The following is a 69,037-nucleotide window of genomic DNA, read 5'->3' as shown; positions in this document are numbered from 1 at the left end:
TCTGTCATCAATTCCCCCCAAATGTGTTTCATATCTGACGGGGCATTTATTTGAGTTCCGCGCCCCTCCCTCCTCCTCCTCCTCCTCTTCGTGCTCACGCAGTGCTGAGCGCCGCCCAACGCGTGCAGCCTACTTCTTCTGACCCGCAGCATCAGACAAACAGGGACTGACGGTGTGTGTGCAATCCCCCGACGTTGTTTGGTGATAAATTAACCACATTAGCGCCGCTGAAAACATTACGTCGCAACTGGTCCGACGTTTCCTATAAAAATAAACAAACAAAAAACTCACGAAATCCGTGATTTCAAAGCCTTGTCCAGCTGTTTACTGACGTTTGTTATGTTTAACCCTCCTATTAACTGTGGGGTCAATTTGACCCCATTCAATGTTTGACGTCTCTAAATAAATGATTGACATCATTTTTTTTGCTTCATATTTCATGACTTTTCCTTATTTATTGGGGACAACTGGGTAAACATAAAATTCACGTGATATGTTTTCAATGTCCTATACATAATCTTCAGAAACTTTACTTAGTGAAGAGAGACTGGCACCAAGGAGGATGCTCCTGTGAAGATCCTTGATAATTTGAGTTAGTTAAATATACAAGTTGAGTGTTTTCTATTTATTATTATTTTTAATTTCACAAGTAATTTTGTCCCCTTTTTTGAGCACCTGCCCCCCAACATGTCTGTGCACGTGCAAGGTGGAGCTTTGTTATGTGGTTTTTATTATGGAACTAATTGTGGTGCGTTGAGACAGCGGAGATACTTTCAGATTTTCACGGACACGAAGTACATTTTATTCATAAAACGTGTGAGCTTTGTGCAGTCACGCCAATGACAATAATAAAAGAAGTAAAAGCTCTTAAGGATTGTGTGGGTGGCTCTTAAAAGAGCCTTTTATAGGAGCGTTGGTTGTTCTGCAGCTCACTTCGGTGCTGCCTTCTTGGCTTTGGGCTTGGCAGCCTTCTTGACGGGGGTCTTCTTGGCTACGGGGGCCTTCCTCGCCACCTTCTTGGGGCTCTTGGTGGCTTTTTGGGGCTCTTTGCGGCCTTCTTTGGGCTCTTGGCCGCTGCGGGTTTCTTGGCCTTCTTTGCGGCAACAGGTTTCTTCGCTGCCGCCGCTTTGGGCTTCTTGGTCGCTGCAGGTTTCTTAGCTGCGGGCTTCTTGGCTGCGGGAGCAACTTTCTCCTGCTTGCTGATACAAAGTTATAAAACATACAGGTTTACAACTGTATCACTTACAGTAACTTAGTCACTGAAACACTAAATACATCTGTTCCCAGAAACATGTACGTCTTTTGCGCATGCTCAGTCACGCTCAGCAGACAGCCAATCGTGTGCGGGCAACAGCACAGCCTCATTTACATCGAGTTGATATATATTCACCGTCCTGAGCTTCTGGAGATATCGTCCGACACCGAAGAATCCAACAGTCATGCCTGATCCCTCCGTCAAAGCGCCCAAGAAGGGCTCCAAGAAAGCCGTCTCTAAGACCGTCAGCAAGACCGGCAAGAAGAGGAGAAAGTCCAGGAAGGAGAGCTACGCCATCTACGTGTACAAGGTGATGAAGCAGGTCCACCCCGATACCGGCATCTCCTCCAAGGCCATGGGCATCATGAACTGCTTCGTGAGCGACATCTTTGAGCGCATCGCCGGTGAGGCCTCTCGTCTGGCTCACTACAACAAGCGCTCCACCATCACTTCCAGGGAGATCCAGACCGCTGTCCGCCTGCTGCTGCCCGGCGAGCTGGCGAAGCACGCGGTGTCTGAGGGAACCAAGGCCGTGACCAAGTACACCAGCTCCAAGTAAACCTGCTGGAGACCAACACCACAACGGCTCTTTTAAGAGCCACACACTTCTTTTAAAGACCAATTCCTGATGCTGGCAAAATATAATGTTATGAGCCACTTTGAGTCTAAACACTACATCGTTTCAATGTTAGTAAGATTGTCCTGGTAGATTGAAAAAAACTTTTCAGTAATGGGAGACAGACATAGGTCACTGTTATTCGGACAAGACCTTTTGAAAAAAATGAGAAACAAATAATCCCTGATCTAAATGTTGTATATTAATTTAGTTTTATCTAATATACTGAGCAGCAGTTGCATAGATGTAAATGGAGCCCACAGCAGTTGAGTAAGAGATCTGGTCTCTTGATTGTCTTGATGCTGTACGTTAGTTACATTTTTAAGTATAATATTGACTAACATTGATCAGCAGGTGGCTCTAAAGCAACGAAGAGTCTCAACAACCTTCAAGAAGATCAAACGAAGAAGAACAGCCTCGTGTCCTTTCACTTGTCAATCTGTTATTAAAGTCTTCTGATTATTCACTGTGTTAAGAGTGGCAAGTTAAATCCCATGCTTTCTTCTTCTATGCCATTGTGGATACAATGTGTTGAAACAGTTGTATTTCAAAGATACATTGTTTCAGAAATGCAACAATCCTACACCTGCTAAAGATGTATTGATCTCACTTGAAACGAGAGATTCCGTAAATGAGGCGTCATAGAGAACAGCGTCCCCAGTGTCCATACCTATATACATCTATCTTCACAAGTTGATGGAGCTGACAGAACTATACACGTGTTAATTGTTCTCCTGGTTCCGGCGTTGTTTACCTCGTTTGAGTCACATTTGTATCAAATTAGACTGAATTCACAGATGTTCAACTTTATCTTATCACGAGTCAGGTGTCAAACATATAATGTGCTTATGACTCCGGTTTGATTTTCATATATTTTGTTACATTGGAACCCACAGACAATAAATTAAGCTAAACCACATTATGTAAATGATTCCCGACTTCATGATTAATTACAATATGAATATAAATAAATACAGTGAGAGAAAAAAAAGACTCAGATCCGATGAGATCCCGATTATTAAATCGGTATCTGCTGATTTCTCTACATAGTCACATCGTGATCGTCCTCGACATTGTACTAAAGTAATTATAAAGTAAATGTTTGAGTACAAAACTGGTCAGCTTGTCAACAAGCAGTGGGAGACAATATGTCCCTGATTAATGTTTTTGATCAGTAGGTGGCGCTAAATCACCAAAGAGTCTCATCATCAACCTTCATGAAAGCCCACGAAGAAGAACAGCCTCGTGTCTTCTATCACGTCCTCAGACAGGATATAAATATGTGTGAACTCCTCGTGGTTCTTTACTTCGTTGAAACACTTTGACCAGTGAAGATGAGCGGAAGAGGCAAAGGAGGAAAAGGACTCGGCAAAGGAGGCGCTAAGCGTCACCGCAAAGTCCTCCGTGATAACATCCAGGGAATCACCAAGCCCGCTATCCGCCGTCTGGCTCGCCGCGGTGGAGTGAAGCGTATCTCCGGTCTGATCTACGAGGAGACCCGCGGAGTGCTGAAGGTCTTCCTGGAGAACGTGATCCGTGATGCCGTCACCTACACCGAGCACGCCAAGAGGAAGACGGTGACCGCCATGGATGTGGTGTATGCTCTGAAGAGACAGGGACGCACTCTCTACGGATTCGGGGGTTAAACTCTGACTAGCATCAAACAACCAAAGGTCCTTTTAAGGGCCACACACTTAAACATAAAGAGCCAATTGATATCACACAGTTCCATATTTTTAAAACATAAAGAGCTGACTTCCTAAAATGTGTAAAGGTAATTTTCAATTGATTTCAAATCCCTCTGAGTTGAAATGCAACTGGAATAATTTTAAGCTAATTTACACATCATAGTCAGTTACTGTATTGAATATATTCTTACATCGTCGGTTTCAGGCATTGTTTTGGTCCTATACACCTTGATTTAATATACAATCAATCCCAGAGTTGGGAGTCAATAATAAAACAAAAATAATGTCTCTTCCCAATTCTAACATGTGTAACTAGTGGGAAAGATGATGTCACCACTAAAGTAACAAGAGGAGACTGTACTTCAGAGAAACCCAGCAAGACGTAAAGAGCCAAGCAGGAAGTAAAATCCTTCATGTCAAGCGACCATCTGGTGTTATATTTAGCAAATTCAAACAAAAGGACAAAGGAAGTCTTATTGATGCTCATTTATACTTAATAGTTTAATGGACCCGTATGAGGCTAAAGCTCTTACGGTGGTGATAGTTTACACGTTTTATAGAATGTATTGTGACCCAAAGGGAGACAATAAATGAGTAATGTCACCAGTAAGTTTAATGCCACTTCATACACAAATACTAACATCAAATAAAAATGTCCTACGTTATCATTCAGCATAGTTTTAAATTCTTCATTGAAGCTATGATGCATGAATTATGCTACAGTGAACAAAAACACAAGGTGTGAAGAGCAAACAGATGTTTTTGTTTTATTTATAACATGTTTAAAGTGTATAAAGATACACGATTTATAAATATACAGACAAAAACGTATATAAGAAAGTGCTGTGTGTCTGCATCAGAAGCTCAGGACCTTTTTTTTGTTAAGAGTTTTCCTTCCGACTTAACATCAATTGAACCCTGAGGCCATTATCGCTGTAATAAAACAAGGTTTAATGGTTGTTTGCCAGACTGTGAAAGGAACGCTTCAAGACATACCTTGAACATTTTAAAGGCTTTCTGGAACGGTAGTGGCAGGTTTCGCACAATGGGAACAGCGTCATAAATCTGTATGAGAGAGAAAGTACAACGTTTTATTGCCAAGTTATCCTAAGACGTCTGTGTTAGTGCAGTTCTCAGTGACAATAGGCCCTTTTTACAGCAGACGTTGTGGCTTGTCATCAGGGTGACCAGATCCTAAAAAAACAAATGTGGACAATGTGGGACTCATTAAAATGTTGATATGATGTCTATCTGACTTTAAAAAATAAACATTTCCTATCCAACTTCTTTTGGTTCCCGCTTTTGCACCAAGGCATATTATAACAATACAAGAAAGAACAGAAACGGAGTACAGTGTGGGGAAAGTGAGGCATCCTGAATACAAGAGCCCTAGAAATCCAACAACAGTCGTCACTGGTGTCCGACTCACATTTCCACAGTCTGAAAAAGCACAGCAACAAAAGACAGATACAATATATAGTGAAGAGTATGACAATATAAATATAAACACAGATGGAGAGTCTAGTGACCAGAAATGAAACACATCACATTTGGCAGAATGAGTTTATATCATTTATTAATTTTTGTGTCTGTATTTATTCATTTTAATCAATTTAAAAATCACTATGTTAAAATCCAGAATATGGTTATGGTGTCTTTTGAACATTAGAATCATGCATTATTGTAAATGTTTAGGGGAAAATTTAAATGATGTGACTCACATCGAACCCGACCCAAGCCTCACATAAGGACGATAAATGATGTAAAAAGTGTTTCTTCCTGACTAACATGTTGTTCGTGGTTGTTTTGCTGTTCAGTACTACAATTTACATTCACGTTGTATTGAATAGGAAAAAATAAAACCAATAAAATGTCAAACTCGGGATCCTCGCTCCTCAGAGCAGAACTGAGGGCTTTGAGACAGACTTCAAGAGTGGACCAGAACAACTTCCGGTGCAAGCGAGAAATATAAAATAAGAGACTTGGGATGTATCCTGTGTCCAAGCCTTTGTTCAATAGCCCGGCAGGATACCAGCAACCTGAAATCAAAGCAGCTAAATGGAATTCAGCCATCATTACTTTGATTATTTTTCTCTGATGAGTCAAAATGTCTTGTGAAAATACCTAATATGATGATAAATTGGTTGGTTTGCTAAATGACTGAACTATATAACAATAAAAAAGGTACAAGGTGATGGTTGAGATCCATGCATTGCAGGGCAATGATGCATTATTTTAAACAACTATTCATTCAGACAATGCAAAAATAAAGATGCTAGACATGGAATGTTATCCATTAAGGTTATGAAATCTTTCATAATCCATCAGGAGATGTATTCAGTACATACATATAGTAAGCACGTATGTTCTCTTGGTAATGATGTAACTTTACCTTCTCCAGATCTGCGATAGGGCTCTCCAGATTGAGCTGCAGCACATTTCCAAAGATGGGGATTGGTCGAGGGCCTGGTGGGAAATTGTTGGGCCTTTGGGTTGGAAAGAGGAGCTGGAAGAGCAAAACAGCTGCCAAGAGTAGAACCGCGGATGCCAACATGGTGAAGTAGTCATCCCGATCAGTTGCACACTCCTTTTTATTCCTTCTCTGCAACTTTGTTTGCTTTACAAATGCAAACAACCTTTGCACAGTCACGTGGCCTGCAGTGTTAAATGCACTGATTTAACCTAAAAACTGCAACCAACCAAGAGATAAGAGTCAAATCACAGTCATCACTGATGCAGCAGAAAAAGCAATTCAAACATTAGTGCCAAATATTCCTCACTGGTCGTGCCTTAATTCTCAGTACTACAAGATGTGATTAAACTGAAGATACTGTTAGAAAAGAAACCCCCACTCTCAAGCTAAAGCATTTCAGGTAAATATACTATACAAATAGAACCTCTATAACAACTCCACGGCAAGCGTGCATGGTCTCTCTCTTAATCTGCTTCAGTAGATCTTTTTTCACATTTCAAATTGTATATGGCAAAACATATGGATTTCTTTAATGTTAAACCTGAAGAGAACTCTCTAGTTCTGTGCAGCTTTTGAGACACGACTACAGAAAGAAACAAAACGACCATGAAGACAAACAAAACAACTACAAAAAGACAAACCCACAAAAAGAACCAAAATAACAAAATTACCATAAAAGAATCGCAGACAGAAAACAACAACTATAGGGTTTTCTAACGCTTGTGGAGCAACATTATACAAACTGCCCTTGAGAGGCCAAATTGAGGCCCTGAACTTCAGACAGAGAGGGATGGATGCCTTCTCCTCGACCTTATTGTGTAACAACAAATATATTTATGTTATATACATCTAAATATGTACAGAATGTGTTTTTAGTGTTCAAACTCACATTGAATGTTAAACACATTACCCAATTCTGTCCACTTGAGGCAGCCATTAACTACCTGTTGTCTTGTCTTTTCCCAATTTAAATGGTCAGAGGAATCTAAATATATTGTGTTACTAAGACAAACCATTCTAACTGTCCATACCATAACGGTGGATAGACACAAGGCAGAATAAAATACTACTTTTAACACACTTTTGCCATACATACTTACTTTGTATAATCTATGGTTACATCAGCATAATTGTAGTCTCTTCTATTGACTTGTAAAGAAAGACAAAACACCAAGAAGAAGACAAAAACTATTGCACATATTGCCAAACTTTGTGGTTGGCTACAACATATGTAATGGTGTAATGGTTTAAAATAAACTAATAGTACCATTGGACTTGTGCAACATAAGGCAATGCATTAGAACAGCCCCATAGTAAAACTATATAACCAACGCTCTCAAGATGGAGTTTGGACCACAATCAAGTTGGGAAGACTAAAATTGTTACTATTGCAGTTTATTCTTTATTTAAACTCATAAAATTGGCATAATTGTTAGGAAAAACGGACAGAAAAGAGGACGTGCTTGGACAGGTTCATACAAAGGTTTGTTGTCAAAGGCACTTTGAACGGGACAAAGAAGTTGTTAGAGGCTTAAGAAGCATACCGATAAAGATACCAGGGATGGACAGGGCGTTGGAATTACCACTAGACATGCTACCCATTGAGGTAATAAACCACCAAATGGATGGGGATACAGCTGGAAACAGCAATCTCAGCATAAAGCTGCTGAAGTGTCAATCACTATTAAAAACAAGATGATAGTCATTGCATGAGCATACCAATTCCCACAGTGCTGTGTCAGCGCTAAAGAAAGGTCCAGCTCCATGCATTATCATTCTGGTACAGAAGAAGAGACAATTTCTTTAAACCAATTAAAGTGTTCTTGGTTAAGCCCAGGATGCAGCGACAGTGCCCTTGGTGGAAGGTGGAGCAGATGGTGGAAGTGGAGGCTTATACCCACAGTCTAGATCTGGTCAGAAAAACAGCGTGCCAATGTTGGCAATGCGTTCCATTGATCAACTTGTTTAAGCTCATGGCATTAGCAGGTGATGCTATTGAAAAAAGTGCACGTTTTATTGACTGCTAAAGTGAAGGTAACTGAGGTTATAGTTAGTTTAGTGGCCGCAATGCTAACAGTGAAGGCTGCATGATAGGAAGCTCAACATGTTGTTGGCTCGTTGGTCATCCATTAATTTGTTTCCCGAAGTTGGAGTTTCATGCGATAAGGTTTGGGAGTCAGAGTGACCCCATAGACTGGAGTGAAGTCTGGCTCTCCTGCATCCTCAGGCCAGAGGAACTTAAACTTCCTCAGCAGCGTCACCATGATGAGGAAGAGCTCCATACGAGCCAGACCCTCTCCGAGACACATACGAGGACCTAAGACATAAGAAAAGACCTCATAGTCATCTACAAGAGTTTGATTTAACCCACCCTCTTTTCTACTAGAATCTACTAGAGTCTCAAAAAGTAGAATGAGAGCCATAGAACTTCAGCAATAAAAGCTCCACTGGGGTGGAACCAGCTTCCAGTTTCAGTCCAGGAAGTAGACACTATCTCCACATTTTAGAGTAGCCTTCAGACTTTCCTCTTTAATAACGCTTACAGCTAGGGTTGGCTCAGGTCTGCCTTCGACCAGCACCTAGTTATGCTGCTTTAGGCCAAGACTGCATCGGGACTACCTAGATTACGTTGAGCTCCTCTTGTTCCTTATGAGGCAATTAACTTGACTAGAATTGGCACATACCTGCAGAGAAAGGCATGAAGGCCTCTGGTTTGACAAACTCTCCCTGGTCATTGAGGAAGTTTTCAGGGTTGAATTCATTTGGGAATTTCCATTGTCCCTCCTCATTCAGCACCGAGGAAAGATTAGGGATGATCAGCGTACCCTGTTGAAAAAATGAAGCAATAAAGGAACGGGCAAAGAGGAATGATGAGAACATTTTTAGGAGCTTAAGATTTGCTTAAACTACCCAGGTCAAATACTGAGGCTAACATCACCATAATGTTTGTACCATACTTAAATAATCTGTAATCTACATTTCTCAAACTCAGTCAAATCAAATGTCAATTATAATTCGCGGATAAGTCACATTCCCTGCAGAAAACAGGGAATGTTGACAATATTGACAGTATAGGTAAGGCCAGTTGCGTCGTACCTTGGGGATGGAATATCCCATGAGCTCTGTGTCTTTAGTCGTACAGTGGAAGACACTGAGTGGAACAGTGTTGGCTACCCTCTGCACTTCATGGATCACGGCCTGGATGAAGAAAGATTGAAATATCATGTTCCCATACTTTATCTAAATGGGGCCTACATGAAAAACAATGCAAAACAAGCTCAGCCACAAAACCAAAGCAGCAATATGGGAACCAGCCCGCAATATACTGACAAAAGATTACGATGGAGGCCTTTCAAAAGAAATGATTACAATTAAAACAGATTCACTCACCAGATTTATTGTTTAAATTTGAACAATTTTGTGCATGGCCCCCAACTGTGTATGCTCTATAAATGGGCTACCCAGACCCGTGTGTACACATCAAATAAAAGTGAAATTATGAAAAAAGTGATGATTTACCTGCATGTAGGGCATGCTGTTTCGGTCCTCAGCACTGGCCTGATCCTTCCCATCCAACACCTCGTCTATCTCCTGCTGACAACGCTCTGAGAGAAACAGTAAAGATAACAATAATACTTTGCAATACAATTGAAATGTGAAGACAAACACGAGGAACAATATGATTGAGAGTGGATGAAAGGTAAACCTATGCAAGGGTGGAAGTAAATTAATTCTAATGTGTGGTGTCCCAGACCAGTGCTCTCATTCATTTTTTGCCAGCAAAAGTTGATTTCACAGGTGGAAATGACAGTCTTCAGTTCATTTTATCAGGTGAAGCTGAATAAGGTTAGTTTCATAAATTGACAAAATGTGTGCTCACTGAAAGTAGTTGTCTCTGCTTTAGCCAGAACAATACAGACATTCCTATTTGACAGTTTAAAGATCCAACAATGATTTATCGGTCGATTTCCACAACCAATAACATAAATAAAGGTGTTTTGATATGGCTCCCTGAAACTTTGAAAGAAAGTATTCCTGCATGAAACATTGAGAGATGTAGAGATACAATTCTTAGATAGCAAGACAACGGTAGAACTATGGAGCCATCAGGTGCATACCTTGTATGTGTGGGTAGTTCATAAGGTAGAGGAAACCAGTAAGCAGGGTGTTGGAAGTAGTGTCAGTCCCAGCAAAGTGAAGATCTAGGATGTACATCGTCAGCTGTGCTTCTGAAAAGGAAGACTGATCATCACCTGCCTAAAGAGAAGAGAATGATCGTTTTAGAACAGAAAGATATCTGGAGTCAGTTAAAAGATTACGATGCAAATGTAAATGTCTTTCATTTAATGTCATTTATTTATAATTCAGTTCACTTTTCTGTGTTCTGGGATTCACCTTATCCATCCGATCCAGATAACAGTCAACAAAATCTCGTGGCTCTCCAGGGACTCTTGTCTGCTTGTGCTCATTCATCCAAGAAATCGCAAGTTTCTGACAAGTCTGGAAAACATTCAAGTCAACATTCAGAATTTGCTTCATTGACACAATGCACATGTTTTGGTTGATTCTGTATACATATTTGACGTGAGGTGAGAGGACCATTATTTTGTATATACTTAGATAGATATCAACATACCTCAACATTCTTAAAGGCCTTTCTGAAGGGCAGCGGCAGGCTTCGAATCATGGGAAAAGAGTCATAAAGCTGTTTAAAAAAAGAATGTATATGTAGTTTATTTAAAACCAACCGCGCAGGATTCTGCATCCTGGCATGAATTACTCTGAACAAATAGTTTTAACTTTACATATAGGCTAACATTCTGTGCTTAACTAGATAAATAGCTCCTAAATATCTGAGGCAAGGTGAGTATGTTTGGTAAAGTTAGACTGAAGGTGTGTATATAAAAATTAGGAATACGGTTGATCAGCATACTTGCCAAACTTCAGATATCGGAGCCTAAATAATGCTGATTAATCACCTAACTGAAAAGAAATCTTGTGTAAACATCCTTAAAATGTAACATCCTGCTAAATGTAGAAAAGTCAGCAAAGCTCCTTTTCCCAGTTAAATGTGTTTGAATGCTAACTGCCTGATGATTTATGATGCTTTTCCATAATTTCTTTTTGATGAAATGAAATCCTGACATGACATGCTGTTATACCATTAACATTGCAATAATAAATTTGTATGGCAAAATGTGTAATTACGACAGCAACAGTAACTTTAAAACCAGATTTTTCTACAAGCGTTTATGGCATTAATGCCAGCTATAGCAGAAAAAAAGCTCTGTCTGTCATGACAGTCATATACTGAGGGCCTCTCCTTTACTCTGGTGACTCTTGAAAGGCATCTGTTCCCCCTGCACCTGTTTAATTATTATACACAGTTTATTCTGCACAGCAAAGAGGAGCGTCATGACGGGGATAGTGCTCATTATAATGTGTCCCTGATACCACCTCGGAACCAAGGCAAATGCGCCACAGCTGAGCCAAAAGTGCGTTTGGGATGTTCCAGACGCACTGGGCAGGGCACACTGGACTGCTATCTGGCCACAACGTCATTTCCTGAGGTATGAATCGGCTTTTGGAAGAAAATAAAGCTTGTTGCCGGTTTAAAAGAAACCCTAGATCATATGTCATCACACGCTTTAAAGCCACAATGACGTGTGTCTTTAAAGCGTGTGAACAGTGCCAATTGGGTAACTCTCGCGGTCGATGCATGACAGTTGGCAGCCCTGCTAGTGACATTCCCATTAGCCCCAGGTGGAGCATTTTGATTGGTGCCAATTGACAAATGCTAGCATGCTAACATGCTAAACTAAGATGGTGCCTGTGGTAAACAATATACCTGCTAACTATCAGCGTGTCGGCCTGCTAACGTTAGCTCTGAGCACTACTGACCCTAAAACTGAGCCTGGCTTAGCTGAGGTCTGGTTTAAAAGCAGAAACATGCCTTTGACTCACCATAGCCCATGGTCCATTGGCTATCTTGGCATTCTCAGTAAAGCATTGAACAATCACTTTGATGACCTCATCATCATACTCGTAGCGTATGCCGAAGAGAACCTGGCAGATGATGTTGGAGGCCGCATTATGAAACATAATTCGAGGACTTATAGATTGACCTGTAAAATAAATAATGTTGACTAACGTACAACACAGTATTGTGCAAGAATGCAAACAAGAGCATAAAACTCTCAATGAACAAGCAAAACTCAACGTTCAACATTAATTGAAATTTGTTATCAAGATCCACATTGTAACATTATCAAATAATAGAGTATTAGTGGAGTATTTTGTGCTGCTCAGACGTCAGTGATTGAACCCTGCCAGCCATAGGAGGACTGTGGGCCCACAGATAACATACCAATGCTCTTCTCCAGCGTGTCCATGGTGTATTTGATCTCTTCATGAATCCTCTCCTCCATGCTATCTTTCCCCATACCAAAGTTCCTCAAAGTCATCAGAGCAAAGCGACGTTGCTCCTTCCAACTCGGGCCGTAATCGGCCAGAATCACTCCTATAACAGGCGAAGTGGCACAAAAGCAAACTGTTAAAATTGAAATGTCTCGGATATCCCCGTCCACTATGATTAGCAGCGTTTTTTCAGAGCTCTACTTTCCAGCTTGTTTTATTATTTACTCTCCTCAGTACTTTAATGTTGCTTCTTCATTTATTTCCAATTGGCATTGATGTTTACCGTTCATTACAGTCAGTGGTCTCAATTTTTCAATGATCTATAAACTTTTTGAACTAATCTTGAGCAGATGGATGGTTCTTCCAAAGTATAACACCACTTTGGTATTTTCTTACTTACTATATTATATACACACACACACATATATATATATATATATATATATATATATATATATATATATATCAGAGACTACAACCCATCATGACAGCTGGGTAATGAACTGCCCAGCTGAAAGAGAGCGGGCTGATTACCCTGGGAGGACTGATATCATTAAATACAAAGCCTTGATTGGTGATGCACCATCATATCTTAAGGAGCTTGTAGTACCATATTGCCCCACTAGAGAGCTGCGCTCACTAAATGCGGGGCTACTTGTGGTTCCTAGAGTCCTAAAAAGTAGGATGGGAGCAAGAGCCTTCAGTTATCAAGCTCCTCTTTTATGGAACCAGCTTCCACTTTCAGTCCGGGAGGCAGACACAGTCACCTCATTCAAGAATAGACTTAAGACTTTCCTGTTTAATAGTGCTTATAGTTAGGGCTGAATCAGGTTTGCCCTGGTCCAGCCCCTTGATATGCTGCTATAGGCTTATAGGCTGCTGGGGGATGTTTTAGGATACACTGAGCACCTATCTCCTCTTCTCTCTCTCCTTATGGATGAATTTACATCTCTCCATTGCACCTTATTAATTCTGCTTCCTCCCCGGATTCTTTGTGACTTCACGTCTCATAGGGTCCATTGGACCTGGAGGTGTCTGATGCCTGGTGAACCGGCCTCCCGCGTCGGCCCTGCTGATGCGCCCCGCCCCCCCTCCTCTCTACCTCCTTCTGTTTCATGGATTGGAGTTCCATTCATACATTGTCATATTCATGTAATGTGTTTATGTAACTTTGTAAATGCTGTTCATTCTGTACACATGACATCTATTGCTTCTGTCCATCCGGGGAGAGGGATCCTCCTCTGTTGCTCTCCTGAAGGTTTCTTCCCTTTTTTCCCTGTCAAAGGTTATTTTTGGGGAGTTTTTCCTGATCCGATGTGAGGTCCTGGGACAGGGATGTCGTATGTGTACAGATTGTAAAGCCCTCTGAGGCAAATTTGTAATTTGTGATATTGGGCTATACAAAATAAACTGAATTGAATTGAATTGAATTGAATATGAGGGAGAACAAAGGAGAGGAGCAGAGGAGATGAACGAGAGGGTTTTATGTTATGTTAAAGACAATCAACCAGAAGAAAACTGAAGAATACGTGTTTGTTTTGGGTAGTGGCTTTTCTGCTGGAGTTAAGTTTATCCTTTTCTAAATACAGAATTTTGAGTTAGAAACCACTGCTTGTCATCCTGATTTGTGCGCCCACGTCTCACAAGACGATACCGACTTCTCAAGACATCACAATATATACGATACTAGAGTGTCTTGCTTGTCACTCATTTGCCAAAGATTAAAGTTCAATGTCAACACAAAGTATTACATTTTAACAACGAGTCGTCCTCACCATTATTAGCCTTACAACAAATACAATTTAAAAATCGGTCAGAAATGGATACCTACACATTGTTTGTATGTTTTGTCTGGAATTATTGATAAATAATAGCAATAGAAACTTAGCAAAAGTTGTGGCATCAAGGTAGTTGGACCGATTTTGAATGTTGCAAGGAAAGTGCTTCCCCTGCCAAAGGTATTGAATGAAGTCACACTTTTAAGAGAAGAAAAGAGGAGCAGCATGTTTTTTTTCAAAAAGAATAATCTATAGAGACGCCTAACATGTGAATGTGCTGCTTTTCTAAAAGATAGGACGAGTGCAGACAAGTTTGATGGATGATTAACTGCCTGGTTAGTTGATAAAGGGAGAAGATAAGTAAGCTCCAGCCCTACCTCCTTCTCTCTGGCGAACTGAATAGTATACTGTTTGTTCCCCTCCTTTTGAAATAAGAGGCGTTGCCAAACAAAACACAGCTGCTCAGCTTTAAACAAAATCTAGAAGGCAAGACCATATCAGCCCCGTTTTAACCTCCTTTTTCACCGATTACGAGCATGATTTTGATCTGATTTTCAGGTTATATTGATTGCATTTATAGCACTTTGTGGTTCCACTCCTAGTTATATTGCTCAATTGCTGTGCCCCTATGAGCCAGTCAACATACAAATGCTTCTCCCCTATTCTCATTTCCAATCATGCTACAACACGCGCCTGTGGAGAGGCCACACATTTCCATTCACTGCGATAATAATGTCAATACAAACATTAACTGCAGCATTATTTTAACACCATATAAGGTCATGCTGATAACTGTCCCATCCCTATATGCATGTACAGAGACCTACTGCTGACATATGAAGTGCAGAATGTCAGTATACTTAAAAAAAAAGAGAAAAGAGAAGATACATTCACTTCTTAACATCCTGTCCGTCCTACCTTTCCTCTGTGTGCTGTCATTGACGAGCAGGTCTTGGGGTCTTCCAGCAAAATCAACGCCCTTGGTCACTAAAGCCTCCTTAATGGTCTTCATCCCATTGATGACTACTGCTGGTTTGGGACCGAGAAATATGCTGTAGACATTTCCATAAGTCTTCCTCAGCTGGGAGAGAAACAGATAACATGTCAGTGTTTTAAATGAGATTTGTTTATATATCTCATTTAACTTCAGATGGATATTACTTCAATTCAATTTAATCACAAAAAAACAAGTTTGCCCAATTAGAAATTCGGCTAGCAGCGTGAAAAAAATAATAGACACACCTGAGCAGACTCTGTCAGTAAAACAGATTAAGATGAAGAAATTTAATTTCTAAAGAACATCATAAACTAATGCTGCAGAAATCTCACAATCTCCTTGCGAGTATTTTATTGTGTGGAGGTTAGACACTGGGCAATGGCCACTGGTTGGCTACGGTCCAGTAGTTAAGTACACAGGCAGTCAGCTCTGCACAGACAATATGTCCGTATTCGCCTGTTGCGATTACACGTTACCCCAGAAGCACGTCTTTCAGTGCAAAGATTTTAGTGCACATGTTTGTATTTTACACTTGCAGCCGACAGGTGTCATTCATAGTCTCAAAGTGCAGTGGTCCAGCTACTTTTACATCTATTACTATCGGGGAAGGCAGCAGAGCTGCCACATGTGTATTGAAACATTTTGGACACATTTTAAGTACCAATCATAGTGATTACATCAATACAATAACATGTTAATGCATTGGAAGAGCAACATGGTTTGTTTCAGCGTATGTCTCACCCTCTCAAAGTCATTCAGGGGGTTCTCTAGGCTCAGCTCCAAAAGGTTCCCCAGTATCGGCAGGACGGTGGGTCCTGGTGGAAAGTTCTTGGGCCTCCGGGATTTGAGTTGAATGATGATGAAGACGACGCAGATCAACAGCAGGATGATTGACACAAACATGGTGGAATGGACTGAAGAGAAGAGCTGATTGGCTTGCTCTCCGAGTGTAGCTCAGTTCTTAGTGAGGCCACCTCTGGTTGTACTTTGCTCACCTGTATGAAAAAGGTGAGTGGGAACATCAAACAGAAACAGGTCACACACTTTGAGACGCATAAGTTCTGCCAGGCTTTGGTATGAATTGTCCACTAATATAACAATTTATGTTGCTAAATTAGTTCCATGGTGTGCTGCAAAGCTAACTTATTGTCGTGGCTTCTTGCCAATAGAGCTGAAGAAAGTTGATCAGTTACAGTCAGCGGTGGAACGTGACCAAGTGCATTTATTAAAATACCTAAAAATCAGACGTCTTTTTCTTTCATGCCACTTCATACTTTTACTCCACTTCGATTTTTGCATACAACACATATGAAGAGCCTATAAAATACGTTTTTTTAAATAAATGTTTCATGCATTGTATATTCCCAACTTCTTTTAATGAATTTATTTGGTAGATTATTTTTATATCTGGACTGCATGAGAAAGAATCAATCTAACGACCGACATCAACAGCGTGTCTTTTTTTGGCCCGCATTGAGATTCCTTTTACTTTGAATACTGTAAATGTTCCACAGTATTAAGTGCGCAAAAGCATATTAGTCAAGTCACATTTGAAATGCAGGACTTTTACGAGCTGCGCATGCCCAGACTCATCCACAAAAACAACGGATGCCTCCTGCAGAAAATGGAGGCATCCCGCATCGGGCTGCTCTTTCACGGAGAAGTTAGTGGCGAAACGAATGAATTGGTCTTCACCCTCCCAAGTGTTGTCTTGTGAACCCGAAAATAAAGCATATATCTCACCTCAGTATCGCTGCTTGCTTGTTGGTGTGCGGTCTGGACTCAATGCTATAGGGGGAAGGAAGGGGCTATAGACGAAAAACACTCCTTATAAAGGGGAAGGCTACTCAACAGGCTCCTACTGTTTCCATGCATTATATAACAACGTTTTGTCTGTACAGAGGTGGCCGCCTCTCCACTTGGACCACAGCCTGCATGTCGGGTGGTGTCGGACTTCCACACAATGCAACACAAAGCCAGTGTTTGTGGAGGGATTTCAACTCCGCGCGGCTCAGATCACGAGCAGGTGAAAGGGGAACACCTTGTGTTGCTCAATGCGTCGGAAATAAAAACATATAAAGTAACTAACAGACTTCCAACGGATTACTTGGATGAAAACGTATGTTTAAACATGCAAATGAGGCAATATCATGTCATACATCCCACAAAATAAATCTCAACATTGGATAAAGCCAGAGTCAAATTATTGTTTCATTTTGTTGACATGATTAAAATGGTTGTTTGTGACAGAGGAAATGTTTAATATCTCACTCTTTTAATCAGAAAACACTGTCAACAAGCATAAAGACAGAAAAAAAACGTGCCATGTTTTTAGGGAATGCAAATTGTAGTATATTGACTACTTCCTGGTCAGGTAACTGTATTGTTGTGATGACGTCAACAAGGTGCGGGAATTACGGTTACGTGAAACGATAATACAGTTTTTCTCCATTGCTAAAACACTAAAACCCATTGGCTGAACAAAGTTCTCAGTTGCCTGAACTCATTTAGCTAATTGTGCAGTCTGTTGTCAATACCTTAAACTATTTCACATGTTAAAACACAATTTGCAAATCTCACTTAGACTTTTCAGCAAAACTCTAAACACATTCTGCACTCTAATGCACATGTCATCCATACCGGTAAACACAAGTGGCAACAGTCAAATACAAATAGAGAAAACATGTCATTGATTCAACACAATCACTCAAAATTGATTTAGTAACTTGTATCAAATGATGTGACACGACCAATATAAGTGCTCTGGCCTGACCAGCCCAAAGACAAGAAGAAGCACATTGATGACATGTTAACTCCTTTGATTTTTGTCCCTTTTACTGTAGTATTGTATACTACTGTAGTAGGCCTACAGTGCATTGTAGGCTGTATAATGTACAATAAATAAATTGTATGGCCTTGAACATCGTGCTTTCTATTTGTTACAGTAACAGTACTGACTGCTCAATAGATTTTGACCGGTTGCAGGTTCATATCAACAAAGAACAAGAATTACAGTATCACAGAGACAAAGGACACGTTTGTGAGATGCAGGGTACAGTACTGTAACAATAGGGGTACTAGGAGGAGGAAGAACAAAAGAAATTGCAAAGAGCAAAGCACAGTAGTAATTTCTAATCAATTTTGAGCTACTTTAAAATAACATGTTTTCGTTCATATGAAATTTGTTTTGAGATTAAAAATCAACTTCTCCCTGAGAACTATATGTTTTGAACAATGTGTTTTCTATTTATTGGTGTATTGTTTACTGATTGCTTGATAGTGTATATTATTTTGATCACTTTGTTTACGATTTGAGAGCAGTGTTTGATTTTGAGCACAGGTAAATCTGTTTTGAGGCGAAAGTTTCATTTGCAAGAGGATTCAGAGGTTTTGTAAATAGTGCTCGAAGATGAGGTTTTGTGTTTACAGTTTTGAGAAAACGGGTGACCGCTTCAAGAAATGTGTCTTAGCAATTGAGAAAAACTGTAAAACAAGCTGGTATCAAGTGTTTTACTTAGACAATTAACTGTCAGTATACACATAGAAATCCTACTTAAATGTTCTATATATATATATATATATATATATATATATATATATATATATATATATACATATTCTTTTATTCCAGACTCATGGGTCCATAAAGCAATAAACACAAATACACAAATACAACAACAATATATAAAATACAATACAATACAATACAGGGACATAGGTACAATTACTGCAGTTAAAAAGTCACTTGTAGTTTAAAAACATACAAACACTTGTTCCAATGTTTCCAGAAACGGGAAAAATACCTTGTATCACTCTGTGTTGGCTCAGTTAAGACTTTTATGATTACATGTTCTGAGTCATTTAATCGACATTTAAATTTGTATATAAAATTCCTCAACACAGCATGGAAAGTGGGAACATTACGAGTCACAAACATCTGACTTGCACTTGTCCATCTGGGAAGCTTGAGCAAGATTCTGAAAGCATCATTAAATGCCACCTGAATCTTTTTCATTTTCACTTTACTATAACTGCACCACAGGTGGGCTGTATAGAGAGGAGTACAGTAGGCTCTGAAGAGAGCAGTTTTAACATCTTCTGTACACATATGAAATGTACGTGCCAGCATGTTGGCTTGGGCATAAAGTTTGCAACACTGCCGCTGCACATCGTCATCATCACTGAGGTCGTTCCTGATGATGTGAGCCAAATATCTGACTTTCTGCACCACATTTAGCTCCTGGTCTCCCAAAAAAAAGGAAAGAAAATGTAGCTTCTGATCCTCCTTGTTTTTAGCTATCATGATAACACTCTTTTTAGAGTTGAACTTGATATCATAGTGCACCCCATATCTTGAGCAGACAGCAATTGTTGTAAACCAGCGCTGTAAGGGGACAGGACCACTAAGTTGTCAGCGTAGATCAGATGGTTAATAAGACTTTCCCCCACCATACATCCTGTCTTACACTCTTTTAACTCTTTAGAAAGGTCGTCCATATATAGATTAAAAAGAGCAGGTGACAGTATTCCACCTTGTCGGACCCCATTGGTCACTAGGAAGGGTGCAGATACACTCTTACCCCATCTAGCTCGCATGGTTTGACGTGAATACCAAAAGTGCAAAATTCTAATCAAATATGGAGGGACCCCTCGCTCTTGCAATTTGATAAACAATTTGGAATGATTAATTCGATCAAAAGCTTTAGATGCATCTAGGAAACACATACATATTGTGGTGTTGTGTCTCCTGTACTTACTAACAACTTCTTTCAGTGCATATATACATAAGTCTGTGCTATGTTTACTTTTAAAACCAAATTGATTATCAGTGGTGATGAAATCTTGAAGCCTATCTAAGAGGATTCGTTCTAATACTTTAGAAATTATACTGGCCAGAGCAATTGGTCGGTAATTTTCAATGCTGGATATTTTGCCGGTTTTATTTTTGATTACTGGCACTAACAGAACAGTGAGCATCGAGTCAGGAAGTACTTAACAATCCAGAGAAACACAGAGCGAGTAACACTGACATTCTGTTGCTAGCATGCCTCAGCTGTTCTGCTGTTATTTGGTCAAGGCCACATGCTTTGTTCAATGCTAACTTTTCAATGGCATACAACACTTCATCAGGTCTAATACACACACCAGCATCATTGGGAACATCACCAATATTAAATGTGTCACTCTTAACACTGTTGAAAATATCCCTATAATGTTTACTCCACAGATCTGCAATACTGTCCGAACCAATAGCCCCATCAATATTGGATGGCAGTGGCATCTTAATGTTATTGGCAACCTTAACTTCTCTCCAGAATTCATAGACATTGTTCTGTTGAAACTTTTTGGCCATGGAGTTTGCCCTCATGGCTTGTTCATTTCTTTTAATGAAGCGCACAGCATATTTAAATTTAGCATTTGCTTGTTTCTTATGTTCACACTCTGGACCATGCCTTGCTTTTCCTGATAAAACCCAGTTATTAAAAGCTTCTTTAGCCTCTATATGGAGTTCAGATACATATTCATTCCATCCTGGTCTAAAATTATGTTGTTTAGCCCTTTTTTTGCAAAATGATTTACTAACATTATTTAGACAATTCACAATGTTATCATACATTACACATAGATCACTATTGTGGTTTTGGTTCTTACAGTTAATGTTGCCACACAGAATTGCATCAAATGGTATGTCAATATTTCCGAGGCTCTTATCAGTTTGTGAAACTGATAAGCCTCAGCTATAAAAACAGGCATTTATATAAATGTGAGAAAATCTCTCGGTTAAAAACCTTGAGAAGATAGGAATGACACTGTGTGAGTGCTACTGATTAATTGCAAGATGAATATATATAAATAAATACGGTGAGAGAGACAGTGGAGAAAACAAAGACTTTTATCTAACCACGAGTCAGGTGTGAAACATATAATGTGTTTATGACTCCGGTTTGATTTTCATATTTTTTTTTTAAATTGGAACCCACAGACCAGAAATTAAGCTAAGCCACATTATGTAAATGCTTCCCCACTTTATGATTAATTACAAGATGAATATATATAAATAAATACAATGAGAGAGACAGTGGAGAAAACAAAGACTCAGACTATATGAGATACCGATTATTAAATCGATATCTGCTGATTTCTCTACATAGAGTCACGTCGTGATTGTCCTCGACATTGTACTAAAGTAATTATAAAATAAATGTTTGAGTACAAAACTGGTCAGCTTGTCAACAAGCAGTGGGAGACAATAGGCTTGTTCTAGATGAGTCAGTTCTGCGCAGATTCAATCGTCGGCGATCGGCGCGCAATGCATGCTGGTTAGATTTGTGCCGACTTGCTTCCGACTTGCTCTGACGTCATGCACACGTGGTCAACGATACTGTCACAAGAGCGAGGTGTATGGAACTAAATCCATGCAATAGTTTTCTTCGTTTGAAAAAAAGATTTGAACCTGAAAATTCAAGTTTTGATGTGGGCAAAGATGTGGGTGTTAATTATAATAATAATAATGTATAAGGTTATTTATTTAGCATCTGTAAATAAATAATGTATAGAGAAATGACAAATATCTTCACATATATGTATTTATATAAATAATGTGTAAATAAATACGACATCCAACAACTACAATATGGGCAATCTTTTGTCCTCAATTCCAAAAATAACAGTTAAATAAATAAAAAGATATCAACATTTAGACCACTGTGAAAAGTAGATTTATTTTATTTTGGAAAATCCCATTTGTGTGACCTCAACAGATTGGAAATGCATTTGGTCCATTTGTGAGATTACATATTAGATATCCTAAACCTTATTTAATATGCCCGTTAAGATTATTAGTTCTGTTAAATGTATTTGCTGGAATGCGGTGAAGTGAACTTCATCTCCAGACACATTTCAACACATTTCAGACACTGAACACATTTTAAGTACCAATCATAGTGATTACATCAATACAATAACATGTTAATGCATTGGAAGAGCAACATGGTTTGTTTCAGCGTATGTCTCACCCTCTCAAAGTCATTCAGGGGGTTCTCTAGGCTACTATTAAATGTAGACACAATCTTCAACTGTTACTGTATGATTCAGTTTTTTGATACTACTGCTGCTACTTCTTGGAACCACTGATACTTCTACTACAACCACTACTAAAACTTCAGCTGCTGAAAACTACTACTCTTGTTAGTATACGACATAAGTAGAGGGATCTCTTCTGCCTCAATTTCATCGGCGATCAAGAATGCAAACGCTATTTCTTCAGCCACAGTTATCAAATATTGGTCTGTAAACTAGACCTAACAACTGTTGTTGTGACTTCCTGAACACTGACCTCCGGTGTGTTCTTTGAAAGCAGCTGAAAACTGTCTGACCTGATCGCAGATTTTTGGCCACGCCCCCTGCAGCGGCCGCCTGCTCTCGTCTGGATTCCTGGCGAGGCGCAGCTCTAACGAACGAGCCTAATATGTCCCTGATTAATGTTGTTGATCAGCAGGTGGCGCTAAAGCACCAAAGAGTCTCATCATCAACCTTCATGAAAGCCTATTACATTACATTACATGTCATTTAGCTGACGCTTTTATCCAAAGTGACTTACAATAAGTGCATTAAACCATAAGTCCAAACTCAGAACAACAATAATCAAGCAAGTACAATTTCTTCAATAAAGTACAAAGTGCCATCAGTAAGAGCCATTTAAGTGCTACCAAAGTAACCCACGAAGAAGAACAGCCTCGTGTCTTCTATCACGTCCTCAGTCAGGATATAAATATGTGTGAACTCCTCGTTGTTCTTCACTTCGTTGAAACACTTTGACCAGTGAAGATGAGCGGAAGAGGCAAAGGAGGAAAAGGACTCGGTAAAGGAGGCGCTAAGCGTCACCGCAAAGTCCTCCGTGATAACATCCAGGGAATCACCAAGCCCGCTATCCGCCGTCTGGCTCGCCGCGGTGGAGTGAAGCGTATCTCCGGTCTGATCTACGAGGAGACCCGCGGAGTGCTGAAGGTCTTCCTGGAGAACGTGATCCGTGATGCCGTCACCTACACCGAGCACGCCAAGAGGAAGACGGTGACCGCCATGGATGTGGTGTATGCTCTGAAGAGACAGGGACGCACTCTCTACGGATTCGGGGGTTAAACTCTGACTAGCATCAAACAACCAAAGGTCCTTTTAAGGGCCACACACTTACAACTTAAAGAGCTAATTTTCTTAACTTTTTGTAATTGCTTACAAGGCATTTCGTTGTTATATTAAGAGAATGTTTATGTTTCAATTACATTTCAAATTACCTGTTTACCTGTTTCAGAAGATGAATATGGTGGAAATGAACAAAGTAATTATTCCATTGTTTTTTTTGGTGAGATTAACTACAATGAATTAACACCTCATTGTAGTCAGTTACTGTATTGTGTGTGTGTGTGTATATAGTCTGTTTCAGAGATTGTTACACTGCTTACCTTGATTTAATAGACCAAATTAAACACTAACTTGGTTTTCAATAATCACTAAGCCATTTCCAACATCAACTTGAATTGTGAAAATATAAACATTTTGTCAGGAGTCAGCCCACTCTGCACATTTTTGGAACTAGCAACCCGTAGCTCGGTGCAAGAGGATTTAACACAGATTCTAAACATCTTCAGAAAATACTTCTGCACCGAGATATGAGCCAAAGAACACAGCAACATGAATAGCTTGTTTATCTTTGGCTTTTTTTGTTGAAAAAAATAATTTTTCTTCTAATCAACAAAGACTGATGTATTTATCCAAATGCCCATTTCGCCTAATTTATCTGTACTAAAACCTCTAACTTTGATCTGCTTTACTTTAGAGACTGATCTCTGGTTTTTCCAAGAGATAATCATCCTGAAAGTGTTTTTTCTAGGCAAACCTGAAAATTCAACTTTTGCTGTCTCCTTTATTTAGATCTGCCAGGAGGGAGTTACAGTAGTCTAGCCGTGAGATGACCAGAGCCTGGACCAGGACCTGTGCCGCCTTCTGAGTGAGAAGAGGTCGTATTCTCCTGATGTTGTACAGCATGTACCTACAGGAGTGTGTTATTGTGGTAATGTTGGCAGTCAGGGAGAGTTGACTGTCGAGTGTCACACCGAGGTTCCTGGCAGTCGGAGCCAACACTGAGTTGTTAACGTTAAGTCAGGTCGTGGGTGGGAGAGCCTTTTCCTGGAAGGAGAAGTTCAGTCTTGTCCAGGTTAATTTTCAGGTGGTGTGCGGACATCCACTGAGAGATGTCAGTCAGAGATTCGTGCTGCTACCTGTGTTTCAGATTGGGGAAACGAGAGGATCAATTGGGTGTCGTCAGCATAGCTGTGGTAGGTGAAGCCATGCGAGCAATTGACAGAGCCGAGAGAGTTGGTGTACAGAGAGAAGAGGACCAAGGACTGAGCCCTGAGGGACCCCATTAGTGAGAGGACAAGGCTCAGACACAGATCCTCTCCAGGTTACCCGGTAAGTGTGGTCGGTGAGGTAGGATGAGAAGAGTGAGAGCGCGGTGCCTGAGATACCCAGGTCCTGGAGGGAGGAAATAAGGATCTGGTGGTTCACTGTGTCAAAGGCAGCGGAAAGGTCTAGAACAGGGGTCGGCAACCCGCAGCTCCGGAGCCACATGCGGCTCTTTCATCCCTCTGATGCGGCTCCCTGTGGCTTTTGAAAATAATTAATGAGTATTTAATTAAAATGTATTTTATTTTATTTTGTTCGTTTTTAAAATGTAATTCTAAATTTGAAGATTAAGGTGATCTTGTAACATCTAAATAAAACGTGTTAAAAAATGTTATGTTGCTGTTACGCTGTTACTATGTCACAACCGCCAATGTGCGACACCCGCCAGCGCGCGATTTCTTGAACTTTTCAAATCCCAGGTAGGACAACTATGGAGAATTCTAAGAAGAGAAAAGTGTCTGAAGAAAACAGAACGTTCAATGGTACGTGGACAGATTCATTTGCTTTCACTGCTGACGAGACTGGTTTACCAGTATGCTTAATATGTAATGAGAAACTAGGAAACAACAAAAAGTCAAATGTCGCAAGACATTTCCAGAATAAACACGCAGCCTTTGCTCAAAAATATCCGGATGGAGATGAGAGAAAAAAAGCCGTTTCGGAACTGATGCGGAAGGTTGATCTGAGTAAAAATCACTTCAAGAAGTGGAACATGAACAAGTATGCACTTGGAGTCCTGTCGATCTTTGGATCCACATATGTATGTGAGCAGGTGTTCTCCAACATGAACTTTATTAAAAGCAAACATCGCGCACGCCTCACAGATGACAGTTTACGATCCTGTGTGAAGATGAAGGTGACGGCATACAGCCCTGATGTGCAGACGCTGTGCGCTGAGGTTCAGGAGCAGAAATCACATTAACCAAGTATGATAAATATTTTAATTGCCTTTTATTTTTCAGGTTGACAGCTGACTGCACGCACAAGTAAAAGGATGCGGGCACACAGAGAGGACGGCATTTTTGGTTTGCTGACGGTGGATAATTTAAGTTCAGCGTTTTTTTTTCATAAATACAAGAAGGAATCAAATATACATTGAATATTTTACTTGAAAGTAACCTTCAATGTCTTTTTTCGGAGCTCAAAATGTTTTGTTGCATGCAGAAATGTAATTTCGTTTTCTCTGCAGTTGTTCATTGATTTCATAAATGCAACAGTTTGTTTGTACATGGCAAAAATACGTTATATGCAGTGTTATTTCATTTTAAAGGGTTTTGTGGCTCCCAGTGTTTTCTTTACTGTGGGAAACAGGTCGAAATGGCTCTGAGTGGTAAAGGTTGCCGACCCCTGGTCTAGAAGGATAAGGAGAGAGAGAGAAGCTGCTCTAGCAGTGTGAAGCTGCTCAGAGACAGGTAGAGAGCAAAACTCAATTTGGGAACAATGTAGTGTTTAGTCTTAAAGTGAATCATAACATTACACCAGCATCAGGAATTGGTCTTTAGAAGTAGTGTGTGGCTCTTAAAAGAGCCGTTGTGGTGTTGGTCTCCAGCAGGTTTACTTGGAGCTGGTGTACTTGGTCACGGCCTTGGTTCCCTCAGACACCGCGTGCTTCGCCAGCTCGCCGGGCAGCAGCAGGCGGACAGCGGTCTGGATCTCCCTGGAAGTGATGGTGGAGCGCTTGTTGTAGTGAGCCAGACGAGAGGCCTCACCGGCGATGCGCTCAAAGATGTCGCTCACGAAGCAGTTCATGATGCCCATGGCCTTGGAGGAGATGCCGGTATCGGGGTGGACCTGCTTCATCACCTTGTACACGTAGATGGCGTAGCTCTCCTTCCTGGACTTTCTCCTCTTCTTGCCGGTCTTGCTGACGGTCTTAGAGACGGCTTTCTTGGAGCCCTTCTTGGGCGCTTTGACGGTGAGATCAGGCATGACTGTTGGATTCTTCGGTGTCGGAAGATATCTCCAAAAGCTCAGGACGGTGAATATATATCAACTCGATGTAAATGAGGCTGTGCTGTTGCCCGCACACGATTGGCTGTCTGCTGAGCGTGACTGAGCATGCGCAAAAGACGTATATGTTTCTGGGAGCAGATGTATTTAGTGTTTCAGTGACTAAGTTACTGTAAGTGATACAGTTGTAAACCTGTATCAATATTAAACCAGTTGAAAATGTTGTTAAGTTAGTATTCGCTCGTGCATTATATTATGAGAAAAAATATGTGTGGGACAAGTGGGTGCGACGCCTCCCCCTGTCTTACAACCCTGGGCCTAATGTCACCATTGATGAGCAGCTGATGCCATTTAGGGGCCGCTGCCCCTTCACACAGTACATACCATCGAAACCTGCCAAGTATGGTATAACGATCTGGGCTGCCTGGGATGCGACTTCCTCTTATGCTTGGAATTTACAAGTATACACTGGTAAAGCTGATGGAGGACGCCCTGAGAAAAATCAAGGGATGAGAGTTGTCCTGGACATGGCTCAGGGACTCAGTGGACATAATATCACATGTGACAATTTTTTTACATCGTACAAGCTGGGACAGGAGCTTCTAAAGAGGAAGCTGACCATGGTAGGAACGATGAGAAAAAAACGGTCTGAGCTCCCTCCTCAATTGCTGCCTACAAAGAACAGGCCTGTCAACTCGTCCAAGTTTGTCTACACGGCTGACACGTCCCTGGTATCCTATGTGCCAAAGAAAACCAAGAATGTGGTACTCATGAGTACACTGCACAGGGATGGAAGAATCTGTGGCCTGGAGCATCAGAAACCAGAGATAATCATGGACTACAATGCCACAAAAGGAGGGGTGGACAACATGGACAAGCTGGTGGCTGCCTACAGCTGCAAGAGGAGGACCCTACGCTGGCCACTGGTGATTTTCTTTGACATTCTGGACATCTCGGCGTACAACGCCTTTGTCATCTGGATGGCATTGAACCCAGAGTGGAACGGGGGGAAGCTCCAGAGGAGGCGCCTCTTTCTCGAGGAACTTGGAAAGGCACTGGTGAAACCACAAATCCTGAGAAGACAGCATATTCCGAGAACCTCAGCCTCTGCAGCCACCTTGAGGAGGATTCAGGAGGACAATGCCAGTGCCCCATCCACCCAACCTACAGAACCACCATCTGCAGAGCCTGAGGTAAGTGTGTGATGCTGTTGCAGTATATGTTTGACACTCATACCTTGCGAGACAGAGGTTTTAGTAAAATTCATGATCTTTTCATCTTTCTAGGTTGCGGCCGGCAGCAACAAAAAGAAACGCTGCGAAGTGTGTGGACCCAAGACGGACAGAAAGACGCAATATACATGCATCAAGTGCAAGAAGTACATATGCAACACACACACAGTAAAACTCTGCCACTCATGTGTTGAATAGGCTGGTATGAAAAGGTAATGTTTTCAACAATGTAATGTGTTCAATGTAAACTGTGTGTTGTGTTATGTAAAATGACCTGATTACTAATGAAATTCTGTGAAATTCAAATAAATAAAAATCAATAGTTATGAACAACCTTGCTACATTTGTAAATGTGTTGAATTTTGTCCACTCACATCTTGATTATAATTGATTTTCTTGATTTTTATCAACAAAACCCCAAAAAACGAGTAGCACTTTAATTTGTAAATGTGTGATAAAGTTAAAGGGCAAATATTAACCATATTTGCTGTTTATATTGCTTATAATTGGGTTGAAGAAAACATCTGTTGAATATTTTAACATAAAATAGTTTGATTGTGTTGAATTAAATACACCCAAAAATACGGCGGGTCCAACAGACCCACAACACCTGCTGAGTAACAAAACAATGAACACCATACAAGGGTTAAAAAGATTTATGACGCTGTTCCCATTGTGCGAAACCTGCCACTACCGTTCCAGAAAGCCTTTAAAATGTTCAAGGTATGTCTTGAAGCGTTCCTTTCACAGTCTGGCAAACAACCATTAAACCTTGTTTTATTACAGCGATAATGGCCTCAGGGTTCAATTGATGTTAAGTCGGAAGGAAAACTCTTAACAAAAAAAAGGTCCTGAGCTTCTGATGCAGACACACAGCACTTTCTTATATACGTTTTTGTCTGTATATTTATAAATCGTGTATCTTTATACACTTTAAACATGTTATAAATAAAACAAAAACATCTGTTTGCTCTTCACACCTTGTGTTTTTGTTCACTGTAGCATAATTCATGCATCATAGCTTCAATGAAGAATTTAAAACTATGCTGAATGATAACGTAGGACATTTTTATTTGATGTTAGTATTTGTGTATGAAGTGGCATTAAACTTACTGGTGACATTACTCATTTATTGTCTCCCTTTGGGTCACAATACATTCTATAAAACGTGTAAACTATCACCACCGTAAGAGCTTTAGCCTCATACGGGTCCATTAAACTATTAAGTATAAATGAGCATCAATAAGACTTACTTTGTCCTTTTGTTTGAATTTGCTAAATATAACACCAGATGGTCGCTTGACATGAAGGATTTTACTTCCTGCTTGGCTCTTTACGTCTTGCTGGGTTTCTCTGAAGTACAGTCTCCTCTTGTTACTTTAGTGGTGACATAATCTTTCCCAGTAGTTACACATGTTAGAATTGGGAAGAGACATTATTTTTGTTTTATTATTGACTCCCGACTCTGGGATTGATGTATATTAAATAAAGGTGTATAGGACCAAAACAATGCTTGAAACCGACGATTTAAGAATATATTCAATACAGTAATTGACTACAATGAGATGAGGTGTATATTAGCTTAAAACTATTCCATCCAGCTTCATTTAACTCACAGGGATTTTAAAAGTCAATTGAAAATTAGCTTTACACAGAAGTCAGCTCTTTATGTTGTAAGTGTGTGGCCCTTAAAAGGACCTTTGGTTGTTTGATGCTAGTCAGAGTTTAACCCCCGAATCCGTAGAGAGTGCGTCCCTGTCTCTTCAGAGCATACACCACATCCATGGCGGTCACCGTCTTCCTCTTGGCGTGCTCGGTGTAGGTGACGGCATCACGGATCACGTTCTCCAGGAAGACCTTCAGCACTCCGCGGGTCTCCTCGTAGATCAGACCGGAGATACGCTTCACTCCACCGCGGCGAGCCAGACGGCGGATAGCGGGCTTGGTGATTCCCTGGATGTTATCACGGAGGACTTTGCGGTGACGCTTAGCGCCTCCTTTACCGAGTCCTTTTCCTCCTTTGCCTCTTCCGCTCATCTTCACTGGTCAAAGTGTTTCAACGAAGTGAAGAACAACGAGGAGTTCACACATATTTATATCCTGACTGAGGACGTGATAGAAGACACGAGGCTGTTCTTCTTCGTGGGCTTTCATGAAGGTTGATGATGAGACTCTTTGGTAATTTAGCGCCACCTACTGATCAAAAACATTAATCAGGGACATATTGTCTCCCACTGCTTGTTGACAAGCTGACCAGTTTTGTACTCAAACATTTACTTTATAATTACTTTAGTACAATGTCGAGGACGATCACGATGTGACTATGTAGAGAAATCAGCAGATATCGATTTAATAATCGGGATCTCATATGGTCTGAGTCTTTGTTTCCTCCACTGTCTCTCTCACTGTATTTATTTATATATATTCATCTTGTAATTAATCATGAAGTGGGGAAGCATTTACATAATGTGGTTTAGCTTAATTTCTTGTCTGTGGGTTCCAATTTTAAAAAAATATATGAAAATCAAACCGGAGTCATAAGCACATTATATGTTTCACACCTGACTCGTGATAAGATAAAGTTGAACATCTGTGAATTCAGTCTAATTTGATACAAATGTGGCTCAAACAAGGTAAACAACGCCGGAACCAGGAGAACAATTAGCAACACGTGTATAGTTCTGTCAGCTCCATCAACTTATGAAGATAGATGTATATAGGTATGGACACTGGGGGCGCTGTTGTTCTATATGACGTGGAGCCTCATTTACGGCATCCCTCGTTTCAAGTGTTCATTACAAGTGAAGATCAATACATCTTTAGCAGGTGTAGGATTGTTGCATTTCTAAAACAATGTGTGTAAATAACCCCATGGAAGGTTTATTGTTTTGTTTTTATTGCCTGCATTGTATTTTCCTTATTGCCTTTGACGTATGCATAGTTATTGTATTGTTTGAAGAATTTCTAGAGGCTTTATGCTACTTCCTCTCTATTAGGTAAATAAGACTTTTTTTTTGAAAAGGTTAAAAGGAAACGCAGTTTTGTTTTACGTTCGAATGCGAACTTGATGGTAAGACTACGGAACTTCTTACGGACGGATGCGCATTTAAATCTGCAAGAAAGTGTAATAGTTTAATGGACCCGTATGAGGCTAAAGCTCTTACGGTGGTGATAGTTTACACGTTTATTGAATGTACTGTGACCCAAAAGAAGAAAATAAAAGAGTAATTTCACCAGCAGTAAGTTTCATGCCACTTCATATATGGGGATCCATTACAATGTGTATATTTGAAATACAACTGTTTCAACACATTGTATCCACAATGGCATGGAAGAAGAAAGCATGTGATCTAACTTGGCACTCTTAACACAGTGAATTCAATTAAATTCAATTTTCAATTCAGTTTATTTTGTATAGCCCAATATCACAAATTACAAATTAGCCTCAGATGGCTTTACAATCTGTACACATACGACATCCCTGTCCCAGGACCTCACATCGGATCAGGAAAAACTCCCCAAAAATAACCTTTCACAGGGAAAAAAGGGAAGAAACCTTCAGGAGAGCAACAGATGAGGATCCCTCTCCCCGGATGGACAGAAGCAATAGATGTCATGTGTACAGAATGAACAGCATTTATAAAGTTACATAAACACATTACATGAATATGACAATGTATGAATGGAACTCCAATCCATGAAACAGAAGGAGGTAGAGAGGAGGGGGGGGCGGGGCATCAGCAGGGCCAACGCAGGAGGCCGGCTCACCAGGCATCAGACACCTCCAGGTCCAATGGACCCTATGAGACGTGAAGTCACAACGACTCCGGGGAGGAAGCAGAGTTAATAAGGTGCAATAGAGAGATGTAAATTCATCCATAAGGAGAGAGAGAAGAGGAGATAGGTGCTCATTGTATCCTAAAACATCCCCCAGCAGCCTATAAGCCTATAGCAGCATATCAAGGGGCTGGACCAGGGCAAACCTGATTCAGCGCTAACTATAAGCACTATCAAACAGGAAAGTCTTAAGTCTATTCTTAAATGAGGTGACTGTGTCTGCCTCCCGGACTGAAAGTGGAAGCTGGTTCCATAAAAGAGGAGCTTGATAACTGAAGGCTCTTGCTCCCATCCTACTTTTTAGGACTCTAGGAACCACAAGTAGCCCCGCATTTAGTGAGCGCAGCTCTCTAGTGGGGCAATATGGTACTACAAGCTCCTTAAGATATGATGGTGCATCACCAATCAAGGCTTTGTAGGTGAGGAGAAGAATTTTAAATGTGATTCTTGATTTTACAGGGAGCCAGTGCAGAGCAGCTAATACAGGAGTAATGTGATCTCTTTTCTTAGTTAAATAATCAGAAGACTTTAATAACAGATTGACAAGTGAAAAGACACAAGGCTGTTCTTCTTCGTTGGAACTTCATGAAGGTTGATGAGACTCTTCGGTGCTTTATCGCCACCTGCTATTGATCAGTGATGTGTCTGTGACTTGTTGCTTATAAACAAGCGCGAGTGAAACGTTTGGTAGTCAATATTATACTTAAAAATGTAACTAACGTACAGCATCAAGACAATCAAGAGACCAGATCTCTTACTCAACTGCTGTGGGCTCCATTTACATCTATGCAACTGCTGCTCAGTATATTAGATAAAACTAAATTAATATACAACATTTAGATCAGGGACTGTTATTTGTTTCTCATTTGTTTCAAAAGGTCTTGTCCAAATGAGTTATAAAAATAAGTGATACCAATAACTTGGTCAAGAGGGCTTTTAAACTGTCCATTTCTGAAAAAGTCTACAACCGACAAATTAATACACAATATGTAGATCAGGAACTAATCAGTTCTTTGCGTTTCATCTTTTCAAAAGTCCTTGCACAAATAAGTCGCGATCATGATCAATTGGGAGGGGGGGGGGGGTGATAATAATAATGGGCTTTTAAACTAGTGTTTTGTGTCAATTTCTGGAAGGAAACATGAATTTAAAAAAAACCTACCAGGACAATCTTACTAACATTGAAACGATGTAGTGTTTAGACTCAAAGTGGCTCATAACATTATATTTTGCCAGCATCAGGAATTGGTCTTTACAAGAAGTGTGTGGCTCTTAAAAGAGCCGTTGTGGTGTTGGTCTCCAGCAGTTTTACTTGGAGCTGGTGTACTTGGTCACGGCCTTGGTTCCCTCAGACACCGCGTGCTTCGCCAGCTCGCCGGGCAGCAGCAGGCGGACAGCGGTCTGGATCTCCCTGGAAGTGATGGTGGAGCGCTTGTTGTAGTGAGCCAGACGAGAGGCCTCACCGGCGATGCGCTCAAAGATGTCGCTCACGAAGCAGTTCATGATGCCCATGGCCTTGGAGGAGATACCGGTATCGGGGTGGACCTGCTTCATCACCTTGTACACGTAGATGGCGTAGCTCTCCTTCCTGGACTTTCTCCTCTTCTTGCCGGTCTTGCTGACGGTCTTAGAGACGGCTTTCTTGGAGCCCTTCTTGGGCGCTTTGACGGGGGGATCAGGCATGACTGTTGGATTCTTCGGTGTCGGACGATATCTCCAGAAGCTCAGGACGGTGAATATATATCAACTCGATGTAAATGAGGCTGTGCTGTTGCTTGCACACGATTGGCTGCTGAGCGGAGCATGCGCGGAACAAGTCACTGTTCTTGTGAGCGGATGTATTTGGTGAGCCTGGTGTGAGGCATGTGGAGGAGTCAGAGTATGTGTGAGCGTTGCAAAAGCTGTGATAAAATAATCCAATCCATCTAATATTAAATTATAGGAAATATTAAAATATAGAATTATAGATTTCTTCAAATTCAAAAGTAGAGAACTAAGTAATGCAAAATATACAAATTAGGATTAATTAATAAAGCAATACATTAGCCTGAAACCAAAGAAACTAAAATCTATAGAAAAAGAAACTATGACATGTATATAATACACATTTAACCGTAATCATGAATTAATTAATAATGTTCATAAACAATCAGACTCAGATAACAGGAAATCTAATTAATGCTCTTAAATCAAGACAAAAACATATTAAAGATACATTTATTAAATGTAGAAAAATCACGATGGTGATACTGTTCAGAAATTATAGTGATCAGACATGTGTATTGGTACCGGTATATAATAGATAAAGATAGCTAGAGTTTATATAGCTATATCAATGTTGCTCATCTTAGTGGTGAGATAAAAAAGAGGAGGTGTTGGAGGACATCCAACAACCTTTTAACAAGTCCTGGTCCTGATGCAGGGACTTTTTTTCCATTTCAATGCATAATCCAAACTGCTTATCCTCTTTTAGGGTCGCGGGTGCGATGCAGTCGATCCCAGGTGACATTGGGTGAAGGCAGTGTACACCCTGGCCGGTTTATCACAGGGCTCAGATAGAGACGGACATACATCCACACTCACATAGTCTCCAATTAACCTGAGCTGCATGTCTTTATAATGCAGATGTGACTGATAGTTATTATATTATCATGAACCATATGAGTGTCAATAAATGACATTTCTACAATGTCTCAAATGTGCTGAGAAAGGCTCTTTGTGGAACTCTAAGTGATATGAGCTGAATGTGTTGAAGCATATTTATTCCATTATTAATATTTGTTATACTAAACATATCTTGTTTATTAAATATCTCCTCTTTATTTCACATTACTCTATAAATTAAATGTCCTGTTTTTTGTTCTTTTCCAGGCTCTGAGATCGTTTTCCACTAAAATGTTGGAGTCCAACACCACAACGGCTCTCTTAAGAGCCACTCACTACTTCTAAAGATTAATTCCTCCTTCTGAATGTTTAAATATATAATATCAATATATATTAATATCATATAAATATTTGAAATGTTATACTGTAATGCAATGAAGAATATAACATATATTATTCAGTGAAATTCACTGATGCATTTGATAGTAAATAGTTTCAATAAATGACAACATATCCCCAATGTCTAGACTGTGCTCAATATAGACAAACACTTTGTGGAACTGGAAAACTATTAATTACTAGGACTAATAACTGCACATGTGTTTGTTTTATTCCATTGATAATGGTTATAATGAACATATGTGTATGTAATAAATTGTGTATTAAAATGTACCCACTTTTTAAAAAAAAACCTACATTAATTTAGCTTATACACGACTGCTTAATATCATCATAACTTGTACAACAAAGTACAATAACAGTACAAAAAAGAACGGGACTCCTTTCCACTAAACCCTAAAACAAAGTCTGTAACCTTCCTGGAGGGTTTTGAAGCGGCTTCAACATCCAGAGGAGGAAGAACAGCAGCTCTTGGCTGAGCGAGTCTTTGGCCTTCAGATAAACAAGATGGAACAAACAACTTTATATTGATTTCAATAAACTGGCTTCAGAAAGTATTCAGACTTCTTCCGTTTTGGTAGACGTCATTTTAAATGGATATATTGCTATTTTTGCACATCAATCTACAATAAATAAACAATGAGCATTTTCATTCAACCAACCATGTCATGTTTCTGTTTTATTTTGTATTATTGAAACTATTATGTACTATGAACGGCTCTTAATTGTTGTTGAATGGTGGTGGGTAAGTGTGACTTTAACCATTACTTCAGGTCTATATAAAATCTAGAACAAGGGTATTAAATTAATATTTACCAATGTTGAGAGAAGTTGCTAATGTAAATAATGTCTATTATTGATGGTCTTTAGTGCCATTTATATTGAAGTAGCCTAACAAATGTATGTAGTAAACTGATCATGTTGGTTGTATAATTTGTCTTCATTTCATATTTGATTGAGCAATTTGACTTAAAAATAAACAACTTTTGCTTCAGCTATTTACAATGTTAATATGAATAATATCTGCAATTAGAGGAAAAGCTCTTAAGGATTGTGTGGGTGGCTCTTAAAAGAGCCTTTTATAGGAGCGTTGGTTGTTCTGCAGCTCACTTCTTCTTGGGTGCTGCCTTCTTGGCTTTGGGCTTGGCAGCCTTCTTGACGGGGGTCTTCTTGGCTACGGGGGCCTTCCTCGCCACCTTCTTGGGGCTCTTGGTGGACTTTTTGGGGCTCTTTGCGGCCTTCTTTGGGCTCTTGGCCGCTGCGGGTTTCTTGGCCTTCTTCGGCGACTTCTTTGCGGCAGCAGGTTTCTTCGCTGCCGCCGCTTTGGGCTTCTTGGCCGCTGCGGGTTTCTTAGCTGCGGGCTTCTTGGCTGCGGGCTTCTTGGCTGCGGGCTTCTTGGCTGCGGGAACTTTCTTTGCCGGTTTGTCGACAGCCTGCTTGCTGATCTTGAAGGAGCCGGACGCCCCGATCCCCTTGGTCTGGACCAGAGTCCCCTTGGTCACCAGGCTCTTGATGGCGGTCTTGACGCGGGAGTTGTTCTTTTCCACATCGTATCCTCCGGCGGTCAGAGACTTCTTGACGGCGGCAGCAGACACGCCGCTCCGCTCCTTGGATGCGGCCACAGCTTTGACGATGAGCTCAGCCACGCTGGGACCAGCCTTCTTCGGCTTGGACACCACCTTCTTCTTGGCTGCTTTGGCCGGCGCGGGGGCCGGAGCTGGAGCTACTTCTGCCATTTCGTTCCGTTGATGCGCTTCAGGAAACACGAGAGTCTGACTGACTGTTGAAGAGCTCCGAGCAGGGGGCGGTACTTAAACCCTCCATGAGAACCGTGGAGACTCAACCCAGCCAGGGACTCCTCTCAGCAGTCTGAAAGTCGACTCACTTGTGTTTTCTCTTCACTGATAAAAGACTAAAAACTACACGTGGAACAAGTACTGAAGGATGGAGGTGAAGGGACTCGAAAGAGGACTTGTTTCTCTTCATTTTGAAGTCATGTAGAGCTCCGATGATGTCTGTATTTAGTTTGAGGAGCCTCCAAACCTCACCTACTCACCGCAGTGGAGAGCGCTGATCAGCGGGTTTTCCGACTCATTTCTCTCTTTAAATGATTTTAAATGTATCAGATCTCCACCAAAACCCGTTTTCCAACTGGTCCACATGTTTGTTCTGGTTCTCGATGTAAAAACAGCCATCTGAGGTCGACCAGTTTGTAATAAACTGAAGTTATTCTGGGAGCAGCAAACACACTGATGGTCGAGGCTCATGGTGCAGACTTCCTATCAGAGCTGCTTGAGGTGAACGTGTCCTCAGCTGATGACTACTTTTATCCTCTGCTCATAATACATTTGAATATAAATAATTCATATTTGTACTATTAATGATCGAATCCATTGACAAATCAATGACTCCTGTTTGATTGTTGTAAACATCTTGGCCTGTGATTTATGTTAAGATGTGAAGTGATTACAAAATTTTACATTTGGACTTTCTTCAAAATGTTCCTCAAATAAAACACATACGGCCTTAGAGTTACATTGATATGCAAATCAATCCCTCCACAATAAGACTTCACCACACACGCACACTTAAGGGCATGGAGAGAGAGTCACAAAAGAACACAAGAAGAAGGTATACAATCAGTCTGAGTAATGCAGTTGAGATTTAACAGAGATAATATAAACTATTTGACATTTTTCTAACATCTAAATTAAACCAGTTTGTTACAAAATGACCAAGTAATATAGTAATTCATATTTTAAAAACCACAAATCATTAAGTTGCAAACCTTGGACCTGTTGTATAACTACTTCTACCCTGAGTCATCGAGTGTTTAATATAACAGGAGAGCAGTGCAAATCTCGCTGCCTCGCTCCTCATAGCTGTATTTAAGCAATATTTAATACGATGATGGTTATTATTTTAACTTGTAATATATTGCATTTAATTATTACCACTAACACTTTACCTCTTTTTTTTTTCTTTCTGCTACACATCCCATAGACCTATCATTGCCTCACACCCATCATTGTAACTGCGTTACGTTATTGTCAGTATATTACATACATCTTTCGTGTAAAATGTCCCTATGGATTTTATTACTTTGCAAATTAAACTTTAAATCATACCTGGAGACCCTTTAGTCATTGATTTGATATTGCTGTATAAATTAAATTGACTGGTCAACACATTCACGGTGAAGAGTATATGCTGTGGTTAAAACTGTTTCTGATTTAAACTAAAACTTGATCAGTCAGTTTCATAAAACTAATTCTAGTTTTACCAAGAACCAAATCTAATTTGAAAATAAAATAGTCTGTGGATCTTATTTAATGATCAAACACACTGACAAATACATGTCCATGGTATACAAATATGGTACAGAATATGTGTACACAAAAAACATTTCATTGATACATCTAGCACTGCTGGATATTAGAAAACTTCATTAAGTGTGAAACATCAACTTTTGTGTATTCTGTTAAGTTTTGAAGTGAGGACTGATTGAAATTTAATCTTGGACCTCGTTAAAGAAATCTGAGTAATGCAGCCTATAACTAAGACAATATGTTTGGCATTTTTCTCATTGCTCAATAAAACCAGTTTGATCCAAAATAACATCCACTCTAATTGTCATAATTATTATGATCAATATACAAACAGTCAGGTATTTAGTTGTAAATGTGCCACCCATTGAACAAATGCAATAGTTTAAACTGTTAAAATTATACACTTGTTATCATTTAATTAAAGAGGACCTGATCTGAAAAGGTGTAGTTTACATTATATCCGCTTGTCTGTGTCGTTTTTTTTTAATCCATCTAGATTTTCTGTTAGTGGATTTCCTAGTTTGAGGCATCAGGTAAAAAGATGTCTGTAAAACACTCATAACTTACTTTTTGTTGAAGTGAATTTGAGTTCCCATTGACTGTGTAGGCTACAGTAATTCAAACGAGGGAAGCTCCTACCTTAGTTTGAAATTGTGCAATACATTTAAAATCAAGCGTCAGACGTCTTAAGACATCTGCGGTCCTCAACATTACTGACATTCAATTTGGACAGCTGAAAAAAATCTGGGAAAAAGTGTTGAAATTGTTACGGCTTAATTTGTGCTTTAAATTATCATAAATATAACTCCCAGGACAGACCGACTAACACTGGAACGATGTAGTGTTTAGTCCCAAAGTGAATCATAACATTATATTTTGCCAGCATCAGGAATTGGTCTTTAAAAGAAGTGTGTGGCTCTTAAAAGAGCCGTTGTGGTGTTGGTCTCCAGCAGGTTTACTTGGAGCTGGTGTACTTGGTCACGGCCTTGGTTCCCTCAGACACCGCGTGCTTCGCCAGCTCGCCGGGCAGCAGCAGGCGGACAGCGGTCTGGATCTCCCTGGAAGTGATGGTGGAGCGCTTGTTGTAGTGAGCCAGACGAGAGGCCTCACCGGCGATGCGCTCAAAGATGTCGCTCACGAAGCAGTTCATGATGCCCATGGCCTTGGAGGAGATGCCGGTATCGGGGTGGACCTGCTTCATCACCTTGTACACGTAGATGGCGTAGCTCTCCTTCCTGGACTTTCTCCTCTTCTTGCCGGTCTTGCTGACGGTCTTAGAGACGGCTTTCTTGGAGCCCTTCTTGGGCGCTTTGGCGGTGGGTTCAGGCATGACTGTTGGATTCTTCGGTGCGGAAGATATCTCCAGAAGCTCAGGACGGTGAATATATATCAACTCGATGTAAATGAGGCTGTGCTGTTGCTTGCGCTGGATTGGCTGCTGAGCGGAGCATGCGCGGAACAAGTCACTGTTTTTGTGAGCGGATGTATTTAGTGAGCCTGGTGTGAGGCATGTGGAGGAATCAGAGTATGTGTGAGGAAATATTAAAATATAGAATAATAGATTTCTTCAAATTCAAATGTAGAGAACTAAATAATGCAACATATACAAATTAGGATTAATTAATGAAGCAATACATTAGCCTGAAACCAAAGAAACTAAAACCTATAGAAGAAGAAACTATGACATGTATATAATACACATTTAACCGTAATCATGAATTAATAATGTTCATAAACAATCAGACTTGGATAACAGGACATTTAATTCATACTCTTAAATCAAGACAAAAACTAATTAAAGATACATTTATTAAATGTAGAAAAAATCTTGATGGTGATACTGTTCAGAAATGACAGTGATCAGAAATGTATATTGAAGAACTTGTTCAACTGTTTATGTTCTGAAGATCCCGTTCATGTTGAGGAACCGTTCATGTTTGTTCATGTTCTGAAGAACCGTTCATGTTCTGAAGAATTGTTCATGTTCGTGCATGTTCTGAAGAACCGTTTATGTTCTGAAGAACTCGTTCAACCGTTCATATTCGTTCATGTTCTGAAGAACCGTTCATCCTTCGAAGAACCGGTTCATGTTCTGAATTGTTATTAAAGATTAAGATTTGATCAGTTGTACTATTTTTTGAATACTTGATGCAGCCCAGCCTCACCCAGACTCTACCTACAGCGGCCCCCAGGTAAATTGAGTTTGAGACCCCTGGTGTAAATGTAAATGGTGTTTTAACTGATGCATTTGTAGTTGAGAGGGCTTTGCTGAGCGCTGATGTATACATCCTTTAATTTAAGATACAATAACAGTTTAATAAAGGTAACCCAGAAAACAGGACTTTAGGGAAAGCCTGCATTGAATGAAGCCAACAAACAGAATAAACAAAAAAAAACTAAAGTAACTAAATACATATACTGGAGTACGGTTCTTAGGCATTTGTTAGGTTGTAGTGGATTTTATATGTATTTGCACATGTAGATAAAAGTTTATGTTTTAAATTAATACATAAAGAAAGATATGATAATTAATTTGGGATATTATGAGGAATATTCTGGAGGAATGGATTGTGAAACATAAGAGAGGATCACTGTTTTATTATTCTGTTTTAATGACAAATGTAATGATTAACTGTATGATGCATGAGAATGAATGAATGTTTTATTGTTTAGACAATAGTTAAAATGGATGCCGATTGAAACCTAATGTGTTGCTTTTATTCGGAAGGCAGGATAATAGGGTTTTATTGTGAAGGGGAACTTTCTGTCCTTGACCGGAAGAGTGAGCTTTGACCTCGCATTTGCATGACCATACTAATAGCCGAGCATTTGTTCTGGGGACATGGTTCTACTGGTCTGGAGACTCGAGACAGCCCCGGTCTGTGGCTCCCTGGGAGCTGCACTCCGTCTGTGGAGAGTTCCTCCTTTCTGGCCCCACGATCGTGAACGCTACATGAGTATTATCTTTGCCATTAAATATTGTTAAACTCGAATCCTGAATTTCCTGCGGCCACGGGACCCGGAGCTTTGAACACGAATCTTACACATTATACTGAGCTACTTGTACTTTACTTAAATATTTTCTTACTTTATAGTTCTACCTCACTGGTAAATATTATGCTATTCCTCCACTACATTTGTCAGAATACAGTTTTCTTAAGTTAAATGAGCTCAACCATAAACATATATGCATTATTGTTAATATGCAGCATGTTATTGCTCAGCAGCAGGCAGAAGTTTACCAGAGAGAACAGACTGACAACGAATGAAGGATAGTTATTCTATTTAGGAAAAATATGGAACTGTTTGATATCAATTGGCTCTTTATGTTTTAAGTGTGTGGCCCTTAAAAGGACCTTTGGTTGTTTGATGCTAGTCAGAGTTTAACCCCCGAATCCGTAGAGTGTGCGTCCCTGTCTCTTCAGAGCATACACCACATCCATGGCGGTCACCGTCTTCCTCTTGGCGTGCTCGGTGTAGGTGACGGCATCACGGATCACGTTCTCCAGGAAGACCTTCAGCACTCCGCGGGTCTCCTCGTAGATCAGACCGGAGATACGCTTCACTCCACCGCGGCGAGCCAGACGGCGGATAGCGGGCTTGGTGATTCCCTGGATGTTATCACGGAGGACTTTGCGGTGACGCTTAGCGCCTCCTTTACCGAGTCCTTTTCCTCCTTTGCCTCTTCCGCTCATCTTCACTGGTCAAAGTGTTTCAACGAAGTGAAGAACAACGAGGAGTTCACACATATTTATATCCTGTCTGAGGACGTGATAGAAGACACGCGGCTGTTCTTCTTCGTGGGCTTTCACCATCCCACGTCACGCCTCAGTACCATGGGTGCCCCAGCCTTCAGCTGCTCAGCACCCAGGCTCTGGAACTCCCTCCCCCACACATAAGACAATGAGACGCCATCCCATCATTCAAGTCTCAACTCAAAACTCACCTGTTCAAACTGGCATACTCTTTATAACTGGACCCTGTGCACTTCATTTGTTTTTATGTTGATGTTCTGTTTTAATGTTGTTCCTATCTTTCATGCTTTTATCCTTTATCCTGTATTATTTTATTGTAAGGTGACCAGGGGCGTCTCTAGACCCCCTGGGGGCCCTAGGCAAGAAGGACCATGGGGCAAAAACATAATTCCAAATACAAATTAGCACCAGTTTAGACAGACTAAACTGACAGCAGAATTGATTTGATGCTGGTATCAGTTTTAACATTTGACAACAAATGCTTTATTCTGGGAGAAAATATCATTGGCGTTGGCAGCAAAGGAATAACTTATTGTGTGGCTATGAATGTGTTTAGAAGAAAATGGCTGATTTCACTTTACACGGAATCTGCGGAGTGTCTGCTTTCTTATGCAACGCTGTTTCATTGTGTAGCATAATGCTACGTAGCGTTAGCCACCAAAACGCGCCAATCGGTTGACGAAATTCTGCGATATGAATTTTGATATTTGGTCATTCATTTTGTGTTTGGAGCTTATATATTCTTGTAGCCCAGGTTCTGCTGTTTAATTTGATTTGATGGTGTTCGTATGAAGCTTATCTGTTGTTAAATGTTTTGATTTGCACCCAATTGGGGCTCAAGAGGCTAATGTGCAGTAAACTTATTTGGTGCCTGGTGGATGATGTTTGGAAAAAAGTGGCAGGCTGGCTGGCAGCACAACTTGTTCATAATGTATTTTTTTTTTCTGAGCTTTGGTATTTATTTACTTTTTTCAGTTTCACTGAACAAAAAAAAACGCGACAAAACATCGTAAATGACAAAAGGACAAAAAGAGGAGAAAATATAGAAAAGACAGACATAAGTAGAAAATATATAGTAAGTAAATAAATAATAATATCTTTAACAACATGGTTTACAAAGTGCTCTACTTAGAAGCAATGTCAGTTTGCACAGAGCTGCTCAGGTATGGGAATGGTTTAACATCAATGGTCAATTTATGACCATGTACCTCCCTCCATACTCGCCTTTCCTGTTTTTAATTTGGTGTTGGTAGTTCATATTCTGGCTGTATTAAACTTTCTAATGAAATCTTAATCTACAACAGACAATTGTGCATGTTATCAATATATCTGAAGGTATGTAGCAAATCTTAGTTTGTGTAAAGTGAGTGGAATATCTACCAATGATCTTTTTAATAACCCCAATTAATATATCCATGTCTTAATATCGGGCTCCACTGTGGTGTAGTGGCTAGCACTGTCGCCTCACAGCAAGAGGTCCGCGGGTTCTATTCCCGGTCGGAGCGGTCCTTCTGTGTGGAGTTTGCATGTTCTCCCCGTGGCAGCGTGGGTTCTCTCCGGGCTCTCCGGCTTCCTCCCACAGTCCAAAGACATGCTGCAGGTTAATTGATCTCTAAATTGCCCATAGGTGTGAATGTGAGAGTGAATGGTTGTATGTCCCTACATGTGCCCTCGATGGACTGGCGGCCTGTCCAGGGTGTCCCCTGCCTTCGCCCTGTCAGCTGGGATAGGCTCTAGCGCCCCCGCGACCCTAATGAGAATAAGCGGTATTGAAAATGGATGGATGTCTTAATATCAGAGTAACCACCGAATGTATGCAGTGATGTTTTTTAATAGTATGTTTATGTTAGTGAACATGGAGAGGTGAATGAAGAGGTCTTTATCAGGAGGTTGTCTGGCTCTTAAAAGGGTTCTGGTCGGACCCCCAGCAGTCGGACCCTCCAGGTCTACTTGGACTTGGCGGCCTTCTCGGTCTTCTTGGGCAGCAGCACCGCCTGGATGTTGGGCAGCACGCCGCCCTGAGCGATGGTCACTGCGCCCAGCAGCTTGTTGAGCTCCTCGTCGTTGCGGACAGCCAGCTGCAGGTGACGGGGGATGATACGAGTCTTCTTGTTGTCGCGGGCCGCGTTTCCAGCCAACTCCAGGATCTCAGCGGTCAGGTACTCCAGCACAGCCGCCAGGTAGACGGGGGCTCCGGCACCGACACGCTGCGCATAGTTTCCTTTGCGCAGCAGCCGGTGAACACGACCGACTGGGAACTGGAGCCCGGCACGAGAGGAGCGGGTCTTTGCCTTAGCTCGGGCCTTTGCTCCGGTTTTTCCTCTGCCACTCATCGTTAGATGCTTTTAGAGAAATAAGTTTTGCCCAATATCCGAAACCCTCCTTTATATGTCCTCGTGATTGTGTTGACCAACCAGAAAAGAGGCTTTCAGCAGAAGCGCAGGGGGCGGCCCACTGTGACTTTTGGCGGACATTTCGAAATGAGTTTCCTCCAATGAGCAGCGCAGACTCGGGTGCTGGGTCGCTGCTCCAGGCGGAGCTGAGCTCCACGAGGAGCCCCTCGCCAATCAGGAGCTGGAGGTCTGAAGCCGCGTCACCGTTTCACAGCCGGTCCCACAGCTTAAGAGCAGCGCGTCTCCTCTCTGACGGCATGTTTCTCCTGATCAGAGACGAGAAGAAGAAGTCATGGCGAGAACCAAGCAGACGGCTCGTAAATCCACCGGAGGCAAAGCCCCCAGGAAGCAGCTGGCCACCAAGGCTGCTCGGAAGAGCGCCCCGGCCACCGGCGGCGTGAAGAAGCCTCACCGTTACCGGCCCGGTACCGTGGCCCTGAGGGAGATCCGTCGCTACCAGAAGTCCACGGAGCTGCTGATCCGCAAGCTGCCCTTCCAGCGTCTCGTGAGAGAAATCGCTCAGGACTTCAAGACCGACCTGCGCTTCCAGAGCTCCGCTGTTATGGCTCTGCAGGAGTCCAGCGAGGCTTACCTGGTCGGCCTCTTCGAGGACACCAACCTGTGCGCCATCCACGCCAAGAGGGTCACCATCATGCCCAAAGACATCCAGCTGGCCCGTCGCATCCGCGGAGAGCGAGCTTAGACTGTCTGCTGTCCACGACCCACAACGGCTCTTTTAAGAGCCACCTCACTCTCTCTGAAGAGCTCCTTCCTCTCTGTTAACAACGTTTTACGATCAAAGGCAATGGATCAAATCAGTCGTACTGGTATTTTCTACAGCCTAAATAATATGAAGGCTCCATTACCGACCAGCTTCAACATTTTATTTAATATAAAAATGGCCCAAATTATAAAATGTAGTTGGGATACAGTAAAATGCTGTTTTGTAGTAATGCAGTACTGTTAATACAGTATATTCATACGATTACTGTACAATTGCAGTAGTTTATTGTAAATCTAAAAACATAAATGTACTGGCAACCATGCTACCAGTAACTAACTGTATTGCATTTCGTCAGGTGGTATACGATTATAAAAACGTCTGCTTCTTCTCTTCTATATTAGTTTATTACACCAGATTGGAAATTATGCCATGTAAATCACTTTTCTACATCAGATATCTGAGGTGGGGCAACTCATGAAGCCACAGTACAGACTTCACACACATGTTTATCATTTAAGATTGTGTATCTTGCAGCTGTCCAAAAGGGGCAAGACAAGAGATGTACAGATAGGGTCACGGTGGTGTGTTGTTCAGTGACAGTGCATATCTGCTGATTTGTCTACACAGTCACATTGTGATTGTCCTCGACATTGAACATTATAGTAATCATAAAGTAAGTGTTTGAGTACACAACTGGTCAGCTTGTCTTTCAGCAACAAGCAGTGGGAGACAATATGTCCCTGATCAATGCTGTTGTTCAGTATGTGGCGTCTAATTAAGTGACATATTTTACTGTATAGTTTGTTTTCCGTTTCAAACATCGTTTGTAAAGGCAAAAACTGTTTCCCTGGATAACTGTGTTGAAGCAAGAGGCTACAGCGTGTGTTAGTTAACTTGTCATTAAAGGGGAATTTATACTATTTTACACTACGTGATGGGTATGCGACATTAGCCTACATATTTGTATATTGCATGCAAAGCGTGGTGAAAGGAAACAAAGTCTTTTCCTCTCGCCCCTCGAGGCTACGGAGCTCCAACAGCAGCCAAGAGGTTGTTGTGTTCCTCTTTGTGGTCAAGCTGAACCTTAAAGGAGGCCTCTTTTATCAATGTGTGCTTCTACAGGAACGAGTTCTCCTGCTGCCAGAGAAAATGTTCACTCTGCAGCTGAAAACAAAAAAAGGAAGTCAATAAACATTTTGGGGGGGGATTTAGCAGTACACTGTCCCCTGTGTTTGAACTACTCTGAGATAAGCCTACACAGTAATGCTGATGTGCTGCAGTAAGAAAAGGGTGCGACAAATAAAACACTTCCTCTTGTGTCATATAGCATGTGTAGTTAACATTTAAGTGTGTGTGTGTGTGTGTGTGTGTGTGTGTGTGTGTGTGTGTGTGTGTGTGTGTGTGTGTGTGTGTGTGTGTGTGTGTGTGTGTGTGTGTGTGTGTGTGTGTGTGTGTGTGTGTGTGTGTGTGTGTGTGTGTCAGCGAGCGAGCGAGCATTGTATAGAGAGTGGTCGAGACCAATGAAGCATCGCATTGCCCTTTAAGTCCCTGGCACTTTGGTGTGATTGAGGGAGGCTGAGGTCAGTTACGGCATTTTCCCAAAACATGACCATCCCAGCCTTCACAGCTGAACTCTCCGGAAGGCAGATGTTTACTCAACAAAATGTTTGCGACTGCCTAATGTAACAGTCTTATCTGTCGGGTAGGTTACAGCAAGTGTTTCTACTGGCATGTTGAGCACTAATGCAACAAGAAGGCGTGGCACACATTGAAGGAAATAATTTACTGGTCATGGGGTGTTCCAGAGTTGTATAATGTCGTCTGTCAAAGGAAATGATTCGAGTCACTTCAAGTATTTCAGGATGTGTTTGTAGAATCCAAGTCTGAGGTCATGGACATTAAAAGATGCAGTTGTTTACAACGCAGACAGCAATGCTAGGGAGTTGCTTTATGGGAAGTGTAGTATCTTGCATTTGTGTAGGCTGATCCACCATAATGAGGTCATGTAGACCTGTATCCTGAGCTGAGTCAGTCACTAACATGGATACATCCCTGTGTGTCAGCGAACGTCACCGTTATAGCACTGTAGTTACAATCCCTACTATTCAATGTCTGAAAATGTGTGAACTGGGTGGCTGTGTTTGTCAACTATGCTTTTTATTGCACTGTGCTCACACTGTGTGTTTATTCTTAGTCCTATGCTTGACAATACATCTGCCATCACCAGCTATTTGAGGGCACTGAGATATGTAACACAATGCAGTAAGCTCTTGATTCACACCAACTTATGTCAGCCAACTTATGTTATGAAATTATACCCAATTGTTATTGATAGCATGTTATGACATTGATGCTCAGTATTTTTAACTCCCACATATCTATTGAACCTCAACCACACAACTGTAGGTCTTATGTGGGTCCAGCTAAGCCCACCAAATAATGATATCATAATATAAATAGTTTGGTGAAGCAGTTTATATGATCACTTCAATCTGATGACATTTCTGAAATGGCTCATAAAACCATGAAGCTTGAACCCAAAAGCTCAACAGAGGCAGACAGGTTAAGATTAAAGTTCTTATTTACTAGAATGAATGAAACAGTCGTGGCTCAAAACCAAGAACGCCAACCACAATACGTACATTATTCCATCTAGAAGTATCTATAGGTCACATACTTTTAAGACACAAGAAGGGCAACCATACTTCTGGTCCTAAACAGTCATTGGCCCAATCCAATCTCCACACTCACAGACTTTGAGGCGCGTTATTGCAAAGTCCATGAGGGTTTATGGCTGTCAGGGTTTAAATTGAAGCATGGAAGCTGGAGATATAAACAGATAAAGACGGTAAACCGGTGCCCAGACTGGCATATTCAATTTACACAGAAACATTAAGGATTAAAGATGGTACATAGAAGCACATACAAGCAGTGGAATGCAAGCCTCTATAACAAAGATTAATTCATCAAACATTTAATTTTGTTATTGAAGCTGTTTTGACAAAACTAGGGCGGGCCGTGATCGAACCGCCGATCCTCTGAATGAAAGACGGACCTGCTAACCACTGACTCACAGATCCATCATATTTACACCATTTCAAGCTCTACAGCCTCTTAAACTCAACTATTTACCAGGTGACAGTTAAGTCCCTGAGGTTTCAGGGTTTAAGGCCTTAGGAGGGACATTGTTTTTGGGCCATTGACTCTTTGACCTAAAGATCACCTTCCCACCTTACTCACAGGTCACCTCCCAATTAAATGTGGGTGGGACATCTGCCTCATGACACTCTCTTTATGACCAGAAAATGTGTAATATCTCCCCTCAAGTGACCATGTGAGTCTGTATTCAGGCTGAACAAGAACATCAGCACGCTAATGTAATTATAATGACTATGCTAACATGCCGATATAATGCTTACCATGTTTACCATCTTACTTTAGCATGTTAGAATGCTATCATTTGTACAAAACTAAAAGAATGCATTTAACTTTGCCGGTATGTGGTCATAATCAAAAGTATTGGACACATTCAAATTCTAACCTGATGAAGGCGTCATAGGAAGAGTTGGGTAAATGAAGAGTTAAGTAAATGAAAGGCAAGGAAGTGGAGGTGTTCAAAAGTCCAGAATTTGATGAATATATTCTTGGCTATATAAAAGAACAGGTTATTTCCCTAATTCTGACTGAAAGGTCATGTTGTAATTACAAAATCTGCCCCAAGCAAAGCAGAACTACTCTTTTTCCAGACCTTAAAGTTGACGCCCACCTCAGATCTGTTGAGTGATTCAACTGAATTAATGGGTGAATGAACACATCAAGTCAAATTAAGAGGCTAAGATGTTGTTGATGGCAATGACCAGCAGTAGCTCAAATTCGGTATCATTACTTTCGGAGGAGAGGAGAACAGTGCCCTCACTACACTGCATAAACTGTTTCTGAACATTTCCATCTCAGATCTCTAAAATAGAATCTAAAATATTTGGTAAAGTAAAAGTCCTGCATTCAAAATATCACTTAAGTGAAAGTACAAAAGTATTCGCATCAAAATATACCAAAAGTAAAGGTTCTGTATAGAATGGCCCAGAATAAGACTCATTGAAATTATATACACACACATATATATATATATATATATATATATATATATATATATATATATATATATATATATATGTGTGTGTGTGTGTGTGTGTGTACAGTTGTTGAAGTCTTAATAATTCAAAACATCTTTTCGTAGTAGCATTTGCTGGAGGCCTTTTTTCAAATTAGAGCAACCGCCCCTCAAAATATCTGTGCATGTACCTGGACTTTAAATTATCACTCACACACCGCAAACACACTCAGTGATGCACACACACACACACACAAAGAGGACTGTAGGTTTTTGGTAAGTGATGTCAGAGGTCACAGAGGGGAGATGGGGTGGAGAAAGTGAGTATTTTAGGGTGAGTGTGTGTCAGAGAGGTGGGAGGGACAGTCTTGTGTGTATAAATACAAGACTGGGATGGACACAGAAAAGAAGATTGGAACGACACCTGAGTACACTGGAGCAACATTTTAATAGACGTGTAAAGGAGAAGCTATGGCAAACATGAGGGGTAAGTGATACTATCTATTTACCATTCTATGTATCTATTGTTAGTGTTTTTTGTCTAGATATCTTGCTCCCACTCTCTCTGCAGTCCGTATTACAAATGTTATGGGCGATTATTATGTGTGTGAAAAATGTGCTGATGCATGACTCGACACTCGGGTGAGATATGACCCATCCTAGTTCCTGCAGCAACTACAAGTCTGGCTAAGACGGGGATCCGAGGGCAAAAGGATGCTACATTTAAAAGAAAATATTAAATATATTATTATTATTATGTTTGCTTTTGGCATACTACCAATCTGCAGTACATTGATCAAGGTACATTTATAGTTTAAACACATTTAGTTTCCCCAGGTTAGCACATTTATTGATTTTACTTTGAAGGAAAATTCTACATTTTGGGAAATATACTTATTCACTTTTTAGCGGGAGGTAGATGAGTCGATGTTTTAATGTCTGAGCTTTAAATATAAACAGTTAGCTTAGGTTAGCATTAAACTGCAAACAGGGATACAACTACACTGTCTCTGTCAACGGGTAACAACACCTACCTACCTAGGCCTTTAAACCTCACTAATAACAGGATCCATTGGGGTCTCCACTAGTTTCCTGGCAACGTCAAGGTGACAGCAAGACTACAGGAAGTCCCCGAGCTTGGGATGGAAAAAGCTAAACATTTGTCACATAAACCTTTGTTTGACACCTAGTTATTTGTACGGTTTAAACAAACATCAGTGAGCTGTAAAGATGTTTGTAGGTAGATGTTATTAGGCTTGCTGATTCCTCCCTTTTTTTCCAGTCTTTAAGCCTAACTCTGCTCCTTCATATTGTGTACTGCAGTGTGTTGTAATGACCTTCTCATCCAACTCTTATCAAGAAAGTGAATGAGTATTTCCCAAAATGTCCAACTATTATAACACATGTATGAAAGGCGACAACTTAGTCATCACATTCAACCACAATGCAACTCTCTGTCAACTGAGTACGATCAGAGCTGAGGTGAAACTCTTCTATCGCTGCCAATATTTTATTTAGCAACCGGACAGCCGACAACCAACAGAGTGTATTGATTATTGAACTTTGTCTCTTTTAGGTTTGATTATGGATGTGAATCTGAGAAGTCGTGAAAACAACTTGGCTCACCGCACCAGGGAGATCGATAGGGAGCGCCTGATTGTCCGCAGGGGTCAACCGTTCTCCATAACGGTGCAGTGCTCTGACACTCTGCCTCCGAGACACCACCTGGAGCTGGTTCTGCACCTTGGTGAGCACAGCCTTGGCTTGATGGGCTTCTGATGCTAGTCCAATGTAAACTATTCAACATTTACTAAATAAATGGTGTACACTAGCAAGACAAAAATAAGTTCTAAACAAAAACTCTCATGCAGTAAGTATGTAAGTAATTAAGTAAGTAAGTAAATATCCATTTGAACTCATCAGATCTTGACGCCTCAGTCAATTCAATCCTTCTTGCAGCAGTATAGCCTCCGGACCGGTGTGTATTATTCTCTTCCATCATTCTCCGACTTCGAATAACTAGTAACTTTTAGCAGATTCACTACCATGTCATACAGCAAAGTGGGAGGAGCTTCTTATTGATTCCCAACACTAAAATCCTGATGAACATGAACATTAAAGACATTTCAGACATAAAGCTATTACCAACACTTCTACGCTGGGAATATATAGCCTGTTCTTTATCACTTGCAAGTAAAATATATGTATCAAAAATACGTTATAGAGCAGCTGTCTCTGTTCTGTGCCTGTGTTTCTAATAATGAATAGCTCAATGACGTTTTTTTATATTTCTTGGGGGGACAATGAAGCTCTATGACACAGAGGAATTAGCTACATCAGGTTTTGGCTACACAGGCTTGTTATTGACTTGTTACTTGTTAGTTGCTAGTCAGTTGGGACAGTTGGAACAGTGTATCAGCAGCCTTCCTTAATAATTATAACTACTTTATGACAACTTGTGTGTTGCTAGATATCCTGAGGCCCATTAAAAAAAGAGTAGCGAACAAATGTAGTTAGGTTAGAAGTTAGTCAGTCTTAGAACCAAACTACAGGATTAGTCTGTAAACAACAATTGTTATTGACCCGAATCCTCCATTTCATTAACGGTGACAAAGTTTATTTCCCTCACTTGTTCTACGCAGACCACAAATGCAATATGTTGTGATTCTGGCTCAGATAAACAGCAGGAAGCTGAATTTATGGTACGACAATCCGTGTCATGAACCATATCAGTGTTTTTATATTTCTTCAGGTAAGACAGACGAGGTGGTGATCAAGGTTCAGAAGGAACGCGGGGCCGGCGACAAGTGGTGGTTCAACCAGCAGGGAGCGCAGGATGAAATGCTGCTGACTCTGCACAGTCCACCGGATGCTATCATCGGCCAGTACCACCTGGCTGTGTTGATGATGTCCCCTGACGGACTCATTTTAGAGAAGACCGACAAAATTAGGTTCCACCTGCTCTTTAACCCGTGGTGCAAAGGTAAAACTTCACATCCACACACTACAGCTTTTCAACGTCACCGTGCAGTTCCTGACATTTTTAGTTTGTACTCAGTGTCACAATCAAACATGTGTCTTGAATCAGCCAGCAGAACCAAAAACATCCCTTCGCCTGTTTGGTGACAAAGACATAAACCGTATGACAGATCTCCATCACCGCGTTTAAACCCGACTGAGCCCTCAAACGCTATGATAATAATGAAATAATTCATATTGCAAATTGATGTTGTTTTTTGATGCTTCTGTTTCCTGTGTCACTCTAAAGAGTGTCTAATATGTGTGTCTTTCCCAGATGATGTGGTGTACCTCCCTGATCAGAGTCTGCTTCAGGAGTATGTTATGAATGAAGATGGAGTCATTTTCATGGGGTCCTGGGATAACATTTGGAGTATTTCCTGGAGTTTTGGACAAGTATAGCGTTCTCTCTTTCTCTCTCTCACATACACAAACACACTTAAACACACACATTGCGTGAAGGGTTGTGCGTCTGTGTCTGTCAGGCCAGTAGTTGGCCTGTGTGAATTGTCACAGCAGTGTGACAGCTGAGACTCTGAGGCTTCAGCTGGCGCAGGAAAGCTGTTTGTTGGACGGAAGAAACTTCTGGACGGGAGGTGAGAGAATGTAACCAAACCACACAAACAAGGGCTTGTCCCTTCACTGTGCGCTGGAACGGCACAGAGGAAGACAAACAGAGAGAAGGTGTAAATGGAGGTGGTGTAAGACACAGACTAACCAATGGGATACAAATGTCACTTGAAATCTGTTTTTAAAAACAGGTTGAGAAGCCTTTCCTGTTCAACTATACCAACATTGTGTTTCTTTGCTCATCTCTCGTGTTTTCTCTCCGTCTCACTGTGGCTCTCTGTCTCTCAGTTTGAGGACTATGTGATGGACATCTGTTTTGAAGTCCTGGACAACTCCAAGGATGCCCTGAAAAACTCAGAGACGGACATCAAGCTCAGATCGGACCCCGTCTATGTCAGCAGGATGATCACCGCGATGGTGACGATCTCTTTTACTCTCTGCTACAACAGTACAATAAAATACATTTAATTGTCTGAGTGGGAACCCATATGATACTTAACTGATCCAACTAATATACAGTTCATAAAAAGCGTGTTCAATGATCCCTGCATACAATCCTAAACACATATTGTCTGGCAGATACATCAAAATCGTACCTATTCAAACATTTGCTTCATGCCGTGATACATGATACACAGCTTTTAAGATGTCTCCTCAACATGTTGTCTCCACCCGTCCAGCTGAACTCTAACGGTGACAGGGGTGTGTTGACCGGTCGCTGGGTGGAGCCGTACACTGATGGAGTCCCGCCGTACAAATGGTCCGGCAGCGTGCCGATCCTCCAGCAGTGGAGCAAGAAGGGGGTCAGGGCGGTCAAATATGGCCAGTGCTGGGTGTTTGCTGCCGTCGCCTGCACAGGTGAGGCTTCCACATGTTTCACTGCCGCATGACTCAACTATCCCCATGAGTGCTACTGACTGTATAAGGCATGTTTTTAAAGGAATATTTTGGGGAAATACACTTATTTGCACAGGAGTTAGACAACACCACCCTGAATTCATAAAGAAACGTATTCATATTATCTCATTTAAATATGTGCAAAAAGCACAGGAGCACCGAGATGCTAGAATTGCATATTTACTTGAGTCTCAGGTTTGTGCGGGTTTAGCAGCCACAGAAGCTGCACAAACCATTTGTGAATTAGCTCCTCTGTATGGGGATTTCAAAGCTGCAGCCAGGAGCTGGCACACGCAGCTTCCATAAAGTGTGACCCAGTCTGATCTATGTTATCTTCACAGTGCTGCGCTGTCTGGGAATCCCAACACGCCTCATAACCAACTTTGCTTCAGCCCATGATGTCGATGGAAACCTCGCCATCGACATCGTGCTGAATGAAAGACTGGAGAGAATTGATGAAAGAAACAACGCAGAGAGCAGCTGGTAGGACCACACACACACACAGATTATGAATAAGATTTAGTGGACGTTACATCATCTCAGGTAATGAATTATCTCCTCCATTCCTCTCCTCACAAATTTAGGAACTTTCACTGCTGGGTCGAGTCCTGGATGAGTAGAGGAGATCTTCCCAAAGGAAATGACGGCTGGCAGGTTTTGGACCCGACCCCTCAAGAACTGAGTGATGGTACGTTCCTCATTCTTAACCTAGAATCTCTGTTATTCACCTCTCTCTCTCCTCCTTGTCTATCCACGGGTTTACAAGACATGTCTCACTGTGTCCACATTGAAAACTAAATAATGTACATCCTACCTGATTATAGTTGTTTTTCATTGCTTTAAACTGTTCCCAGGATTGTCATTGCTAGCTTTCTGCGTTCCCATATTGTTGGTCCCACAGCTGGTTGGTGTTTCCCATCAGGCTGAAAATCAAATTGAAATACCATCTTTAAAAAATAACTCATGGAAGTGGTTTGAAGAAAAATGTACTTCTACTCTTTAGGTGAGTTTTGTTGCGGCCCGTGTCCAGTGACGGCCATCAAAGAGGGAAATCTGGGGGTAAAGTACGACGCTCCGTTCATATTTGCCGAGGTGAACGCTGACATCATCCACTGGGTCGTCCAACGCGATGGCCAACGGCGAAAGGTGATCTTTCTTTTTGTTTTGATTCACTCTCACATGTGCTCAAGATAAAAAACATCTGCACTTTTTAAAGACAAGACATTCCAACAACAAAAAAGAATAGTGCTAAAGAGGATTGTTGTTATTGTTACAGATCAAAATGGATCAGGCCAGTGTGGGGAGGAATATCAGCACCAAAAGTGTTTACGGCAACCAGAGAGAAGATGTCACTCTACACTACAAATATCCTGAGGGTTAGTCGGAAGGTCTCACACAGGAGTAGATAGGATATCATCAGAAATTGCAGAACTATACAGCAGCCATACTGATAAACTATCAGTATCTTATTGACTATAATCACATTCAGTATACAGCATTCACCGACAAGGTGTAAGATACCACAGTTTATTCTTCTGAAAGACTTGTGATTCAAGAGAAATCATGAAACTGATGGACGCTCTGAATCTCCAGGCTTCCTGTAACTTCCACAGTTTAACTTGTGAAACATCTGCTCAGAGTCATCAGTTTAGGCTCATGCTTAGGATCAGTTGGCATTGACCGACCTTTTCTCCACAGGCTCCAAGATGGAGAGGGAGGTGTATCAGAAGGCGGGGCGCCGGGTCACGGAGCCGACATATGAGAACGCAGAACCAGGACAACTGAAGCTGTCAATCAAGCATGCTAAGCCTGTATTTGGGACAGACTTTGATGTGATTGTTGTGGTATGTCGTCAGACTGTAGCTGAATGAATGGATGGATGAAATGATAAAATAATATATTCTGTCCTAATTTATGGACATTGTGGGATCATCAGAGTGATCACATCCAGCGGCCGATCCGTTCATCCAGTCATGAATCCATTCTTTTGGCAGGTGGAGAATGAAGGAGGCAGAGAGGCTCATGCTCAGATAACCATGCTGGTCACCGCTGTGACTTACAATTCCGTCCACCGGGGGGAGTGCAAGAGACAAACAATCAGTGTGATAGTGCCAGCTCACAAAGGTTAGTAGCCCAAATATACAGAGAAAGTCTCTGGTGCAGACGCACACTAAAACCATAGTGATACTGTGTCTTGCACTCTTTTTCTCGCTCTTATTTTGTCGTAGCATGATGTGCAATCTTCCCTTTTAATACTGTCTGCGTGTGTGTTCAGCCTACAAGGAAGTGCTGCGTCTGCACTATGCCGACTACGCCGGGTGTGTCTCTGAACATCATACGATCAGGGTGAAAGCCCTCTTACAGGCTCCAGGAGAGAGAGAGCCCATCATGACGGAGGTCAACATCAACCTGAGCATGCCTGAACTCCTCGTACAGGTGAATCCACACTGAGCATGCCCAGAGGTCATAGTTGGGCCATGAAAGCATTTATAAGGTGTTATGTGCTTGTGTAATGTGAAAGGTAGAAGACTGATGAGAATTAAACTATGAACAATTTAAGTGTGCATGTCTCAGTTATAACAAGATATACGTAAGAGTTTCATATATGAGATGTAACTGCATGAGAAAAATCTCACAAATCATTCTTGGATGTTTCAACAGATTCAACCCTGTCATGGGAAAAATGAATATGTAATTTTAAAATCACCACATTCTTCGCCCGTTTTGATATCTAATATCTTAATGTTAGCTTTCAAAATGTTCTTCCGCGTGACCACACATGGTTGAAGTTTCTGTTTATAACCACATGAGGGCGTCTTCGCAGTCAACTGAAATCTCCTTGGATTTCTGAACTTTTCTTGGAGCCCAGTAACCATTTTAGAAACTCAAGAACCTGGCCTGCAATTTGACTGAAGAACCCAGGGTCTACATTTAGCTCCTGGTTTGATGTTTTGTGTTTCTAGATCAGAAACTGTGATGTCCTATACACTGTAATAATATTTTCCAGGTGCCTGGGAAGGCTTTTGCATGGGAAAAATTAACAGCCCTCATCTCCTTCACCAATCCTCTGCCAGTTCCTCTGAAGGGTGGCGTGTTCACTGTGGAAGGGGCCGGCCTACTGTCAGCCACTGAGATCCTTGTTAAGTGAGTACTGAGTCAGCCAGCTTCACTGTAACGCATGTGCAAAGAATTGAGAGGCCTTATATAACATCACTACACATACACACACACACACACACACACACTAGAATCAAAGAAAGTGGTTATATCTAATTATCCTTTCAAACAAACTGTGTACTAAAGGTACACTTTATTTGCAATGTTTGCCTGATGAATGTCGGTTACCGAAACCTCGCAAATAAATGTACTGCAAGTTAGACAACGCGCAGGATTTTGGTTACAACTTTTGATCTGTATTTCTCTCTCTCCTCCAGCACCTGTCTGGTAATAAATGTGTGAAGTCGTCTTCTGGTTTGAAGATCTAAGCATCCAACATTAATTGTAAAATGAGGCCTAGACTGACACAAACTGTCAGCCTGGTCTCCAAAAACATTGAAGTATGTTAGAAGTCCAGAAGCACAATGGATCAGAAATGAGTATTTTCAATTCATGAACTAGTTTTTGTAGCCGAGCTAGCAGTGAGTCATGTTGTACGATAACTTTTAAATAAACTAGTTTAAATAAACTATTAAGCAGCCATTGCTTTGAATGTCATTCATGCTCCATTGAGGATGACCCTCAAAATACTTTTCATGTAGCAATGGCGACGGATCAAAACTATAAAAAAAACTCAAGCATTCATCTCTCTCTCTCTCTCTCTCTCTCTCTCTCTCTCTTTCTTTCAGTGGGGATATATTTCCCGGCCAGAAGGTGTCTGTCAGGCTGTCGTTCTCACCCACGAGGCCGGGGATCAAGAAGCTCCTTGTGGACTTTGACTCTGACAGACTGAAGGACGTGAAGGGAGTCGCCACCGTGATTGTCCACAAGAAATCCGTCCCTATACATACTATTACTTATTGAAAACCTCTGAGCTGACTGGGACACGACTCCGCGGTGGGTTGGTTGATGCTGAAGGCCCAGCGATTATTTCATCTGATTCTGTCACAAAATCATCAGTATTAAATTGAGGCTGTTTCATAATCAGCTAAAAGTTCCTCACAGTAACTTTAAACAGTAGATGTGTCTTCCAGGATGATTGTGACCTTATCCACTAAGAAATACCGCACAGTGTTTATTTACCTTAAAGCCACTATGCGTCAGATTATAAAATGTTTGACTTTACAGGTGACGCCTCTAAACGGCAAATAATGTAAACACAGAATGATTTGCTTTTTGTTTATGTTACTCTGTACCATTTCATGTCTTTATTTCTTACTTGATTGCATTGCCAAGTTTAACAAGTTTCCTTCCATCTTTGTTATCTTCTCCTGATCAACTCTACAGCCGATTGTTAGTCCCTTATAATGAAATAACAACCACCCCAGTGGTTTAAACAGTGTGCTTTGTTTTGCATACTATTAAAATAAAGGATAAAAAAATAAAGAATAAAAGTGCCTAAGTTCAAGAAAAGTTTATGTTTTATGTTGTGTTTCATAATTTGGAAGAAACCAATTATTTAAAAATAATTTAATCCTAATATGATTATGATTCTTGAGAATAATTTTGTGTTCAGGCTGATATGACAAATACTAGCATGCTTTCAATAAATAAAATATATATTTTCACCAGTATGCACTTGATGTTATTACTGTCTCGATGGGTTGTCTATCTGCAACATGATTTTAAAACGTACAGAGAAAGTTAATCTACATAAGAAGATGTATACGGTCAGTCAAAGAGTTGGAGTTTAAAATGTCTTTAGCACACTGATCCTGGTTGAAACAACATATTTTGCCTTCATCAGCAGAGTCTGAATGCTTATATATCACACTCTAATATTTAGGTTGTGTGCAACATTTGAGTCAGAGTCTGACAATTAGCAACCACAGGCAGAGGTTGCAGTACAGCTAAAACACCAGCAGAGAGAGCAAAAGAGCTGTGTTTAGAATTGAGCCCGTTGCTTCTGAGCAACATGACCCTATCTTCTGGCTAACAGATAGTCTATAGTATAAATACACAAACAACGATATATTAAGAGTAGTAGCATGTGTGTATACAACTTTTCTTCAAAACAGTGTTTTAAGTCAGGATGGCGAGCGGTCTAAGGCGCTGCGCCAAAAGCTGGGGAAGAATAGTCTGTCAAGGGAGAGGGGGGAGAAAAAAGGAAAGGGGGAGAAGGGGGAGAAGGGGGAGAAGGGGGAGAAGGGGGAGAAGGGGGAGAAGGGGGAGAAGGGGGAGAAGGGGGAGAAGGGGGAGGAAAAAATGCACGGGTTCAAATCCCGACCCCGGCAGGATTGAGATTTATGATATTCATAATAAAACTGCATCTATTCGACTGAGATAGTATTGATATATAAATTGTAATTCTATTATATTTCTAATTTGAAAAGAGTAACTGTGGCCCTGGGTAAATGTGATGAAAATTGGTCACAGTCGTCTAACAATATTGTACCTTTTACTCCAATCCGAGTATTGGACAGTCATTAGTCACATGAAGACAAGAGTTTGAAAACAAAACGTATGAGAAAAGCAAAGTTTTATTTAAATAAATGAGGACAAGATATAAAAACACCAGTCTCTAAAGTATAATATAATATAAAATCACATATAATACAACAATATAACACCACACACAATAATAAAATAAACATATTAGACAACTATATACAAGAGTAATGTCCAGTGTCATATGGATAATCAACGAAAGAGTTACCGGTACTTCTTTTCGCCTGTTCTCCATCCACTGCTCCTTTGAAACAGTGTCTACTGAGGGGCAGTAAATTACCCCCTTGTACTGACTGTGCCCAGTCTCTGCAGTCCTGAACTGCCCGCATTTTTTGCATGTGTTGTGTAGCACTTTTCTCGTAAGCTTTCTGCGGGCAGGAGCAGGAGCAGGACCAGGAGTAACCCTCTGAGGGACCGAGGGTGAAGCGGGGAACAACTGCCTTGTGGCATGGGATGGGAGAAAGGAAAGGTTGCTGCCGCTCCGACTTCCTCTTTAATTTTGCCTGTCCGACAGTGGGTGTTGATGCTGGTGGGTGAGTGGCACAAATAATAGGGTGATCTGCCAGGGACATGTGACTCGGCATATTTAGCCCTTGTATGACCTCTGAATTGTCCTGCTTCTTCACCCTTTATTGTGTGAGTGGTATGGCTCACGTCCACCAGCTGCAAGGTGGTCTGCTGCATAACTCTCCCGTTGTCCAGAATGCACTGCCTGACTTTTCTATAGTCATCGAGGATGACTATAAGGGGGCACCGTCCCAGCCCCCTTCTTCTTGGGACTACGATGTATGAGACACAGCCTGATGAATATCGTCTCTATCAGGCGGCAGCAATCAGGCCACTGTGCAAGTGGGCCAGTGGTGGTAAGGCTGTCCCTCTTGACACTATCCAACCCTGGAGTGAAGTCCTGCTTATTTTAGGGGACTTGAACCTCCCTGTGTCCAGCCGACTCAAAAGCGGTCGGGTGTTGGTGTCTAATGGTAGATGAGGGCCGGGACAGGGAGCTCGTACCACAGCTTCAAATCTGGTTGCAGTTTGCCGGAGGGAAAGAGGGTGTTTGAAATCCACCTCTGTTCCTGCACAGGGAGGGTCTTTCTCATTTCACTTGGCAACCAGAATGGAACTGCAGTCCCAGCAGCAGCTAGCTGAACTCCTCCTGGCTCACCCTGTCTGGAAGACGACAACAACAAATAATAATTAGGTTTATTCATAAATAAAGGCTACACAACAAATGACTTATAATAAAGCAAGACCAATACAGTAAGCTGCACAGTACTCACAGCATCTTCTGCAATGCTGTAGTTTCCAGCTGGGCTGGGTGTCCTCACATAGGATGGAAGAGGAGGAGGAAGAAGAGGAGGAGGAGGAGCAGGGCCGCTGGGTTCCTCACAGAGGATATAAACGGAGGAGAAGGGCTGGGGGTCCTCCTAGCCACTAATTGTGGCTTTAGTGAGGCAGACTTTGACCCAGCAAAGCATGATTTAGCAAACTGAAAGAAGAACCAGAGTTAATTTGAAGATGCAGCACATACACAATAATTCATTCTAAATTTAAATTACTAAAAAATATATATACCATTGACACATTTAGCGCTAAGTCTGAGGCCACAGACCGGAATAGCAGCTAGAGGAGCTTGTGCTGGTGCTGCTGATGCTGCTGCTGGTGCTGAGGCTGATGCTTCGCCCGTTTTGATATTAGATATCAAAACGGGCATCCAACAACAGTTTCAGGTCACAGACTGTGGAATAGCAGCTAGAGGAGCTGGTGCTGGTGGTGCTGGTGGTACTGGTGCTGCTGGTGCGGAGTCTGAGGCCACATACTGTGGAACAACAGCAGAAGATTGTAACAGCATAACAGCATTGTAACAGACATGCAATGCAAGATGAACAATAATAATGGTAAGAAATGATATTTAGCCTGGAGTGAGTCACTCAGTGTACTACGTCTGATTGACATTATCTGCAGGATCATTTTTCATATGTGTAAACAAGTGCGTGGCATTCTAGTGACACTAATATCCAATAGGTAATTATTTTGTTATACTGTACCTTCTGATAGAGAGTGTGCCACTTCTTCTGCCTTCAGCTGGTCCTTGCCATCCACTCCTTATCGCTCATGGCCTTGTGGCTCTTTGGTGTTGTGCTAAAGATAACATGTAAATAATAATAATAGCTAAATATAGCCATAACCATGGTATGCTGAACAAGTGCATACATATGAGTGCAGTAACACAGACGCAGCAACTGTTAATTAAGCAAACTACACTGATAACATGTTGTCATGTATTTAGACATGGTGTTTACACATGTAATCATATCAATACATATATATGTATACACAATATTCACAATTATACTGTATAATTACACTTTGTCTATAATAAGTCTGTATCAGTCGTTAAATACCAGTAATAAACTATAATTAGTTGTCATGCTTGCACGACCACTGACTGCTATATTGTTGCTCCAACACGCTTTTGGCTCGGAGCGTTCGCTCGCTCTGCGCGTAACGTAATGTGACATCCGGATGAGAAAAAAAGTTAACAACCTAGATGTAACGTTTACGGCGGCTATAGAATAATAAAATACAAACATACATATAAATGTAAACTTACGTTTGAAAGACTGGTTCCCTCGTAGACTCCAGCTTACGTCTAATGTCCTGCGTAACCGTGTCGGTGATCGTTTCCGTGTTTACGTCGTAGCGGATTGGCTGAATCCATTGTGAGGCCGAAGCGCCATTGGCGAATCCATTGTTGAGCGAGAACGTGGGTACGTCTCCTTCCAGCTTAGCTGGGGAAGAATAGTCTGTCAAGCGAGAAGGGGCGCGCGCCCAGGTCGCAGTCTCCCCTGGAAGTGTGGATTCGAATCCCACTTCTGACATCTCTTTTTTCTTACATTCAAATAAATGCTACATCCTGCAAGATAATGTGTGGTACGTGTCAGTATCCTTACGCTTACGACGTGTTTTATGAATTCAACATTGGTTCCACACATCTGACCAACACACACAATGACATTACATATTCAATACACACTTTATTGTCCCTTTCAGCGGAAATTAGAATGTTACTTCTTACACCACTACAGAATAGACTAGGCCATTCGAAATGTAAGCCTACCTCCATAAAGAAAGAAAGCAAATAAGCTCAAAATAGGACGTGAAAAAAAATACATATAAGTTGTGATCTATTTATTGTACTGTAGGCTATAGTAATTTTGTATTGGCTGTTGTGTTGTTTGTATGTTGTTTGTACTGCTTGTATGTTTCATGACAAATAATAACACAGTGTGTGTTGTGTACATGTGATGAGATTAATGATGGTTACTATAAAACAATTATTTTTCTTTATTTTGGACTTTCAATGTTCAAAATGAAGTGAAACATTTCCTTGTTGGATTTCTTTTGTATTTTGAGTTACACATTTACAGCATCCTATCTGGTCCTATGTGTAATTTATTAAACTCAGTGGAGCAGTACATCACCCTTTTGTCTTAACATGATGCAGAGAACAAATATGCAACAAACACCAAGAGGGTGTCACTGACTCTTCGTTTGCAAACACATTAATGAGTCATTCTGGGGAGAGACCTCTGCAAACTACATGGGAGGAGATAAAGAGGGAGAGACTAAAGCATGGAGAGAGAGGATGACGAAATACTGTGTTTGTGTGCGTGTGTGTGTGTGTGTGTGCGTGTGTGTGTGTGTGTGTGCGAGAGAGAGAGAGAGAGAGAGAGAGAGAGAGAGAGAGAGAGAGAGAAAGAGGACAAGGTGTACAGAGACTCACACCACCACCATTAGACACCTGTCAGTGCAGGTGGAGAGAGTAACTGCTGGATATCGGAGCCTGGAGGGTTCCTCTTTAACTCTTTGAACAGACTATATGGACTTTGTACATTTGTGGTTTATTTAATGTTGGTGTTTTGGACATAACTTAACTTTAAACTGAAGGTTCAGTCTTGCTATTGCTCATCAGTGGGTGTAGTCATGGGTTACTGAAACCCAACATTCACGTATTCTAGTTTAATCTGTTGGAGGAGGCAAGTTTTCATCACAGACGTTTATCCTGCGTCCGAATCCCATCCTCAAGGAGTTTGTTGTTGGTGCTGCTGTTTCTGAGACACCTCCAGCTGAGCTGCGTGATCATGGCAGACTTCCCGTCCAAGGTTACCACGGAAACCAGCTCCCCCAACTCCCAGAGCTCTCAGCAGGGGGGCAACAGCCTCCGAGGGCTGTCCGCCAACGTCACCAATATGCTGGACATGTCCTTTATCCGAAGCATCCCGGCCGTCCTCATGATGGCTGAAATAGTATGTAACAGATGCAGAGCGGTTCTATTTTTACTCGATTCAACTGTGCACTGTGCTAACTTCTGTTCTGTCTTCGGTTTCATTATGACTGAAGCCATTAGTTGATTAATGTCATGGTTATCAAAGAATAAGGCTGGTGATACTCTTTATTTTTCTTATTGTCAAAATCTGATGAACCAAAGACCAAATCAATGCATTAGTCTCCCAATTATTTCTGACTTCCTTACCCCGTCTGTGGCATACATCTTTCAAAGAAACAGTTATGAAGATTAAGCTTTTTTTCAAAATGGCTAAATTATTTCCTCTAAAGGCTGGGCTCTGTACTTTGTAGCAAATCTTACTCAAACGGGATTAAATTGTGCATGTTGGGTCTAGTTTCAGCGGATTAATACACATTTGGTGCTCTGTAGAATGCATGGCAGCAGGAAAGTGTATGTGTGATCAACTCAAAGTAAACTACAGTGTGAGTCAGAGTCAGAGTTCATCATAAAGGAACATGTAGCTCGGTGCAGCTGTGTGGCTCACTGGTGTGCTTTTAATAGATTTTAGATGATAATGAGGCGAGATACAAGCAATACAAAGGTGTTGGTCTTTGTTGAATTTGTCTACAATAAAGAACATGTCCAGACAATAGTCAAATAAAAACTGCCAGTGCATTTGCTCTCCATTTGCTCTCATATAACGGCAGCACCAATATGTTAAAGAGCCAATGTGTGGATAGGGTTGTCTAGGAAACCTGTTTTATCTGTCATTACTGAGGATGAGTTCAAGGCAAACCACACAACATGATAAGCTGTCCAACATGGAGTCAACATTACAGCAGCTGCGGATAAAGACTTACAGACAGCTTGTTCTGGTGACTGACTGTCTATCAACAAAACCCATGACTGTCGGTGGTCAAAGCCTCTGCTGTGTTGTTTGGCGGTGTGCACACACGGCCATGTCTGCTCTAGTTCGGCACTGGCATGTAGCTGAGAGCTGAGAGTTAAATTGACGAGGCATTTCTGAGATCAAATGTGATCGTGAGAGTCAACGGGACTGTAGTTATGTTTGCTCTAATGCAGGGTTGGAAGGCTACAGAGTAAACAGCACTGAGCTTCAGCTCAAACTCATTTCCCTTCTGTGGTGACAATTTTCACTAAACTCTGTCCACAGAGAGGATATGTGACAGGAGATCTTTGTCCCCAGCTTCGTCTTTCAGGACCGAGCTACAATGGTCTTTCAAGGTTTCAGCCCAACTATTTATGAAGATCCACAGAAACCTTGACCTATGATGTTTCTGGTAGTGTTTACCCAAACTGATATTTGTATTGTAACACTTTTAGTTTCAGGTAATTTGTTTTAGGTAGCTTGTGTTAGCCATCATTTGAGCTGCACATGACTGAGTGTATGTGTGTGTGTGTGTGTGTGTGTGTGTGTGTGTGTGTGTGTGTGTGTGTGTGTGTGTGTGTTTGTGAGTGTGTGTGTGTGTGTGTGTGTGTGTGTGTGTGTGTGTGTGTGTGTGTGTGTGAGTGTGTGTGTGAGTGTGTGTGTGTGTGTGTGTGTGTGTGTGTGTGTGTGTGTGTGTGCGTGTGTGCGTGTGTGTGTGTGTGTGTGTGTGTGTGTGTGTGTGTGTGTGTGTGAGTGTGTGTGTGTGTGCGTGTGTGCGCGTGTGCTTTTGTAGCAAGGTAATTTTACATACTTGGCAAACGGCAACAGAAAGGGAAGAGAAAAGAGAAGTAGCAGAAAAGTTCTTTGACATGTTTTTAGAAACCAGACGTCTCTCTTTTCTACGCCCCTGCATTCATTCGTCTGCAGTGTGTGTTACATTCATAGAAGAGACGGTTTCCTTTTTCAAACCTCCAGCTCCTAATGCAATATTGATAAATAATATGCCCAATGCATTCGCCGTTATAAAAGACATCTGCATAATAAATAAATACTGGAATAGGTTGAAGTGATGAAGTCCTTCTTATCACACAATTAGACACTTTTTTTTAGCTTCATCATGAGACAGTTTTGTCCATAATTATCATTCAGTGTTAAAGTAATAATAATACACATATTTAATTTAGGTTTGTTAGCATCCTGCACTAGTAATTGTGACATAACCCTGAGCTGTGTGGTGATATTAATCATGCAATAGATATACTGTGGATCGTGGTTGAAACATGTCACAGCTTTAGTCAGGAAGTTACGGTTATTTGCTGTTCCTCTAGTTCAGAAGAGAGCGCTTTGCAAAGGTCAACCTGTGCCCATTGCATGTGTGTGTGTGTGTGTGTGTGTGTGTGTGTTTGTGTGTGTGTGTGTGTGTATCAGGTGTGTAAAAAGTGAAACTGGATCTTTGCATACATAATAGACTGTTCTTTCATGTTCTTTCTCATGGGACCGAAGCAGAGAGACACAGAGGCAAAGAGAGGAGCATGTCTGGATGACATTTCTGTTTTAAAGAGCCTATGTGATGAACTTTAGGCTTGAATTTCAGATATATACCATAAACTATAAAGACCCCTGACCACTGATGCTGGCAGCATCTATCACTCTCTGTATATATATTTTTTTTCTACAACATGACATGCTTTTCTAATGCTTTTTTCAGCAGAATAAAGCTCTCAGTTAGTACTCCTACACCAAAGGCCTCTCCTGTACTCTGGTGACTCTTTCAGACATCTGAAGTTCCATCGGCACCCTCTTACTGGAATGATGTTACACACTGTGAAGTTTATGCAAGGCAGATCCGCCGGTTACATTTTGTGCAACCGGCATCAGACTGTTGTAAAATAATTGCAGACTCTGTGCTTATGTGCACATCAAGCAAGTCGTTTTTTACGCAATATGCTGCACAGTTTCTTCCGCACATCAGCAGGCGTGTCAGTTCTATGTGGGTCAGTTTCCAACAGCTTTGTAAAATAATCATTCAAAACGACAGGTTTGATTGGCTCATAAGCATCAGAGGTTCTGTTATTTTACAACAGTCTGATGATGCCGGTTGCACAAAATGTAACCGGCGGATCTGCCTTGTGTAAACAGTGTGTCACATCATTAAGAGAACAGATACCATGCTGCCTTCAGATGGCTGTAAAGAGTCACCAGAGTACAGGAGAGGCCTTTGGTATTTTAACTGTCATGGACTCTGACATACCACTTCCCCCTCCTCACATACTACTGCCATTGACTGCTGTTGTCCATCCTCGTATTGTTTGTGCATTTATGTATGTGTGCTGCAGAGGATAACATACTATATATATAACATACTGTGTCAAAGGCAAACTACTCTGGCATTCGTCATGTGACTGAATTATCTAAACTTATGATGGACAGACTTCTTCTGCTATAGCCGTCATTAAACGCTTTTAAAAAAAAACAGCATTATCATGTTATAGATGTTTGCAAATTCAGCATTCTGTTCATGAAGTAAACAGATAGAGCAAACTAAATATATCAGCTAAAGAAACATATATTTCTTTCTGGAGTTAGTGGATACAAAAACAGAAATAAAAGAGAGTGAATCTTGGACTTGAGTTCATCAGGTGACCGGAAACCCGACTCAAAATATTGCTAATGCAATTTGATAACTGATGACGGGCAACTGTTTCCTAAAATGTCAGTCATATCAATATAATGAGGAAATAGTTAATGTTGAGTTTGATAACTGGTACTGTATGCAAATATATAATTGATTAATGGTGTAATGGTAATATATCCTCCTAACACTTTGAATGTGAATATTATCGTTATTGGGGAAAAAAAATGCTCACCTGTCCTTCAACAGTTGGGTTTGGATACAATTGTGTTCAGTAGAGGCTACAAGTTGTCCCCGACGTGGTCTCATTTACACATATATTGTTTATTTTAAAATGACTACTTTTCATATATTAACAGTTAATGTCTTTTCATGTCAGCAGATCTAAGTCGCTGTCACACTTCAGCTCTCTCTCTTCTTATTTGGTCCGGCATGTTTTCTCTCTCTCACATTTCTAGTTTATGGGGCTGCTCCAGTGGGCGTTGATAGCCAGCGCCCCCTACACATTGTTGCCAGCGTATGGCTTTGTGATGTTTGTTGCTGTCACCCTCTGGATCCTCACCACCATCCTCTTCTTCATGATCCTGTGCGGCGCCCAACAAAAACTCTCCTCCGTCCCCTGGCCCCTGACGGTAGGATGGGACGAGGGGAGGAGAGGGAAGGGGAGAAAAGGGGAATGAAAGGTTTTGAGAGTGTTATTCCAGGGTGTGCAGAAACTAGATTAAATGTGCTTTTATTTTAACTTTATTATCAGTTTCTGGCCTTAAAGTCCTCTTTGTAACGTAATGGCTGAATAAGCACCAATCTGAATACATTCTTGGCTATTATTTTTGTGAATAGTTTGATACACAAAATCTATCCTACTTCAAACCAGTGAGAAGAGCACAACTTTTCATAAATTCACCAAAACTAATTTAAAATGATACCATTGACACGGAGTCTCCCTGCTGTCGATGAGTTATATTCAGACTGGCCGATAAGGCTCTGCTGTCTCCTATAAGCGTCATTAAATGCATTGATGAATAGTTCAAAAACAAAGACGAAGGCAGATGGATTTAGACTGAAGTATTACTGTCAAGGATCAAGGATCAAGGATCCTTTGAGGTTTGATCAAATGAAAAGAGGCCGACAAAATAGGACCGTGAAGTATAGGTTATGAAAGGAGAGGAGGCAAGATTAAGCCATGAAGGGAAAAAGGACAATAGAAAGGGAGGGGCCAATAAACAAAAGGGGACAGAGGGACAGAAGCTTCCAGATGAAGTGTGGCTAATGTTTCTCCTCTTTTGCTAGGTGATGGCGTATCACGCCACAGCCACGGTCCTCTATCTGACCGCCTTCCTGGCCAACGCAGCGTCCGTGTACCCCTTCCTGCGCTTTCCCTATTTCTACGGAGTTTTGGCAGCTGCCGCTGTAAGACGCCTGACACCACTAATGCTGACTCACATGCAAAGACCTGGTTGAATACGCAAGAAACAGTCTGACATTCTTCTTTGATCATGTGTCTGCAAAGGCAACTCCCAGTGAGAAGAAACAAAAGTTTGGTCAACAGATAAAAATCTACGCCTGCAGTCCTCCATTTATTTAGTCAGCCAACATTTGAACACTTTGCCCATTTTCTATGCCCTCCCTTCTTCCCTCTCAATGGCATCACTGTTTGTCTAGTATTGTTTCTGATAGCATATTTACTTATGAAGGTATGGCAGGTACATACACACACACACAAGTTAAGATGTGAAAGAGGTGAGGCTTTCTTATTGCTCACATGGCTGCAGCATGCCATGTGATTATACGTTAAGGCTAAGGTCTTTAAGGCCAGTTACCTTTGTAACAGAGCTGTCACCAGCCCCTCTGCCACGTCAATGTTCAAATCCAAAAGAATGTGGTAGAGAATGTGTGTGTGTGTGTGTGCGTGTGTGTGTGTGTGTGTGTGTGTGTGTGTGTGTGTGTGTGTGTGTGTGTGTGTGTGTGTGTGTGTGTGTGTGTGTGTTTGTATGTGAAATCCTGTGTGCAAAATGCTACCATAGCTGTAAACTTGCATGGACTTTAGCCTGTGGGAAAGACTATAAAGCATGGGCATGTCTAGTAAGATTTTCCTGAGGTGATCATACACACACAC

The 69,037-nt window shown here is 41.2% G+C and overlaps 14 protein-coding genes and 1 long non-coding RNA gene across 15 annotated transcripts in view; 7 read left to right on the top strand and 8 right to left on the bottom strand.

Annotated features, from left to right (window-relative positions):
- Positions 1–6,113, bottom strand: part of LOC117732050 (cytochrome P450 2D15-like) — a 20,626-nt gene extending 14,513 nt beyond the window's left edge. The window contains 3 exon segments of the mRNA XM_034534658.1: positions 215–227; positions 4,542–4,666; positions 5,952–6,113. Of these exon segments, the coding sequence (XP_034390549.1) occupies positions 215–227; positions 4,542–4,666; positions 5,952–6,113 (300 nt within the window).
- On the top strand, positions 1,400–1,852 carry LOC117732647 (histone H2B-like). The gene has a single exon (XM_034535714.1). It carries the CDS (start codon positions 1,440–1,442, stop codon positions 1,812–1,814), a length of 375 nt encoding a protein of 124 aa, XP_034391605.1. The 5' UTR covers positions 1,400–1,439; the 3' UTR covers positions 1,815–1,852.
- On the top strand, positions 3,193–3,561 carry LOC117732652 (histone H4). Its single transcript, XM_034535719.1, has one exon. The coding sequence runs from the start codon at positions 3,206–3,208 to the stop codon at positions 3,515–3,517; it is 312 nt and encodes a 103-aa protein (XP_034391610.1). The 5' UTR covers positions 3,193–3,205; the 3' UTR covers positions 3,518–3,561.
- A 1,298-nt stretch (positions 6,114–7,411) lies between the features above and the next one.
- LOC117731908 (cytochrome P450 2F2-like) lies at positions 7,412–17,290 on the bottom strand. Its single transcript, XM_034534459.1, has 12 exons — positions 16,968–17,290; positions 15,966–16,219; positions 15,146–15,308; positions 12,400–12,552; positions 11,997–12,157; positions 10,669–10,737; positions 10,428–10,532; positions 10,151–10,289; positions 9,552–9,637; positions 9,129–9,230; positions 8,717–8,858; positions 7,412–8,349 (listed from the first exon to the last, which is right to left on the bottom strand). Exons 2-12 carry the CDS (start codon positions 16,125–16,127, stop codon positions 8,162–8,164), a joined length of 1,470 nt encoding a protein of 489 aa, XP_034390350.1. The 5' UTR covers positions 16,128–16,219; positions 16,968–17,290; the 3' UTR covers positions 7,412–8,161.
- A 5,718-nt stretch (positions 17,291–23,008) lies between these two features.
- LOC117731916 (histone H4) lies at positions 23,009–23,444 on the top strand. Its single transcript, XM_034534468.1, has one exon. The coding sequence runs from the start codon at positions 23,052–23,054 to the stop codon at positions 23,361–23,363; it is 312 nt and encodes a 103-aa protein (XP_034390359.1). The 5' UTR covers positions 23,009–23,051; the 3' UTR covers positions 23,364–23,444.
- Positions 23,445–26,202: 2,758 nt separating this feature from the next.
- Positions 26,203–26,627, bottom strand: LOC117731914 (histone H2B 1.2-like). Its single transcript, XM_034534466.1, has one exon. The coding sequence runs from the start codon at positions 26,613–26,615 to the stop codon at positions 26,241–26,243; it is 375 nt and encodes a 124-aa protein (XP_034390357.1). The 5' UTR covers positions 26,616–26,627; the 3' UTR covers positions 26,203–26,240.
- On the top strand, positions 26,595–28,081 carry LOC117731909 (piggyBac transposable element-derived protein 4-like). The gene is made up of 2 exons (XM_034534460.1): positions 26,595–27,829; positions 27,923–28,081. The coding sequence occupies exons 1-2, from the start codon at positions 26,981–26,983 to the stop codon at positions 28,064–28,066; spliced, it is 993 nt and encodes a 330-aa protein (XP_034390351.1). The 5' UTR covers positions 26,595–26,980; the 3' UTR covers positions 28,067–28,081.
- Positions 28,082–32,922: 4,841 nt separating this feature from the next.
- Positions 32,923–33,400, bottom strand: LOC117731915 (histone H2B-like). Its single transcript, XM_034534467.1, has one exon. The coding sequence runs from the start codon at positions 33,386–33,388 to the stop codon at positions 33,014–33,016; it is 375 nt and encodes a 124-aa protein (XP_034390358.1). The 5' UTR covers positions 33,389–33,400; the 3' UTR covers positions 32,923–33,013.
- Positions 33,401–33,931: 531 nt separating this feature from the next.
- LOC117731910 (histone H1-like) lies at positions 33,932–36,509 on the bottom strand. Its single transcript, XM_034534462.1, has one exon. The coding sequence runs from the start codon at positions 36,442–36,444 to the stop codon at positions 35,815–35,817; it is 630 nt and encodes a 209-aa protein (XP_034390353.1). The 5' UTR covers positions 36,445–36,509; the 3' UTR covers positions 33,932–35,814.
- Positions 36,510–38,954: 2,445 nt separating this feature from the next.
- Positions 38,955–39,381, bottom strand: LOC117731913 (histone H2B). The gene has a single exon (XM_034534465.1). The coding sequence runs from the start codon at positions 39,365–39,367 to the stop codon at positions 38,993–38,995; it is 375 nt and encodes a 124-aa protein (XP_034390356.1). The 5' UTR covers positions 39,368–39,381; the 3' UTR covers positions 38,955–38,992.
- Positions 39,382–43,604: 4,223 nt separating this feature from the next.
- LOC117731912 (histone H2A) lies at positions 43,605–44,137 on the bottom strand. Its single transcript, XM_034534464.1, has one exon. It carries the CDS (start codon positions 44,123–44,125, stop codon positions 43,739–43,741), a length of 387 nt encoding a protein of 128 aa, XP_034390355.1. The 5' UTR covers positions 44,126–44,137; the 3' UTR covers positions 43,605–43,738.
- A 298-nt stretch (positions 44,138–44,435) lies between these two features.
- Positions 44,436–46,235, top strand: LOC117731911 (histone H3). Its single transcript, XM_034534463.1, has one exon. It carries the CDS (start codon positions 44,478–44,480, stop codon positions 44,886–44,888), a length of 411 nt encoding a protein of 136 aa, XP_034390354.1. The 5' UTR covers positions 44,436–44,477; the 3' UTR covers positions 44,889–46,235.
- Positions 46,236–49,376: 3,141 nt separating this feature from the next.
- tgm2l (transglutaminase 2, like) lies at positions 49,377–58,235 on the top strand. Its single transcript, XM_034535975.1, has 15 exons — positions 49,377–49,507; positions 50,597–50,767; positions 51,773–52,003; positions 52,316–52,434; positions 52,897–53,025; positions 53,289–53,466; positions 53,847–53,988; positions 54,090–54,193; positions 54,509–54,651; positions 54,782–54,881; positions 55,204–55,349; positions 55,500–55,629; positions 55,781–55,941; positions 56,513–56,649; positions 57,351–58,235. The coding sequence occupies exons 1-15, from the start codon at positions 49,492–49,494 to the stop codon at positions 57,523–57,525; spliced, it is 2,082 nt and encodes a 693-aa protein (XP_034391866.1). The 5' UTR covers positions 49,377–49,491; the 3' UTR covers positions 57,526–58,235.
- An 889-nt stretch (positions 58,236–59,124) lies between these two features.
- Positions 59,125–61,855, bottom strand: LOC117732312. Its single transcript, XR_004609588.1, has 5 exons — positions 61,724–61,855; positions 61,158–61,251; positions 60,685–60,928; positions 60,390–60,598; positions 59,125–60,279 (listed from the first exon to the last, which is right to left on the bottom strand). It is a non-coding gene; the product is annotated as an uncharacterized LOC117732312 (long non-coding RNA).
- Positions 61,856–62,853: 998 nt separating this feature from the next.
- Positions 62,854–69,037, top strand: part of pllp (plasmolipin) — a 7,952-nt gene continuing 1,768 nt past the window's right edge. The window contains exons 1-3 of the mRNA XM_034535206.1: positions 62,854–63,419; positions 67,380–67,553; positions 68,212–68,331. Of these exons, the coding sequence (XP_034391097.1) occupies positions 63,255–63,419; positions 67,380–67,553; positions 68,212–68,331 (459 nt within the window). The 5' untranslated portion in view covers positions 62,854–63,254. The remainder of the gene's footprint in view (positions 63,420–67,379; positions 67,554–68,211; positions 68,332–69,037) is intronic.

The sequence above is a fragment of the Cyclopterus lumpus genome, chromosome 6, assembly GCF_009769545.1.
Source record: "Cyclopterus lumpus isolate fCycLum1 chromosome 6, fCycLum1.pri, whole genome shotgun sequence".
NCBI classification, from domain to species: domain Eukaryota; kingdom Metazoa; phylum Chordata; class Actinopteri; order Perciformes; family Cyclopteridae; genus Cyclopterus; species Cyclopterus lumpus.
The sequence above is the reverse complement of the archived record's forward strand: the minus strand, read 5'-3'. Positions and strand labels throughout refer to the sequence as shown.

Bases quoted from the DNA above. Each gene is read 5' to 3' on its own strand.
- LOC117732652 (XM_034535719.1), top strand. From the start codon at position 3,206: ATGAGCGGAAGAGGCAAAGGAGGAAAAGGACTCGGCAAAGGAGGCGCT.
- LOC117731909 (XM_034534460.1), top strand. From the start codon at position 26,981: ATGCCATTTAGGGGCCGCTGCCCCTTCACACAGTACATACCATCGAAA. The intron at 27,830-27,922 runs GTAAGTGTGTGA...TCATCTTTCTAG, and splicing joins CACCATCTGCAGAGCCTGAG to GTTGCGGCCGGCAGCAACAA.
- LOC117731911 (XM_034534463.1), top strand. From the start codon at position 44,478: ATGGCGAGAACCAAGCAGACGGCTCGTAAATCCACCGGAGGCAAAGCC.
- LOC117731914 (XM_034534466.1), bottom strand. From the start codon at position 26,615: ATGCCTGATCTCACCGTCAAAGCGCCCAAGAAGGGCTCCAAGAAAGCC.
- LOC117731910 (XM_034534462.1), bottom strand. From the start codon at position 36,444: ATGGCAGAAGTAGCTCCAGCTCCGGCCCCCGCGCCGGCCAAAGCAGCC.
- LOC117731915 (XM_034534467.1), bottom strand. From the start codon at position 33,388: ATGCCTGATCCCCCCGTCAAAGCGCCCAAGAAGGGCTCCAAGAAAGCC.
- tgm2l (XM_034535975.1), top strand. The intron at 52,435-52,896 runs GTATAGCGTTCT...TCTGTCTCTCAG, and splicing joins TTTCCTGGAGTTTTGGACAA to TTTGAGGACTATGTGATGGA. The intron at 56,650-57,350 runs GTGAGTACTGAG...TCTTTCTTTCAG, and splicing joins GCCACTGAGATCCTTGTTAA to TGGGGATATATTTCCCGGCC.
- LOC117731912 (XM_034534464.1), bottom strand. From the start codon at position 44,125: ATGAGTGGCAGAGGAAAAACCGGAGCAAAGGCCCGAGCTAAGGCAAAG.
- LOC117731913 (XM_034534465.1), bottom strand. From the start codon at position 39,367: ATGCCTGAACCCACCGCCAAAGCGCCCAAGAAGGGCTCCAAGAAAGCC.
- LOC117732647 (XM_034535714.1), top strand. From the start codon at position 1,440: ATGCCTGATCCCTCCGTCAAAGCGCCCAAGAAGGGCTCCAAGAAAGCC.
- LOC117731916 (XM_034534468.1), top strand. From the start codon at position 23,052: ATGAGCGGAAGAGGCAAAGGAGGAAAAGGACTCGGTAAAGGAGGCGCT.
- LOC117731908 (XM_034534459.1), bottom strand. From the start codon at position 16,127: ATGTTTGTGTCAATCATCCTGCTGTTGATCTGCGTCGTCTTCATCATC. The intron at 10,738-11,996 runs GTGAGTCAAAGG...TTTTTTAAACAG, and splicing joins CCAATGGACCATGGGCTATG to CTTTATGACTCTTTTCCCAT. The intron at 9,231-9,551 runs GTAAATCATCAC...TTCTTCATCCAG, and splicing joins ACAGCATGCCCTACATGCAG to GCCGTGATCCATGAAGTGCA.